The sequence below is a fragment of the Pararge aegeria genome, chromosome 5, assembly GCF_905163445.1.
Source record: "Pararge aegeria chromosome 5, ilParAegt1.1, whole genome shotgun sequence".
NCBI lineage: Eukaryota > Metazoa > Arthropoda > Insecta > Lepidoptera > Nymphalidae > Pararge > Pararge aegeria.
Genome location: NC_053184.1, coordinates 18,260,290 through 18,332,378, shown reverse-complemented (window position 1 = coordinate 18,332,378; position 72,089 = coordinate 18,260,290). Strand labels below are relative to the sequence as shown.

At 36.2% G+C, this 72,089-nt stretch overlaps 1 protein-coding gene across 1 annotated transcript; it reads left to right on the top strand.

Annotated features, from left to right (window-relative positions):
- The first annotated feature begins 33,564 nt into the window (after positions 1 to 33,564).
- LOC120624026 (proton-coupled amino acid transporter-like protein pathetic) lies at positions 33,565 to 71,832 on the top strand. Its single transcript, XM_039890334.1, has 10 exons — positions 33,565 to 33,644; positions 39,814 to 39,867; positions 45,721 to 45,840; positions 52,887 to 53,037; positions 55,068 to 55,189; positions 56,876 to 56,960; positions 58,571 to 58,815; positions 62,070 to 62,282; positions 67,538 to 67,707; positions 70,589 to 71,832. The coding sequence occupies exons 2-10, from the start codon at positions 39,827 to 39,829 to the stop codon at positions 70,864 to 70,866; spliced, it is 1,425 nt and encodes a 474-aa protein (XP_039746268.1). The 5' UTR covers positions 33,565 to 33,644; positions 39,814 to 39,826; the 3' UTR covers positions 70,867 to 71,832.
- Positions 71,833 to 72,089: the final 257 nt, after the last annotated feature.

The following is a 72,089-nucleotide window of genomic DNA, read 5'->3' as shown; positions in this document are numbered from 1 at the left end:
ATACTTTAAATAAAAAATAAAATTTGATTGATTGATTGTTTGTTTGACGGCCGATTGGCGCAGTTGGCAGCGACCCTGCTTTCTGAGTCTAAGGCTGTGGGTTCCATTCCCACAACTGGACAATATTTGTGTGATGAACATGAATGTTTCAGTGGCTGGGTGTTTATCTATATGTTATAAGTATTTATTTATATTATTCATGTCAATTATTCATGTCAATTATTCATTAGTTATCATCAGTTATTATATGGGTACTAAACCCATAACAAAAGCTACGCTTACTTTGAGACTAGATGGCGATGTGTGTATTGTCGTAGTATATTTATTAATTTATTATTTATTTAATCTTTTTGATTTAATTATTTTTTTAATTATTTTTTAATTATTATTTAATTATTTTTCAACAACATTTGATTTAATATTTAGATAAGGATAGAGGTACTATATTAAAAATGTAATTATACCTTCTCAGAATGTCCCGCTCGCTCTTCAAATAAAATACAACGAAGTCCAAGTATATTTGCGGAACGCAACTTTTGACGTTGTTACTTGTAACTTTAAACTGGTATTATACCATCTTATTGTTTGTGTGTTACTTAACTTAATGCCGTGTGAATAATCGCCGCCTTCCGCGAGTCATCGAAGTAAGATTTTAATTTGCGAGAGAGAGTCTTAATACTATGTGCTGCCACAGAAAAGCTTTTGCATACCTTCACGATTCCATTAGCAGATCCCTTACTCCAATTTAACCAATTAGAGGACTGGCGGTATAGCCATGTGAACGCGTGCCTGGTTTCACCAACTGTAACGAAACTACCCTACTCGCTGAGTAAACAATATTTTTAAAGAACGTAATATCGAGAGAAAATCGGACCTCATAATTTTATTTCGTAACCAAATCCGATGAAACCTGGCTCAATAATTAAGTGTAGAGACGTACTAAAACATGGCATTATAAAATAAATACATTATAACCGTTTAATTTTTCATATATGCATTTTGCCCGCCTCGCCCTGCGACTACTATAAGGGGCGATGCGTGAGTTGGGGCTCGGAACTACCATTATTTCAATAAGAGATAATGGTACCATAAAGACTTCTTCCTGTACTAAGAGGAAGGAGTAAACATAGTGAATCCATTATGCCGTTTAACGGATATATATGCTATGAAGTATTGAACATTGAAAAGATGGAGACATGATGTTGATAATGGGAATAGTGGTTATCTAGATCCTATTTTTCTGTCATTCAAGGAAATCTAGTTTTGTGAACTCGTTGCTTCTGACGTTCTAAAAGTCTTGAGTTATTACGGCCCAAAAAGGTTGGGGTCTGGTTTAGTTACATAACCCACACTTGGCCAACGTGGTGGACTACGGCTAAAACCCTTCTCATCGCAGAGGAATACTCCAGCCATGTAGTGGACTTGTAGTGGCTTGATATGATGATGATTATAATGCCAGCTTGATGACCATTTTGGTTATTTAGAAACTACCATAAGTATAATTCTATTTCCAACACCCACATCATGATCATCACTTCAACCGATTGAAGTCCACTGCTGGAAATAGGTCTTTTGTAGGGTTCCAAAATCCACGGTCCTGGGCCGCTTGTTTCCAGTGGCTCCCAGCGACTCGTTTGATGTCGTCTGCCCACCTCGTTGGGGGCCGACACTGCGTTTACCTGTGCGGGGTCGCCATTCCAACACCTAGAAACCCCAACGTCTATCGGTTCTTCGAGCTATGTGCCCCGCCCATTTCCACTTCAGCTTTGCAACTCGCTGAGCTATGTCGGTAACTCTGGTTCTTCTACGGGTCTCCTCATTTCTGAACACACTGAATTCGATCACATAGATACACCAACACCCACAAGACCTCCAAAAGAACCAGGACTTGACTTTGTACTAATAAACCACTATCCATTTCGCCTTAATCTTTTGACGGTCCCCCAATGAGTTTGACAAATTTCCCTTGAGATTTTAGGACTTTCTCCAATTTAATGAAAGATTGTAGAACTGATTTGCTTCAAACTATGACCTCTGGTTAAATATTCGTAAATTATGTTTAATAAGTCGTTACTTATGTTCAGACTAAGAACCATTGTTTGTACATAATTCAGATTGTAATGTATAGGTTGAAAATATACGATGTGTTGTGAGTTTTTAGCCGAACTCATAAAAAAAAGGGGAGGTTGTCAAATCAGATGTTTTTATGTTTGTTACCTTGAGGTAGCTTTAATATTTATTGTATTGATCCTATAAAGTAATGTCAATGTTTATTCGGGGTATCTTAGAACTCTTCAAATATTGTAGGCAAACTTCAAATATTGTAGCAAACAAGCCTATTTGGCTTTAATATTTGTGTCATTGGTTTAATATGCAACTGGGTATTTAACAGTCGTTTTTGAGTTTACTATTTCTAACATTCGAGGGACCGAGTTCGAGCCTCGGCATGCACATATTACTTTCTGAAGTTATATGTTTTTTTTTAATTTAATCAATTAAATAGCACTTGCTATCTCTGTTCTCAAAAGCGCGTGAGTTCTACCAATCCGCACGTGTCCAGCGTGGTAAACTACTTCCTGAACCCTTCTCATTCCGAGAGGAGGCCCGTATCCTGTAATGGGCTGGTTGCTGATAACTACCAGGTATCTAATAACAACCTCTCTGGCGACTTTCCTGATGCAACAATGAGCGCTTTGAACTTAAGTAAGAGGTCCCAGGTTCGATTCCCTGCAGAGGGATTTTGGGACTTCATATCATTCATATCATTTCTGAATTTTCTCTGGTCTGGTCTGTTAAGCTTTGACCGTGGCTAATTACCGACCTACCGAAAAAGACGTGCCACTAATTGATTTAGTGTTACGGTGCGATGTTGTGTAGAAGCCGATTGTCATGACTACCATACTATCAAACAGATAAGCCCGCCAACATCCTAGACTGCATCATCACTTAGTTGAGATTGCAGTCAAGTGCTAACCTGTAGTGGAATAAAAAAAAACCAATGTTGGAGCCCTCTGACCCGCATTTGAGCATCGTGGAGCACAATGCTCTAATTTCCTCTCCAATATAATAGAGGAGGTCAGTACCCAGCGGTGGAGGGGGTGAGGTGATCAAGATAATCATATTTGTAAGTATGCTAACGTATTTATTTGCCGGCGAGAATGTGGTACAAAAATCTTACACGGACTTTGTGGCAGGGTAAATTTCACCCAAATATAAACGTAAGTTATTTTTTTCATTAAATTTATTCAAATTGATGTTGATATGTTCATAAGTTTGTTATATTATTTAATTGATTAAATAAAAACCAATTTGTTTAGTAAAGTATCTGAGAGACAAGTGTGACATTTTCTACATAGGTTTATTTATTCGCGTAAAAGTTAACTACGATTTATATGAAATCGAAGTAGCGCCATCAAATTGCAATAACCGGGAAACTGTACTGTCACTAGATGGCGCTTCACCCTTGACGGAGCAATCAGATAACTTAACTGATGGTAAGTCGTAAAATATCGCCTATAAGCAGAGCAACACTTTACAGGGCATGCATGGAGCACGTCCTGCAATATGCGGCCCTGAGTCCATCAATTTGAGGTTCAGGTTTTAAGCCTCATATGCCTGTAATTAAACCGGCAACTATACCCTTCAGACCGTAACACAGCATTGTAACAATTCTGCTTAGCGACAGAAATAAGCATGGCGACAGTCAGTGGCGTGCATAAAAGGTATGCACTAAGCGGGCAGATTATATAAGATGAAAAAGACTCAGTAGAATCGAAAAATACAAAAAAAAAAGTTGTAAAACATAAACTCTTCTACCGTTACACCCTGCGCCGTCGACAATTTAGTATACAAGAAATTTTCATGAAATTTAGTATACAGGGGGTTTCGGAGGCGATAAATCGATCTAGCTAGGATTCATTTAAAGAAAATGACATTTTATTTGTGTTTTCCGGTAATAACCGATATGGTGCAACGAAGTTGCACGGGTCAGCTAGTTACAATTATGCGAAACTAACTACTTGATCATGAAACTCAAATATTAAGAGTTATAAAAAGCCTACCCTTTATATTTTGTAACTCGTACTGGAGATTTCCTTCATTTTATATCATCTGCATACCCTCTATGCACGCCAGTGGCGATAGTACTTCCCCGGACGAGCTATTTAAAAAGATTTACTACTAAAGTTGACTCTCAAATACGTAAACGTAGTTAGAATCTCTCACACATGGCAATCTGACAGTATGTTCAAGTACTTAACTTGCCTCGTGCCACGCAGTAAAATAATAATTCACAATTAAAAGAAACAACTCAAACCTTGTCTGCTTTACCTTGTCTTTATATTAAAGGGTAAAACCGCTCCCGATGTAAAAACAATCCCGATCTTTATAAAAACATTTCCCGTTAAATAATCTCCTTAAAATTCGCTACATTGTTCGTTAGGACTATGATTTATTTAAGGAAGAGAATTTTAATTCCTGAAATAACATTTTGGCAAGAATGTGAACGTCAATAAAATCGCGGCACTTAATTACTGAGAATACTGCTTCGTTGGTCAAAAAAATAGTCAAAATTAAAAAATGGTGGGAAAATCCAAAAGCGCACGCCACATGATCTCATTTATTACATTAAAATTGAGATTAACTGTAAATAATAATTAAACTACATCTAATTATACTGTGAAAAGTAATAGGCTTCTATTCCTCAAAATACTGAAGCCTATAAAAAAACCAACTCGATAAGTGAAGTATTTCGCTCGTTATCTTGACCACAAGATACGGGATCCGCACACACGGACGTGCAAGACAGAACTTTTTCAACATTAATTAGTTTTATTAATAAAAAGAGATTTAAAAATATTATGAGTGTTAAAAATAGTGTCTATTAACGTCAAAACATTTGTCTATTTATATTTACTTATAAAAGCAAAAAAGTGACATTTTATGTTGGAGAATCATTCGGTGTGTGTAAACAGACAGTCAACTCACGCTTATGAGGCGTGCTAAAATTAACTTATCAAATTAGTGTATTGTCATCGGTCCTCGATATATGAAAATGTGAACGAAATCAGACCGTTTTAAGAGGGTTAAAATGAAGTCCAAAGGAGTCGGTTATAAACCTACAAACAAACATACAGGTGAAGCTAATAAATAGCGTGTAAAATAGGATGCAAGCTGCACAAGACTGTTATGCAAAGTAATATGCCCAGCTGTGGGCGTCCAGTCTTTGATATGAAGATCATGATTCTTACGTCATACTATTGACCGTTACAAAAGCGTCAAAATGGAAGTTATATAATAATTTTGCCTTCAGATTGGTTAGCGGTAAGCGATTAAGCCATTGACTTTCACTTCAAATAACGTTTAGTTTCACTTCGCACTTAAAACGACATGTTAAGGCACAGAATTAAGAACATACAGAAACCGCGTACAAGAATAATATTGAAGCATCAAAAACCATTCCATTTTAGAGTTGTTTCTCAAACAAACGGTTAATCACTACCAGTGGCGTGCACTTCATATATGTGCGAAAGCATCGGCGACCCAATTTTTTTTTTATAACTCTTATTGTAGGAGTATTTTTAAAATTGTATGCCATCTTACTGCTTTATGCATACCCTGGTATAAAGCTACATGCACGCCACTGATCGCTTTATACAGTTTGAAGAAGTTGAACGTAATTCTTTGACCTTTAATGTTCTAAACACTTACCATTATATTGGAAAATGAGAAAGAGTTTGTGGACTAGCAACATTTCGCTGGTATAAAGTGAGACGTGCGCGGGGCGTTTTCACTGTTTTTGGACACAATGAACTGCAAACAATTATTGGTGAATGAGAATTCTGTATGCTCTTAATTCTTTGTGTAAAGGTATAAATACAACGGAAGGTTACTCGAAGTTTCGAACCCGAAACGAGTCAATTTGACCTAATTACTAAAACTCTGCTATTCGTATCCGCCCGTCTGTTTGCATGATGGTTTTTATTTATTATTCCATTACAAGTTAAATACTGCAACTTGAACATCCCTTGACTGCAATCTCATTGGAAAAAAAAATGCAGTTTTTGATGATAATGGCCTAATTTGTTAGTATAGACATAGTATGGCAGTTTTATTAAACCCATATTCTGTTTCTACGCGAAATCGTCAAGCGGTACGACTTTTTCGGTTGGGTGGTAACTAGCCACGGCAGAAGCCTCCCACCAGATAAAACCCAGATATTAAATGTTAACAACATTTAAACATTTTCACAGAAATTTCCTATGTCAAAAACATAGTGTTAGTTAAAAGTCCTTTAAACTAACTTTAAAAAACTGTTTCTATGATAAAAAAAACCCATGTAGAGTAACATGGGTTTTTTTTATCATAGAAACATTTTCCAGTTGTGGGAATCGAACCCACGGCCTTGGTCTCAGAAAGCAGGGTCGCTGCCCACTGCGCCAATGGCCGCCATATAATATAGGTAACTAAATGTAGAGTCATCCCTTTATTGTGTTTTTTTTTAGAAAAGAATAGCACTATTTTCAAACTCGTTTATTAGTTTAGTTTATTGTTTACCACTGAATTGGCTTCATCATTGATTGTGGGTATGAGAATGTACCTACTTAAAGATGCACTGAACAGCTAAAACTTAAAATATTCCTAAAATGACCCCTCCGAAAATAACTCACTCACGAGCACAAGTAGGCAGTTCTAATTATAGAACAATAAATATTTATTTAGGTTTCTTTTATTTACTGGCTTTCCTAAGCTTTCCTAACAAAGGAGTTGTTTAATAAAGCGTTAGAGAAGCTTTGTTGTAAAATTGAAACTCCGTAACGTTACCACAGCGGTAAACATAAAATACGAAAGGAAATAGCATTTTAATTGAAATCGATGTATTCCGAATGGAGCGGTGGTAGTTCAGTGGGCAGGACTTCGACTTCACTCTCGCGGGGCCGAGTTCGAATCCCAACACGCAGGCTTAATTTCTAAGTTATGTGCATTTTAAGCAATTAAAATATAACTTGCTTCAACGGTGAAGGAAAAAATTGACAGGAAACCTGCATGCCTGAAAGTTCTCCATAATGCTCCCAAAGATGTGTGGAGTCCACCAGTATGCACTGGGACAGCGTGGTGGACTAAGGCCTTTACCCCTTTACATTGTTGGAGGAGACTCGTGCCCTGTAGTCAGCTGGTAATGGCTGATGATGACGATGATGATATTTTGAATCATTCCGTTTCATGGATGGATATTGGATAAATACCTATAATACATAAAGTGTGTCTCATTGTTTTTTTCATTTCATACTTACATAGAATGTGCCAAGAAGTTGATGGGACTGATAACGAGGCATAGCCCTTTAAACATACACCCTACCATAGAAAGAGAATATTAGGTGTCACCGACAGTTCTCTTTGCAGAGGTTTGAGGCGGACGAATCACCAACGCAGGTGATGCTGAAGTACGCGGGTAGAACAGCCGGAGATCTACCTGATATCCCCAACTAAATTCATTCAGGAATCCAGGAATTTAGTAACATCGGTTCAAGAAGTCTTGCATGTGAGGCCTTTGGGACGAGCTTGGATGGCTGATTAGCGAACGTTAGAAGGAAGAAGAAGTCCTGGCTGCGCAACATCTGTGGATGGACAAACATCGTTGGAGTGGAAAAAGTGTTTCGCCTGGCGCAAGACCGCGAGCAGTTCGCTGAGATGACGTATAGAGAGAGGGGATATAATTAAGATGTCCACCTGCTACAGCACTGAGCTAGGAGAAGTTTACCCCCGTTAATAATTACACATGTATTATTTGGATATGATTTTAACTTGGGTGCCAGTGCTCTGAGAGTTGATAAAGCTGTGGGACAGGATAAATTGTTATTCTTTCGTCGGGAAGATAATTGTCTTCTGTCTATGCTAGCCTGTGTAGTAGTGGAGTGCTGAAAAGTAGAAGACTGTCCCCTGTCGGGAATATAATTAAAATGTCCACCTGCTAAAGCACAGAACAGAACTAGGAGAAGTTTACCCCGGTTTATTATTACACATATATTATTTGGATATCCTATACTATATAGAAAGGTACCCAACAACTTTTGGTCCGAGCCGGGATCCGAACCTGCCACCTCTTGACCATGCTAACCACTAGACCAACGAGGCAGTTTTTCAGAGTTCATGAGAATTATAATAGCCTACAGTTATTATGAATTCAGACAAGTGAAGGTAAAAATATAAAGAGAGATTATATTGGTAAGTTTATTAAAAGCAATGAAGCCTTTCAAGAAACAAATAGCAATTACTGCGCTACCAACTATTTCTGATCACGTCGCCACAGGAGCCTATTTATTTTTTGTCTGGTTCCTGACGTATGAATGTAGGACGTAAATTGGTAATTTATACGTAAATAAACTATTTTGTGTACGTAAATTAGTATTTTTTTATGGAGTACCCAATTTTGTAATTAGTAATTTCACGACGTGCCTACTTTGTTAATATACATTCACTGTTTATTTATTCTCAATAATTCATATTTTGTCTTTGGTTACCTAATTATGTGAACCTTTTTTGTGAGACAAAATATTACCACAAAAAAAGCTGAAATTAATAATCCACTTACCAGAAACGGACATAAATTAGTGATATCTGCATATCGTCTGCGAAAGGTGCAGAACTCCTTTGTGGGGTTGAGTATACGCTTTTACAAAATGATTCCTAAGGAAATTCTTGTCATTTAAAAAATGTGTAAAAACGCATCTAGGACAGCGAGGTTACAGCTAGGTATACATTTGATGAATTCCTCAATGACAAGGTAGATTGGAGGTAGATTGGTGGCCAGCCTCTCTCTCATCTCCCGCAAGATAGAAAATTGATTGTAAAGTTGGAAAAGAGCAACTACTGAGTTTCTTGCCGGCTCTTCTCGGTAGAATCTGCTTTCCGAACCGGTGGTAGAGTCACTACAAACATACACACTTGACGTTTCAAAAGTGCTTATAAAGTAGGCCTACATGAAATAAATGAATTTGAATTTGAAATTGGAATTTTATGTCTTTATCAGGGAAAGTACTACCACCAAGCTTAGCAGTAGAGCTCTTTTTTCTGCAGCCAAGCAGCACTGTTGCAACGCTATGTTCCGGTCTGAAGAGCGCGGATGCTGGTGTTATTACCGGGACTTGTGGCTTAACGCCTACGCCTCTTGTTGATGGACACACGTTGGTACATTGCAGGACGTGTTCCTTGCATGCTCTTCAAAGTCTCTCTCTTTATATAGGCGACAGTTTCCACGTACAATCAGGTGAGGTATTTGGTCCGTCAATTATAACTTTTTTTTTTTTAAGTAAATAATAAATATACTACGACAATACACACATCGCCATCTAGCCCCAAAGTAAGCGTAGCTTGTGTTATGGGTACTGAGATTGCTGATGAATATAATACAAATAAATACTTATAATATACAGATAAACACCCAGACACTGAAAAACATTCATGTTCATCACACAAACACTCTCCAGTTGTGGAAATCGAACCCACGGCCTTGGACTCAGAAAGCAGGGTCGCTGCCCACTGCGCCACTCGGCCGTCAAACTATATAAAACCCCATTATTTTTTCTTTTAAATAAAGATCAACGCTCAACTGCAATCAGCCGGTTGAAATTTATAACACAGCTTAACGATGACTCATTTTTGACGGCCTCTGTGCTGACCCCTGTCACAGTAAATGTATTGTCTATATAATTACCGTGGCGCTGTGTTTTATAAGTGCGAGGTTAATTACAATTTTTGGATTCCCTCTGAACTGGTTTGGTGGGAGGCTAGAGACCACTCTAATAGCAAACACGTGCCGCAAACGACAATGAATGGGGGCGGTGTTCGAATTGCGAAGTCCCCTTGCTTGCAGTAGACCGGTCCTTGCGTGCCGGAACTCTCCGTGAGTATACAAATACTATACTCAGTCCAAAACAAATGGTAAAGGAAACAGTGTTACTCTGTAATAACAAAGATTTTTTTTGTAATAAAGTCATGGTATTTATCTACAGAGCAACCAAGAAAATAATAAGCTTCATTAGGTTGGTATATTATATATGGTATTAAAAATTGGTACCCTAACAATTGGTTCAAAGGCTTACCACGGTCGGCAATACCAATAGAGCTTTGAGAATTATGTGGCATTATTTATGAAATTTCAATTTGCGGGCAATTGTGTTTTATACTGTAGAAACTTTGATAAATTTTCTGAGAAATTTCAATGTGAATTAAGTTATTTCGTAGGCAATTGTGGGTTAAATGGGTAAAAGTGTAATATAGTGCGGAGTTTCGGTGTAATATATATTCAAACGTACTAAAGTTTAGACGAAAACTTGGTCGGCACTGTCGTGAACATTTATGAATGTTGTCTTTTTTGACTTAAACTTTGGCATTGAAGAAGAAGAAGAAAAAGAAATACTTTATTGCACACAAACATCAAATATACATAAAATAAAGAATAAACAAAAGAACAAAAATTGTAGGCATGCAAAGGCGGCTTTATTGCTGCAAGCAATCTGTTACAGGCAACCTGTGGCAGAAGGAAAAGCTGCAAGAGAGCGGGATAGTGCAATTATATATACATATATATTCGAAAATAAATAGACATACATACATAATTGATCGCAGTTACTAGAGTATACAAATACACACTGTATCTTTGTATTTAATTTAACGTTTTTCTCAGTTTAAATTTATTATACAAACTAACGTCACACCCTGGCGCTAGTGGAGATTCTAGCTTCAATATAGTTGGGTGTTTTCTCATGGTTCTACAATTTTAACGGACACACAGATAACCTAATTTTATTGTGTATGATGCGCTGCTCAGAATTGTTATAACTTTTCAATATTGAGTAGGTACTTGTGATACATTTTAAATGAATCAGTAGTCGTTTTGCGGCCAATGTTTTCTATACCAAAATAGCTACAGGGCATTTCAGATGTTTACCTTCGGATCATATTAAATCTATTAAAATTGCATACAGATGAGAATTAACACCTACGCCTCAGGTTAATGGACACAGAGGGGCCCGTCGCATGCCGTTTTATAAATGTTTTCCACTTTCCGTCAGGTCAGCCAGCTGCTTTGTCAATAAAAAAGTCTGCGATTAACTACAACACTATTAGTTTTATTGTCGTTTAAATAAAGTTTTATCTAATCTATTTAAAATAAAAATACAAAGAGTTATTTATGATATAAATCTAGGTTAATTACTTAAATCTATAAGAAGTGTTAAATATAACAGAGATTTAGTTCAAGTGTGAACTAAATCTCTTTACTGCATTATCTGTTTACCTGTGTCCTACAAAGCCGTAAATGAGTTTTGACACAATGCATCATCCTAGCATATTAATATCCCACTTGTCGCAGCACGGCCTAGCTTGGGCAGGAGAGAATTATCTCCCCGGGAAAGGATAAAAAACTATCTTATCCCACAGCTTTATCAACTCTCAGAGCACTGGCGCACAAGTGGAAATAATATCCAAATAACATATGTGTAATTATAAACAGGGGTAAACTTCTCCTATTCCATGTTCCAGTGCTTAAGCAGGTGAACATGTTAAAAATATTCCTTGTCAGGGGATATAATCAGGGGATATAATGTTAGTCTCCTGGCTGCTGGCCTCTTCTTTCATCGAAGAGAGGGGTTAAGAGTTTAACAATACATGCTGTTATGCATTATTAAATTATTTTGGGGCTTTGAAAATACTTTTGGGTACTAAATTATAAAAAAATTTAATTAAAAATGTTGTCTAAACAATTTTTGGGTGCACTACCTGCATCATTAGGGATAAAAATTGTTTGTCTGAATGTATACACAAAATTGCATGTCAAGCAGTTTTGTTACAACCACTGTGACGCGAAATTTATAGTATAAAAGCCAGATCCTCATCATCACATCAGCCTATTACCAGTCCACTTCTGTGCACGGGTCTCCTCCCACATTGAGAAGGAGATAAGTTAGTTCACTACGCTGGCCTAGCGCGGATTGGTGGAATCCACACACCTTTGAGAACATGTAGAACTCTCAGGCATGCAGGTTTCCTTACGATGTTTTCCTGCACCGTTGAAGTCACCGTGATATTTTAATTACTTAAAAGGCTCATAACTTACAAGTTAAAGGTGCGTGCTGGGATCCGAACTCGGCCCTCCGAAAGGGCTAGATCCTGCCCAATGCGCTTCAATAACTAGATATTAGATTATAATAACCAACTCTGCGATTATAAAGTTTTTTTTTTATTCCACTACACGTTAGCCCTTGACTGCAATCTCACCTGCTGTTAAGTGATGAAGCAGACTCCAACGTGCAACCTCCAAAGCAAACTGAAGGTGGTGGTTATTCCACCAAAAAGTGGCGTGGATGTGGGTGGACAGACATGCGATTGGACGTAGAAGAGATGCTTCATCCAAAACAAGAAGTTGGACTTAAATTTGAAGCAGATAAGTAGCTCTGACCCTACTTGGCATAAGGGCAAGACAAAGAATAGTTAGGTAGTGATAATAACTAAGATGTATGTCGTATACGTATACGACATACGTCTCATACGTATACGTAATACGTAACCAACCCACGTTGGAGCGAAGTAGCGGGTATATGCTCTAAAAACGTCTCTCGTTTGAGAGACGAGGTTTTTCCCAGCAACGGACATTAACAGGCTGAGAATAATTATACAACAGCTTAGCGTGCTCTCTGAGGCACGAGGCAAGTCGACTTCCTAATTGAAAACTTCTGAGCAGAAGATTAAAACCTTACAATGTTTAAGCTGACCCAGGAACCGAACTCAGGACCTCGTGATCCGTAGTTAAATATTCTAATCACTGTTGGTCAAGTGATTCACTGTACTGAGTGATAATCACTTGACCAACAAAGCCGATATTCTTACAATAATATTCTCGTCGCAAAATATAACCATAAGAAAATATATGTACGTGGCTTTGATAACTGATATCTTATTGTTTCAGCGACCTTCAACTCTACAGATATGCTACCTAATACCTACGTTCCAAAATTATATCTAATACGTACATCTGAAGCCTTAGTAAAAGATTTGCTCTTTCGCAAACGAGAATACGTTTTCGCATATTTGATATCTCTGTCTTTAAAGTAAAATGGACATTCAGTCCATTTGACTTTGAAGCCACTAGTTTTAAAGTCGCAAATCCTGTTCTTCTGTTTTTTGTTTTGTAAATTTGAGCGTTGAGCAATCCAAATAAGATCCATTTCTCTCCAGCGTTCAAGTTTTTCATATTGGAATACGACTCGTCGACTGCAAGCGAGCAAATCTTGTACTAAGGCTAACTGTCAAGTGTTTACGCAACACATATCTCGTGAGCGTATCTCATCAAGATTACGTCGGAGATATTAGAGTTACAGGGCAAACCTATTGAGATCAAATAGTCTCTTACATGACAATAATCAGATGAATAATCAGAATCAAAATGTATTAGCAAGATTAGGAGTTACATCTGCTGTTGCTATAGCAATGCCGGCTTCCTTACTATACACACACACACACACACACACACACACGCACGCACACACGTACATTTTTTCAACGTCCGAGTACATAAGCTACTTTTAAGGACTTCGGCTTCATTTTCGGGTGGCCCGAGTTCAGCAGCAACACATCTGACTCTACAAATTCTACGTCTAACTTATGTCCTGTAAGCAATTGAATATTGACTCGTTTTTAACGGTGAAGGGAAACATCGTGTGGAAACCCGCATGCCTGAGACTTCTTCATAATGTTCTGTGTTGCTGCTGATGTGCTTCATAATGGTGCAGAGGGCAGAGACCCTGCTTTCTGAGTCCAAGGACGTGGGTTCGTTTGCCACAGCTGGAAAATGTTTGTGTGATGAATATGATTTTTTTCCAGTGTCTGGGTGTTTATCTTTATATTAAAAGTATTTATGTATACTATTCATAAAAATATTCATTGGGCCTAGATGGCGATGTGTGTATTGTCGTAGTATATTTATTTATTTATTTACTTAAAGACGCGCGAAGTCTACTAATCCGCACTTGGCAAGCGTGGTGGTCTATGACCTAAACACTTCTCATTCTGCGAGGAGACCCGTGCAATGGGTAGATGGAATCCTAACCAACATTATAAATGCGAATGTGTGTTTATTTATTTTATTGTTTCTTACACTTTTACTGATTATCTACTGAACGGATTATATTGAAATTGGAGTTAATTAAGTTATCACTAGAATACTTAGCACTAACAGTAACCCACAAAGGTTCCTAACAATAAACTAACTACAAACTCAATCGATTCTTTTTATTAGATCTAGCAATTCTGAAACTAATATAGAACTTGAATTTAAAAGTAATTAGAGCAATTCTCTCCTAAGTTTCTTTATCGCTTAAGTAATCCGTTGTATTTTTAAGCGATTTTTAAATAAGCTTACGTTTACTTATACATTTACTAGCTGTTGCCTGCGACTTCGTCTGCGTTTGATTTGTTTTTTGATGTGGCATTCAATTGGCATTCAAGTATTCAGTATCGCTAAGCCCTAAATGAGGGGTTTGCTGCTGTCTGCTGAGAAGTTCTGTCCTCTATCTCCAATTACATTCATCAGATCTGCACAAAGTTTTGGCAAAATTAAACACATATTATAATCTCTATAGTACAAAAATAATTATTTAAATCGGTTATAATTTGTCGTAGTCGTGGTGTAAAATCGTCAAACACTTTCACCCCTCTCCCAAAGGAACCGAGCTTAATGTCGGGAGAAAAAGCATCCTATATTACTTCTAACACTTCCAAGAATTTGTGTACAAAGTGTCATGAGGATCGGTTAAGTAGTTTTTGCGTGAAAGCGTAACAAACAAACATTCACATTTATAATATTAGTAGGTGTCTTATTCTTGTTACAAAGATACTTTTGTCATGTAAGAATAGCGGGTATGGGCAGAGCTTTACTCGGAATAACTCTACGTGATCAAATCTAAAATAGAATTATAGAAAATCCTTAGAATTATATTATATTAAATCATTTGACTTATATATCATAAGCCTTGAAATTTATAGAACTTGAATCCGGACACAACCTTCAGTAATGAAGTAAACTAAATTTCAATACATTCTTGATCCGTCCCCGATAAGGGCTATTTGGGAACTTGTAAATTCTAAATTTTGTCTGGTCTGATCTGACCTGTCTGGCTTCGGTCGTGTTCAGATCCACCCTACTGACGTGATGGTAGCGTTCCAGTACGATGTAGCGTAGAAACTGATTAGGTAACAGAGAGCCAATAGAAAATTGCTGTGTTTCGGTCTGAACACGCCTCAGATTGATAAATACAGCGCGGTACTTTGCAAGACGTGTCTCTCGCGAGCTCCGTTTATATGCGAAATGTTTCAGCTTATTAATAGGGCCATCTACTTGACCGTCAATTAATACTATAATAAATGAATAGATTAGCCCGCTAGCATCTTAGACTTTATCATCACTTACTATCGTGTGAGATTGTACTCAAAGGCTAAATCGTAGTCCAATAAAAAGACCGCAATTATCAAATAATTTAATAAATAACTAAATGAACTATTTTAATAATGGAACTAAAGTTCTAGCACTCCGCACTGGGCCAGCGTTACTCACATAATATATTCATATGTTTTCCAAAATAGTTTATTTTAGGTAGACCTATTTTATAGGCAAACTTAAATAGGAGAAAGAAAAAAGAAGAAACCATAATACAATAAAATATATGGCGAGGCAGTTATAAAATATACGAATTTTTTTGTTGGATTGCGATACAGCCACGTCCCGAGAACTACAAGTTTTTGTAGAAGGTACGTTTGATTTTTTTACACTCAAATTATAAAAGTTTTACAGAAAGTTGAAGTAACTTGTTCGGATCGTTAAAGGCACTTGGGTAAGAAAAGGACTTCGGAACCTTTCTTGATGATAAACCCATTAAATTAGATGTAGAAGATTTACTAAATTTCGAGTCTCATTTACGTACCTACCCTTTACCATGTCCGTATGAAGCCTATCTGCTCTAAAGAGTTTCCACCTTCACGGTCACCCTTAGCCTGTTAAAGTTCCATTACTAAGCCAGCCTTTTTCATAGGTAAGAGAGTTTTAGAGACCTACCACGCTGCTTCAATGCGGCATGGTGGGCTTTAACGACTTTAACGACTATTAACACATGTTAGTAAAAGTAATCGGAACCACAGTAGACACCAGTTATTTCCTAACTCCGGGCTGGCACTTAAATTTCTATGACAGTAAGAACCCTAAAAAGTTTTGCTCTGACCAAAGATTTAGGATTAGATCTAGGAAATCCAGGACTTGAAATAAATTAATTTTGAATTTTTGAATTTTAACGATTTGCCCATTAGTAACAAGGAAGATATTATACATGATATACCTAGCCTAAGCCTCCCTAATAATATATATTTTTTCTTCATAAATCTTCGCAGTCTTCAGTGACAGATTAAACTTTTAAAAGAAATAAGTGTTCGTTTAAAATCAGACTCAATCTATAAATAAATATAAGTGTAATATAATTTTTAATTTAACATTAATTTTAGTAAGATTTTTATTGCATTGAGTCTTTTCTAGAGTATTATTAAGCAAGACTCTTCCACAACGGTGGGTTCCTACATTTAGGCTGGTAATTTGCGTGGGATAATCTCTCATTCTAACAAGATTTTAGTATCAATTTGAAAGGCATAAAACTTGGCATAAAAAGTCCTAACTTAAAGCAATTTTCATCATGAAATGTGTTATAATTGTTTAATTACAAAAGTTATATTGTAAAAGGGTTTTTAATAATTCATTTGCAAGACGAACAACTCTTCTTTGCCTGTAAGAGCGTTGAATGGATTATGTATTGCTAATTTGATTACTTAATACCACATTATTTGATTAAAATTATAAGCGTTTTTTTCAATTTGAAAACGAGGTTAAATTTAAGGCAAAAATTAAGGATGCATTAGCTTTAAGACGTCGTGACAGCAGAATTTTAAAAAGCTTATATTTAAATAAATAAGGAGCAAACATCATCATCATCATCATCTCAACCAATTGACGTCCACTGCTGGACATAGGTCTTTTGTAGGGAGTTCCACAATGCACGGTCCTGGGCCGCTTGCCTCCAACGGCTCCCAGCTACTCGCCTGATGTCATCTGTCCACCTCGTTTGGGGCCGACCTACGCTGCGTTTACCGGTGCGGGGTCGCCATTCCAGCACCTTAAGACCCCAACGTCCATCGGTTCTCCGAGCTATGTGCCCCGCCCATTGCCACTTCAGCTTCGCAACTCGCTGAGCTATGTCGGTAACTCTAGTTCTTCTACGAATCTCCTCATTTCTGATTTGATCACGTAGAGACACTCCTAACATAGCTCTCTCCATCGCCCGCTGAGTGACTCTGAGCCTTCTTATGAGGCCCATAGTTAGCGACCATGTCTCTGATCCGTAAGTCATCACTGGCAACACGCACTGTTCGAAGACTTTAGTCTTCAGGCACTGAGGGATTTTGGACGAGAAGATGTCACGAAGTTTCCCGAACGCTGCCCATCCGAGTTGGATTCGGCGGTTTACCTCTTTCTCGAAATTGGACCTACCTAACTGGATCGTGTGTCCTAGGTATATATACTCGTCTACAATTTCGAGTGCAGAGCTCCCAACAATTATTGGGTGGAGCGGAACATGAGCGTTAGACATAATTTTCGTCTTGCTCATGTTCATACGAAGGCCCACCTGTTGAGAAACTCTGCTGAGGTCATTGAGCATCGCATTAAGGTCTTCCAGAGTCTCTGCCATTATGACTACATCGTCGGCAAACCGAAGTTGAGTGATGTACTCGCCGTTAATGTTGATGCCAAGCCCGTTCCAATCCAGAAGCTTAAAAAAAACGTCCTCCAACGCAGCGGTAAACAGCTTCGGGGAGATAACATCTCCCTGTCGCACTCCTCGCTGCAGTTGGATCGGTTTCGTAGTCTGGTCCTGTATACGGACTGACATAGTGGCGTTTTTGTACAAACACTTCAAAACTTCGATGTACCGGTAGTCAATTCGGCATCTCTGCAGTGACCTTAACACAGCCCAGGTTTCCACCGAATCAAAGGCTCTCTCATAGTCCACAAACGCTAAGCAAAGTGGCCGGTTATACTCTTGAGTCTTCTGTATAACCTGCCGCAGCGTATGTATGTGGTCTATGGTACTGAAGCCCTTTCGGAAACCGCCTTGTTCAGGAGGCTGGAAGTCGTCGAACCTATTCGCGAGACGATTCGTAATGACTCTTGAGAACAACTTGTAGACATGGCTCAACAGCGAGATAGGTCTGTAGTTCTTCAGCAAGGTATTATCACCTTTTTTGAAGAACAGAACAACCACGCTCCTGTGCCATGCCTCTGGCGTTGTGCCTTGATGAATGACGGAATTGAACAACCGCTGAAGGACTTTAAGTATCGGTTTTCCACCCGCTTTCAGGAGTTCTGCTGTGATTCCGTCATCACCCGGTGCCTTGTTGTTCTTAAGTTGTTTGAGAGCCATACTAATCTCGTAAAGGCTGACGTCCGGGATATCTTCAGTGAAGTGTCGGGTCAATTTGGCTCTAGGGTCTTTAGCCAAACTTTCAACAGGCTTTTGTGTTGAGGTGTATAACTGTCCATAGAATAAATCTTTGTATGAATGGAGAAAAGGTGCAAACATAACTTCTTCTAAAATTAAATTTAAATAAAGATTTTTTTTAACTAAGACGCAAAAACTAAGTTTGATCTGTCTGTGTGTGTATGTGTGTGTTTGTCTGTCTGTGGAATAGTATTTTCCGAAGGTTCACCGGTTGTGAAAGGTGAATTAAGTAATAGTATTCCTAGCTATGTTTTACAAAAATGGATCCAAGATGGCCGCCGCCACAAAATGTTTTTTTTTACTGCTCCCTCAATATGGGTATCAAATACAAGTGCTTGAATATCGAGGGTTTTTTAAATTTCTTATTTATATTTTTAACTTTGCTTCAGTTGTAGAGATATTTTCGATCCTATCGTAGATTGTTGTAGATTCTGTACTAAGTTATTGTCGTGACATGTAATTTTTTTCTATAGCTGAAATCCGAACTGAGTGGTAAGTAGTACCTTAAGAACCTAAGGATGGTAACACAGTTAGACCTGTGTACTGTACATGAAAAAAACAAATAAGTGTTTGCTAAGAAAACTATGTAAATATTTTCATTTTATATATATACATATTAGGTATGAAACAATATCAATATGAATGATATATGGCATAGCCCATTTTTATTTTTCTATTACGAAAAGTTTTACAAGTACTCGTATATCTTACTTTTCGGAGTTACGTGCGTTTTAAGAAATTAAATATCACTTGAAAAACAAAAAGGAAAATTATTATAATATTAAGGATTACTTAAACGATAAAAAGCTTGGGTGTGAATTGCTCTAGCTTCATAGCTGAATATAAATTTACTGTGAGATTGTGATAACAAAAAAAAATTACCCGGCTAAGTTTGTTGTGGGCTCTTCTTAGACCAGGGCGCGTTTGGAACCCTCGCAGCTTTAGGTTTAAGTTGGCGAACGAAGTTATCACCATCCCCTTACAATTATGTAAACATGTATGTATGAATGCTTCATAAGTGCCTGTGATAGGCCTACGTGAATAAAGTAATTTTGAATTTTGAATTTTGAATTTTCTTGCTTTAACGGTGAAGGAAAATATCGTGAGGAAATTCACATGCCTTAGAGTTCTTCATAACGTTCTCAAAGGCGTGAGAAGTCTACCAATCTACACTCGGCCAGCATGATGAACTAAGGACTCTTCTGAGTCGTGACCTTGCCCTGTAGCGGACCGGTAATGAGTTATTTATCATCATAATAACTCTTACTTTGTTAAATAGTGTTAAAGAATTATAGAGATATACCTAGCCTTTGTAACATAGTCGTGTTTCTCACATGCTATACCTGCCCATTAAATTCTCAATACTCTTCTATGCACCTACTTTTCAAAAGCTTCTATCTTCTTAAATAGACTTTCCAATCATTATATACATGATGTCAAGTGAGTGTGTTAAAGTCATCTGGCTTCTACATAGTCTATTAGTAACTTTCATTCTGTATTCATTTCATTATAGTATGTATCTATACATTAAAGTTTATATATTTGTACTACATCTGTGCATGTCAACTCTATATCTGTATTCTATTCATATCAGTTATTTCTACAGGATTTTTTTTTATTTCAGTGCGGATATTTTAATATGTCATACATGAACCAAGTTTATGAATATATAATTTTTTACTTTTATGTTTTACTCAACGATACAGAAATTAACGGTTACAAAAGATTAGTCCCCGGAAAAGATAATTATGGGTACCCTACAATAGCTCTCAGCTGTTAACTTGCGATCAACGTTCTCGCAACGCTCGAACTTAAACAATTAAAATTGAAAACCCATTACTTACCTTTGCATGCCCACATTACGATATTACGATGTATTATTTTTGAATCCACTACAAGTTAGCCCATGACTGCAATCTCACCTGGTGGTAAGTTATGATGCAGGCTTAGATGGTAGTGGGCTATTATTTATTTAGGTAGATACCTATTACGAGTAGCCATGATTTGCTTATTTATATTCGGACGTGGTAAAAAAAAAATGAAACATTTAGTGCAAATATGTACTGTACCAACATCTCTATACTCCAAGAAATCGGCATTAAACAACGTCTTTCAGCGTTAGTACAGAATCGCATCTTAAAATTCTTCTGGCACGTCTCCCGGCGTGAAAGAGACTCCATAGAGCGTCATGTCGTGCAGGGCAAGGTGGAGGGCACTAGAGGTCAAGGAAGGTGAGATTAAGTCTGCTGTGGGTGGCCCTTTGCACGAGTGCACCAGGCTTTCGGCCAGCCGAAAGAAGTGGTGGATGCTTGTGGGGCGTGTGTCATCTGCCCTCAAAGACGCTTCATGATGACCACGACCACTCTGCCAAGAGTGTAACGACAAAGATGAAGATGTACTGTTACCGACACCACCAAAAATGTCGCAGTGGTTTCAAAATTATCCTGTATAAGTGTACTCTTCAACTTTTCTCATATTCGAGAGCTTCTGAAATCTTTTTAGAGATTATAGGAGGAGACGAGAATTATAGGTGACAAATCGTTAACACAGGCGGATACACTTCAGCGAATGTGCTCAGGAACTTCAAAATCTTGTTCCTCCTTCCCCGTTCTACTACAGAACAGCGAGACACCGTGAGCGGTGGCATCCTTATGTGGTTGATATTCCATCAACACGCACGAAACGTTTTTTATCCACGTTTCTGATACTTGCCGCAAAGATGTGGAACGCCCTCCCGGCAACTGTGTTTCCTGCCCCGTATAATTTGAGTACCTTCAAGGTTAGAGTGAATAGGCTTTTTCTAGGCAAGCGTGCTCCAACCTAGACCTCATCATTGCTTCCTAACGGGCATAAATGTCGTCAAGCGCTGGCCTATCGTTAATATAAAAAAAAGATAAGTAGCCCTTGCGCATTTTATGTTAGTTTTTAAATAAATAAATAATCAAGGCTCAGCTAGGCAAAGCGAGTCTATCGCGGTGAAATACACGTTCTTGTAGGTGGACCTAAGCGACCGAGTAAGTATAAGGTATTTTCTCGAAGCGCAAAACGTTTTATATGATTAATAACGTAAACTTTTGAGTTTATCCAAGTTGGTGCGGGCAAATATTAATCAAAACAAAATAAGTAAAAGTCAAGGAGGAAATTTGAAGAGGGCGAAAGTTATAATGTGAAGCGTGCCCAAAACGATTTAGAAAGATTAAAGAACTTAAGGGCAATAAAACAAAAAATATAAACTTCCGAGATCGTGCATACAAAAATAATTCAGATGCTAAAGTTAGCAAATAAGGAAGTCTCAGCCTTGATAGTCAACTGGTTAACGATTTCGACTTCGGAGAACGTAGACCCAGGTTCGAGTAGCATATCGGGCCAATGTTTAAGTAGGTATATAGTTTTAAAATAAAACTCAATCATAACGTTCTTTATTCAAAAAGCACTTCTGTCCTACATTTCATGGTAATGACATGATGGTAGTAACTATAATCGTAAACATAAAACTAAAGCTGTTGTAAATTCCGACTTGCAGCTAAGCCGATATTTACGTAATGCATGAAGAGACTCACATAAACACCCGTACACACTCACACACATACACATACAAACACACACACACACACACACACACACACACACACACACACACACACACGTATAAGTCAGCATGCTATTCTTACCTTACTATCAGAGAACTCAAACTACCATTACACATAGTTTCGAAACGTCATTTTACAGTGCACTAGAAATTCAAGAAAGACTTGAAGTGGAGAGTTTGGAGCTAGGTCTGTGCATCAATAAGAGCAAGACCAAGTTAATGATAGTTGACCGCTCCGGAAATCTACTCGACACCACCAATATACCATCCGTAGACATCGTGGAGGATTACATCTATCTAGGCTCCCAAATATGCAACGATGGTAGTTGTGTGCCGGAGATAAAGAGACGCATAGCAATGGCGAAAAGTGCTATGATACGGCTTGGCAGTATATGGAAAAATCGAGGCATAACATCCAACACTAAGAGCCGCTTGGTCCGTGCCTTGATTTTCCCTATATTCATGTACGGAGTTGAAACGTGGACCATCAAAGCAAGAGAAAGGCAAAGGATAGACGCGTTCGAGATGTGGTGTTGGAGGCGCATGTTGAGAATACCCTGGACAGCCAAGCGCACAAATGTGTCTATCCTGGCGCAGCTAGGAGTTCGTGTTCGACTTTCGTCTATATGTTACCAACGTTTGCTTTCCTATTTCGGGCACATAATGCAGCGGGGGAATGATAGCCTGGAAAAAATTATAGTTACGGGCAACACCGAAGGCAAAAGACCTAGAGGCCGGTCCCCAACAAGATGGGCAGACCAGCTGAAAAAATCAAATTTAAACCGCTTCTATCAAATCGCAAAAATTGCCTCCAACAGAAGTCGATGGAGACAGTTTACCAACGCGAAGTTGAGATCTCACCAGGACCACGATCTTCAGTGATGAAGGAACGACCATAGAGAGAAAGAAATTCAATAATTTAAATAATCAATGTTTAGGAAGGCACAGTCCCCTAAGATACGGGGCTTCCTAGTTTAGCAGTCAGGATTCCAAAGAATTACTGTACTGAGTTTTACTGTAAAGATTTTCTATTTCTCTTTTACACACTGCAACTTGGTGACAGCATTTTCAACCTTTTTATAAATAAATGGTGGCCGCGAGATTTTAGAAAATAACATAAATAGAATCAGAACTCTCATAATCATAACAAAATAACATTATATTAATACTAAACGATTTCCAAAGAATACTGTTACAGTAATTTTATAAAGTTTGTAAAAATTTAAACCTCAGATATCTATAATTTGATTTATGCCAGATATTTTATTAAATTCATTAGCATTTTAACAATGTGCTGCTAATTCTTATTCAAGTTATAAATATAATTTAAATTATTTCTTCAAAACTATTGAATAAATCATTTAAATTATATTTGATTCACAGCCAATGTTTAGGAATAAAATTATATTTACAATTGATATAAATACGGGTGCACTTTCGATACACTCCAGTCCTGTATGGACTCGAACGATGCAAAGATACCTCCCGCTGTCTAAGTCGTTATCAATAAATTCAAATTCAAATTCAAAAATGTTTTATTCAAGTAGACCTTATTACAGGCACTTATGAAGCGTTCATACATATAGCATGTTACACTAATGTTAGTGATGGTGATAACTGCATTGGTGACCACACGGATCTTGTCGTTGAGATCCGGTGATGACACTGGGTTTAGAACGCGATCGTTAGGCTGATGTTCCACCGATATAACGGATATATAACGGACGGACGGATTCTAATTTTGATTATAAACTGGTCTAGACAAAAGGCAGTTACTTTAACCGGTTGTACCGAGCGATCCAGTCCCGGTTTCCGTTGGCTAGTTCGCCGCTGATTTGAAAGGAGACGTAATGCCGTCTGGATACAACGTTTCCCTTAGCTGATGTTGGGTTTCACTCGTCTCACACACTGCACCAAACTCCACCGTGTCGAATAAACTTGGTTGTTGGATATTGGTTATATTAGAACATTAATGCTGAACATATTTTTACTCGGATTAACGGCGTTCGCGCCGGTAGTTCGTTGCCAACTCACTATCGGCCGGGGCCAATGGGCATACGTGTATAACCAGTTAAGCGAGCTCTGCCATTGGCTAGACCAGATTAAGAGTAATGGTAGGAAAGAATGGAATGAAGTAAGTTTGAGTAAGCGGTAAGAACGGATTGTATACGCGTAGCGTACAGCATTCGTTAGCTTAAAACTAAAGCTAGGAGGGTTCCAAACCGCGCCCACTACAACCTTAGCCAAGTTTTTTTTTTGTTACCATCTCACAGCCTTGTTAATGTTGAGCTATAAAGTTAGAGCTATTCATACCCAAGCTTTTTATCATACATTTAATCATTAGTATTATTATAGGAAAGTTAGGTTATATAAGTTGCCTAATGTCTAGTGAAAATCGATTGGTGAAATGTAAACGCATGCCTTAGGATCTTATTTCATTAAGCGTTACTTAGTTAGGTATTGCCCCGTCCGTCGTTAGTAAAGACGGGCATTGAATTCCATCCCAACGTTCGCTAACAATACAGCTATTTTAATCTGTTCCAAAAAGCCAGCTAGGCTCTTATTATAAGCTTAATAAAGAACTATTTAATAAAAACTTACAAGAAATTCCAGTGAAACGATCTCGACAGCTTTTCTCTATCGATGAAAAGAAAAAAACTTACACGGGTTGTCTGTTTCAATTTAGACATTTTCCCGATCCCTCGGAGGCCAAGTTAAACTATCGTTTCCGGTTATTATCACTAGCTTGTTTCAGTTTAGCATAGGTGTATATGCGGTACACTGTCATACATTATTTACTGGGAATGGAGATGACCTTGTAGGCTCATATTTTTTTTTAATCACTGAAGTGTTAAGCTGATGTTTAGAGTAGATAAGATATCCACAACTTAAAATGATTATGAAAAAAATGTTTTATGAAAAATGAAAATAAACATACATACGTAAAGTATCAACATAGGAGGCCTTATCGTTTAAATGCAGACTCTACCAGCCAACCTACCAAAGGATATTGTCGTCATGTCAGCACAATATCAGGTTGCTGCGTGATTCGACGCTTTGCTATACTCGCGGCCTTCGTTCACCTTACTTCGGTGGGAACGAAATCCATTTGTAACTACCTCATTATTCCTATTTTATATTGCCAGAATTTCAATCCAAAGACTATAAAAGGAGTTCATTATTTAATACCACGCTTCGGGACAGCAACCAAATATAACTAAGTTAATAGTATTATTTTGTTTATGCTATAATCATTTTAACAAATGCAATAAAATAAATAATAATTTATTTCCCAGAATGTTCGTACCAAATAGTGATTATTATTAAAACTTTTCATTAATAAGCATTCAACTAAATGAATAGTGAACATTTAAAGGAATAGGAATATAATCAAAATAATTGGAAAATAGAAAAAAAGTCTAAAAAGTTTTAGTTTGCAAAAGATATTACAAAAGTTTAACTTTTAATTTAAAAACAAAATGAAAATAGATATGCGGTTACATTAAATATTCGTTTAAATCGTAGTAATACTCCGAGTAAACCACAGTAAGGCTGATTGAAACGTTTTAAGCCTGTATGCCCTACCGTGCGGTAGGGCATACAGGCTTAAAACGTAATATTAAAACCAATAATTATTTTTAAATGCTTCCAAACAAATTTTATTTAAGTTAAATCACAACCAGTTGCATAATGTTCCTGTTCCTGTTTTAAACTGAGTTATGTATAGATATACATTAGAGCTATGAGATAAAAAAAATATTAGTCTTTAAAAACGAAAAGTGTATATAAACAACAGATTCACTTGAAATCGACCTAAGTTAGTGATATCTGCATATTATCATCTACAAAAGCTACAGAAGTCATATGTTTTATAATATGATTCAGGAAATTTGGGACCCACCTACCCACCATAACATAGGTTTAAGTCATTGTTCAGAACTATGATAAAATCTGTGTTAAAACACATTTATTACATAGTTGCTATACAATTGATGAATTTCCTAATGACAAGGTTGCTTTGAGCACCTGGCTCCACTTCAATCTATGACAAGATAGAAAAATGTTAATAGAAAATTGTTGTTGGAAAATAATTATTGAGTTTCATGGCGGCTTCTTCTCGGAAGGTTATGCCTTTTAAACCGGTTGTAGATTGCACTAGAAACACACATTTAAATAAGTGCATTGAAAATAAGTAAGTACTAGAAATGAATGAACTTTGATGTTTTGTTCAAACTGGCAGGGAGACAATAGCTCTAGACTTTACAAAAAATACATGAAAAAAAAAACATATATCCACAAGAGTGGTTGCTCACACAAACATATGCCGATACTGAAAAGTTGCTGGAAGTTTTAGTATAGTTCACACACACACGCACACACACACACACATTGGCTCACACACACATTGATTCACACACACACCCACAAACACACACACACACCCACCCACACGTATACACACACACATGGTAATCGTCAATAGATGTAAAAAAAAACGTACAAAATGTTAATCCTAGTATAAATATGAAAATTGTAACTACAATTACGATTGCCTTGCCTGCGAATTACATTTTTTTTGTTTAAACGAGCCATATTTATAAGGAGAGCATTGTCGCCTAAAACACAGGTTTATACCCAGCTTAGGGGCAGTTGATTTCTTCTTATGTAAATAATATAAGTTATACCTATGTTAAATGTGCAGAAGTAATTTAACTTGTATTCATGTTTTATTAAACAATAAACCATATTATTTTATTATAATTATATTAACTTCGCTCTAACTTTCGGGGCATATATTTTTTTTAATAACGATTAGCTTTACTCAGTCCGTAACTTAATGTTATTTATCTATTTTTCTTTAATTGGAAAAACAAATTGGTTGAATTAAAACTAATAACAGGTTTCCGCAGATAATTTTTATATTAACAAGGGTATTTGGTAGAACCCAGCAAAAGTGCAGCAAACTATAACTAAAAATTAAGTTTATCTAGCATGCAACAGTTTATCTACTAAGTCGCGACGTACACTATTCATATTACTATAAAATAAATCAATCTCGGGGTCATTGTAAACAGAACTAATAAGGCGAGAGAAGATTACAAAATAATTACATCTGTTCTTTAGGTACGTGCAGAATCTTTTTATGCCTAGGTAATCGTGAGGGTACAATAAAATCTATCTAAGTGAGTAATTCCGGGACAAGGTGTAAGTCGGAACATGATATTTCGTAGGAAGTTTTAGGAAGGTGAAATATGTGCTTAAGACATCTGATAAATTTTTTTTCAATAATACTTTTTATTATGTAGCATATTATGAGCCTCATGATTACACCTTATCCGTCGACGTAAACTTATTTTCCGTACGTATTTCATTTTTTTTTATCTGATAAAGCGCCTTCTAAATAACATGCTACAAGCTTTATCTAAATAAGATTGTCTTGATAATAAAAAGCATTTTTTTGTAAGGATTAATATTCTATGCCTCATAATGACTATTGAGTATCATTCTTTCTTGTGGATAGTTAACGATACATTGTACAAACACGTTACACAACACAGCAAAATTCCTCTGTTTTTGGACGATAAAACATCCAATGCAACAGCTATTACAACACGATCCTTTCATTTACATAGGACTTACGAATGTAGTACTAAAGCTTACCCTGCCAGTCTACTAAATGTTGTAGTAACTCAGACGAATGTCCGGAAGACAAAATTGTGTACAAAATGATAAAGATACTGCATTAACTTGTTTTGGCGAGCGATATGTATATATTTGTTTTAGACAAAAAATAATCAAAATAAAAAGATGTAAACAAACCAAAAGACTTGACTAGATTAAAGAGTATTCGAAGACGTAATCAACGAGACTTTGGGTACTAAGGAAAATAGGACTGTACGTATATGGAAACAAATGAGATGTCTTAAGCAATCATATTTGGGTGTCAGAAGTCATCGCTGAAATGGTAATTATACAAATCTTTAGAAGATATGTGCATGTGTTGTGTGTGTGTGTGTGTGTGCGTGCGTGTGTGAGTATGTGTGTGTGCTTGCGTGTAAACACGACGCTGGGCCGACGGGTTGGTGATCTCAATAATAGGTAGTAGTAGCACATAGTACGTGGTGGGTGGTGACGGCTATATTCTCATCAGCTTGTGGCAGATTAGATATAGCCACACGTACACGCGTGTGTGTGTGTTTGCGTGTGTGTGTGTGCGCGCGCGTTAGTGTGAGTATGTGTGTGTACTTGTGTGTAAACACGACGCTGGGCAAACGGGTTGGTGATCTCAATAATTAGTAGTAGTAGCACAGAGTACGTGGTGGGTGGTGACGGCTGTATTCTAATCAGCTTGTGGCAGATTATATATAGCCACACGTACACGGCATAATGGTGTTGGACGAGTTTAATTCGGGTATTATTCGGGTACGTATTTCATCTCAAATCCATTCATATACATTTCAGCCGCCATAGGTGGCATACTAAAAACCGACGTTGGTCACAAGCAATCAGAAATACTGCGCACTTCGAAAGAACCAGCTTTTAATTCAATACAACCGAGGAATGACGCGATGCATTGTATTTTACTGCACATGGCTTAATAACGGTTATGCTAACATAAGTACACTATTGAAATAGTTAGCTGATAGAGTACTCAGCAATTATGGCCATTCAAGATAAAGGCTGAGGTTGGACAAAAACGTTAGCCGGAACAACATGGTATCGACATAGAATAACGTAGTATTTTTTAAACTAATGGACTTGTTGTGACAGGAGTTATTTGTTCGCCTTTTGACCAATCTGTTACCTAAACTGATTCTTATAAACCACGATTTCTTGGACTTGTTATCCATACTAGTGTTTTAAATGCGATAGTGTGCATGCTTATTTCACTTCTATGTGCGTTATCATCTACCTGACGCAATTTAACCAAAATTCAACCAAATGATTTCCTTTTTTTTACCATTTACCAACAGCTTTAAATTTCAAAAAAAAAATTTAACTAGCTTATACAGTAGGTAAACAACGCTTCCAATATATAGTGTTAAACTAGCTTACAACAAGATAAAAGTACATCCAGTGGAGGCAATGTATAAAATTTCATTCAGGCTATCAAAACAATTTGAAAGATGTAGTACTGCTATTTTACGTTACCACAAAAAACTAACAGTAATTAACTATATAAAATTAAGAAAAAGTAAATTAAACGCACAAAGTAATATGATTAAATAGAAGCATAAAATAATTAAATAGTAAAAATTTAAAAAGCGCACTGATAAAAAACATTTCATGCATATAAAGTTGATAATAAAAAAATAAATAACATTATTGTAGACATACATTGTGGGCTAGAGAACCAAAATGTATGTCTACAATATTGAACTAGTTATAAAGTTGGCATAACCTATGGACTAGTGAATGGGCACCCATAACTGTTGAACAACGAGGGAAAATTAAGAGGGTTTTAATAGGGTTCCTTGGATATCTTATGGGAACTCTGTAACTAAAGCTCTGTAATGGAGAGAATATTTCATCAATCAATAGCTTATTGCAGTCCACTGTTGGGCTAAAGGCATCTCCAGTGGCAGGGTTTGCCCACAATCGCCACGCTGGGCATACGGGTTGATGATCTCAGTCGATGGTAGTAGAGGACGCAGCTGCCCGAGCTCCGTTATATTCCCTAAGTTGCCTCGTAAGACACCCGAAGGCAGATGAAGGGTGGTGGCTGTATTCTGAGCTGCCATCAACCTTCGGAGAGAAAAAAATATTTATAATAATAAAATAATAATAATAAAGCTTTATTTACATTCCTTACAATTAAGTACCCTACTGGCTAAATATAATAGTGTTAAATACAATTTTTCTTAATCCTAATTTATTATTTTCTATTCTTTATTTTGTACTAATATTTTAATTCTGAGAATGGACACAAGAAAGCTATCCCGCGGGATTCAAAAAAATTAATCTAACGCGGTTTTAGTCACGAGTAACAGTAAGTATCTAAAATATATAATGGCGTTACGATATATTATACCAATGGACATACAAGATTACATGAAAATAGTTCGTCAGTATTTCGGTGTCTTGGCATGCCTACCGAACTAAAACTTTGCCATTGTTCATAACTCTTAGAGTTTAGTAACGGCTGTCGTTAATAGATTTAGTACAAGTGACCTTCCGCTATAAATTTCCCAGTTAATTGTTGGTAAAGTGAAATAGAAAAACAATAATTAAGAAAGAATTATTGAATTCCATTGTTCTAATCGGATCATTATAAATTCTTGAGTACGTTTTCAGTTGGATGTACGGTATTTCTTTTTATAGAAGCAGCATTAGCTCCACCTTCACTCCACTTCACTTCCGTGAAATTTTGCTAAAGTCTAAAATCGCATATTGTTAAGAGAGCTACACGAGAATTGAAAACTGCACAAGCCGCAAAAAGTTAAGGAGCCGCATGCAATGCAATGAGACGAACTTCTCAAACTAAAAATGCGATTTACATGTAGAAATGCTTATTTGCTTTTGGGGCTTTTGAGGCTCTCTTGCGAGTATTGAGGAAGTGCTGAATGAATGTAAGGCTGAAGAATATTCGACGGCCGATTGGCGGAGTCGGCAGCGACCCTGCTTTTTGAGTCCAAGGCCGTGGGTTCGATTCCCACAACTAGAAAATATTTGTGTGAAGAAAATGAATGTTTTTCAGTGTCTGGGTGTTTATATGTATATTATAAGTATTTATGTATATTATTCATAAAAATATTTATCAGTTTTCTTAGAACCCATAACACAAGCTACGCTTACTTTGGGACTAGATGGCGGTGTGTGTATTCTCGTAGTATATTTATTTATTTTATTTATTAATAGGTGTAAGACATCTAGAAACAGGAATGAGATATTCGAATAGGGATTTTATTACATCTCCAGAATGCGCACGATATTTATTATCAAGTTTCGTAATGATTTAAGGTTGACCTGCGAAAACGCAGGGCAACCTTTTTAAAACAGATATTGATAAAATATTCAATATTTCTATAATGACATATAATATTTCTGAAACATTTTATTTCATTTATTAGTGGCTTAATTTTTCAGGCAATTTTTTGTGGTTATTATTGTAATAAATTTATTTTATTCATGAACAATAATAACCTAATATAACCTATGTACCAAAATAAAACTAAATAAAATCTAAAACATCTTTAAAACCAACGCAGCGAGGCACAGTACCTTAAATGCCGGCAGCATTGTTCACCGGTAGACTAATTTACCCTTTTATAATGATATATTATAATAGCACAATTGAAAATTGTATCGATTTGGTAATAAACTTTATATTGTGAATACCGATCTCAGCAACATTAATTGAGGTTTATATCCCAAAAAATATTCTTACTCTTTCTGAAGCCAGAATAAAGTTGCAGATCTACCTTGTGAAAAGCATTTCCGTTGAATTTGAAAAAAATCAACTTTGATTCCTAACAAACATGTGGAAAACTCCATCAATTAAATGTTGAATAGGGAGCAGATTCAATACTATTCTAGATTCTATTTGACAGAGCAATTAAAGGAAACGAGATGTCAGCTCAAGATTATTGTGATAAGTTTAACTTACCTACTATCTACTAAGTTTCATTAAAATACCAGGACATTTATCGCCTGAGAAAACAATACAATTAATAATCTTACTCTCTTTGAAAAACGACTTATAATTCACCATCATTTATAATCTCATTAAATAGATATACCAACAAATATAGTACTACAATACACACATCGACAACTTGCCCCAAAGTAAGCGTAGGTTGTGTTAACTGTACTAAGACATCTGATAAAAAATATTTTTATGAATTATATACAAAAATACTTATAATAAACAGATAAACACCCAGACACTGAAAAACATCACACAAGGATTCTCGAGTTGTGGGAATCGAACCCACAGAATCGGACTCAGAGCCGTGTGTCTCTCTGCCTACTGCGCCAATCGTCGATTATTATCAATCTATAAATATTTATTTGAAAAAAAAAGAAAATCACTAGAAAGATTAAATTTTTCTCAGAATTCTTATAAAAAACAAATATTCCTGATTATTATAATATGAAGTCAAACTTACAGGACATTATTGGATATTGGATACAAGCAGGCGTTACTTTGCGGAAATCCATGATATATCATGAAATTTAAGCCTAATTTGCTATACTCCGCGAAAGGCACGAGAATCTGTATGCTGTAATTTGTAATTTCTTTATTGAATAATTGTTAAGACTTTACAATCATTCATTTTAAAGTCAACATCTCCTGAGGATGCTCCGGTTTCGTAGCGAAATGTGCGTAGAGGGTACATTGCCGTAGATCTGTTTGGTGTGGAATATAAGGATTGAAAAAATTATAAATTACATCATACAGATTCTCCTGCTTTTCGCGGAGTATAGCAAATTAGGCTAAATTTTAATGCTACATGACATTAAAAGTATATGAAATAATTTTAAAACAATAATTTATTCGCGTTTCTCGTTTTTTTGATTCGTCTAAAAACACGTTTTGGGACACAATTATAGTTAAAGGCTTTAAAATATATGAATTTTATTTATGTACTCGTTCCAGAAATACATTCAATAATTTTTGAGGGATCCATCGCCGTTCGAGTGCTTTGGTGACTAATTCATAAACTAAAATTTCTCCAGCCAGTACAGGTTTTTTATGATGTCCTTTATAGTTTAGTGCACAAGCTATTGTTATTCTCACCATAATAATGGTCTAGTTAATATGCATAAACATCATTGGCCTATCGCAATACTTCCTCGCCTTTACTAGCAGATCAATGCCACTAGTGTGCCATACTGAAACCTTCAGATATGCAAATGTGCCAAATTATCATAAAATAATTCAAAACGAAAACACAATATATCTTTGTTACCTCTTGTCAAGAAGTCTTTCTTCGGAAGAACCTCTCATTCAGTAGAGATACGATATGAAGCAAGCCCTAGACTGGACTCAAGGTCAAAAACCGTGGATTGCAGAAATCATTTCAGAAACAGTCCATATTCAAAACGTAGACGTATTTTCGTTAAAACGATGAATCACATAATCTTACTAAAAGGGCCACAGTGCATCCCGGGCCATGAGAGATTTCGTAAAAAAGATGAAAACCAGATGCAATCTACTTCAAAAATCCTTGATAAGATTTCAATACCTTTATCTATACTATCATATTGTGCACCTACCTGTTTTGTTCTTATTAAGAAATGATTTTTTTATAAGTATTCACAATACTTGAATTTGTAATCTTAAATGTTAAGCGTTAAGGTTGTTTATTATTATTTTGTTTTTTAAGGTTGCGGACTCAAGCGCATGGCGCTAGTATTTTGTCTTGCAGGTCAGTACGCTATCAAATGTCGTACCGTTGACATTTTTATTCGATCCGCGTAAAATTACGCGTACTTATTATTTTATTATAGTGTGTGAAAAGGTTTGTGTTTTATAACTTTCTATACACTATTCAATCTATACTTATTAATAAATATTAATGGTTCCGTCCGTTGGTAAGCGCATCACAGTAAATTTTACAATTTTAATATTAATATTTGTAATAGTAGTAATAATGTTTTGAGTTTAATGAAAAATAGAATGAACTTCTCGTATTTAAAAAAAACATTAAAACTTGTATTTCATTTTATTTATGTGTTCGAGGCCGTAATTCCGATTCCAATTAGGGGATATGCGTGTTTTTTTTGTTCGTTTTTGTTCCAAGAAAGTTTTTTCGATGAAAAAGCTGAAGCTTTTTACCGACTTTTTTTAGCGACAAAGGTCCAGATGTTTAGATGAACTGCGAATAAAAGTATATTTCACTCTAGATGTTTATTAATTGATAATTTGAACCTTTTTTTTTTAAATTTTCTCTTTTTCGACGGCTGACTGGCGCAGTGGGCACGACCCTGCTTTCTGAGTCCAAGGCCGAGGGTTCGATTCCCACAACTGGAAAATGTTTGTGTGATGTTTTTCAGTGTCTGGGTGTTTATCTGTATATTATAATTATTTATGTGTATTATATTCATAAAGATATTCATCAACTATCTTAGTACCCATAACACAAGCTAAGCGTAAATTTTGGGGCAAGATGGCGATGTGTGTATTGTCGTGGTAAATTTTTGTATTTATTTATTTCTTCCGAAATAAAAATATTTACAATGAATATGTACTACCAAGATTCACGATAACAACAACCCGAGTTAGAAACATGATATTATAGAGGTTTTAAAAACTCGTGTATAATTAAGTACCTATTCCGGACAATTTGTGTTAACATAACTGAATTTTTTGCAAGATTAAAACTGGTCAAACTAATTAGCACGAGCAATCTGATAATCACAAACAATATTTTAAATTATAAAAGAGGCGAATGTTTTTTGGTCACGTTACTCCATATTTACGACTAATTTGGACATACATATATCGTCAATTAGTTTTACAAAAAAAGGTATTCTGTCTATTAAAGTAGTGAATACGTACGTAAAGTACTTTTTAAAGGCATGCGTGCTCACACCTAGACCTCATCATTGCTTCCTAACCGGCATGATTGTCGTCAAGCGCTGGCATATCGTTAATAATATATATATATATTTAAACAAATTCAAATAAATGAATAGGTATCTGATGAGTCTCAAAGTGATTTTCGGATATCAACATAATTATCCCAACTGAAGGACGTCGACTGTTGTTCATATTGTATACGCAATATTATTTATTGTGTTGCTTGTATTCACTGCTTCCTTGCAATTGGTTTGACGTCGTCTGTCCATAGGGTTGAGGGTCTTGATAAGTTTTACTAAAACCACTCTTAAAACCGTAAAATGACGATTTAAAACTTGTATTTTTAGAGAAATTCAAATTTAGATTTCAATTAATCACCTATACCTTTCATTAATTGAGCGGGGATAGCTCAGTGGGAAGGACTTTGACTTTACTTTCGGAGGCCGAGTTCGTATCACATTAAAATATTACTTGTTTCAACGGTGAAGGAAAACATCGTGAGGAAGCCTGCATGCATGAGAGTTCTTCATAATGTTCTCAAAGGAGTGTGGAGTTCACCAATCCACACTGCGCCAGAATGGTGGGCTAGGGCCTTAACCCCTTCTCATTCCAAATTGGAGTGGTTTTTGTAACCGGCTTCTTTTTGTTCTTAATTCTGTGAGTTTTTCTGTGGTTCGGTCGGAAGTCCGTGAGGCACATAAGGCAACGCCTTTTATTAGTATAAAAATATGTCTAAATCGAGTATTTATATTGTTACTTTTTATAAGTGTAAACTTTCTCCCATTTTTCTACAATCTAATTTTTAATAGGCCTGGTAAATGTGCCACTGATTATTTTCTTTCCGATAGTTTATATGAGTTTAGTTAATATAAACTTAGTAAGCTAATAATAAATAATAAATTATAAATAAATAAATATACTATGACAATACACATATCGCCATCTAGCCCCAAAGCCAGTTCAGTTCAGTTCGTTTTGGAAACTAAGATGACCGATTAATATTTTTATTTATAATATACATAAATAATATACAGATAAAAACCCTGACTCTGAAAACACAAACATTTTCCACTTATGGGAATCGAAATATTTCCCGTCCGAGACCGTCCAAGACCGTCAAATAATACACATTATTCACAAGTTATAGCTGAACAAGGAATATTGAAGTTTCACTGTACGTAATATGCTCCGGATGAAACCGCCAATTTGCAATTAACGACAAGCAGTGTCTGTAACTTCATCCACGCTCTATCTATATTACCCTAGAGCGCAATTTGCAATATGCTCTTCCTACCTTGAAAGAAACCCGTTTTAATCGGTTCGGCAAAAAGAGGACAAAAAATATAAGGAAAACTTTAAAAAGCATGAGTTTGAACACTTAATATTTATTATAAAGTTTTAGCTTTACCTAGCTCATTTATTTATTTAAATAACTTTATTGCTTAAAAAAACGTATGAGAAGTACTTGACAAAACACACACAATAGACACAAAAGACGACCTTGTTCCTCCTTCCCCGTTCTACCATAGAACAGCACACGCGCGAAACGTTTTCTATCCACGTTTCTGATACGTACCGCTAAGATGTGGAACGCCCTCCCGGCAACTGTGTTTCCTGCCTCGTATAATTTGAGCACTTTCAAGGCTAGGGTGAATAGGCTTTTTCTAGGCAAGTGTTCTAACGGGCATGATTGTCGTCAAGCGCTGGCCTATCGTTAATAAAAAAAGACCTTATCACTAATAGTAATCTCTTTCAGGAGAGCTAGCATACGCACCACGAAACCACATACGAAATACGAGTAGAGATAGTTATCTCTACTCGTATTTTTTCTATAGAGATTGACAGATAACGTAGAGACAACGTAGAGATAACTCGCTCGTTCCGCGCATACTAGCCCAACAGGCTATGTTTGCGCACGAAGCCATTGAGACACTGAAAAAGCGGGAGATAGCAATATATACACACTTATAACTACATACTACGTACGTATCTAAGTATACATCCATAATAAGTAACACCAAGAAAAAAGTCTAGTATGGGCAGGAGACAATTATATCCCCGGGGAAAGGATATAAATTTATCTCCTTTAACAGCTTTTTCAACTCTCAGAGTAATATCCAAATAACAGAGGGGGGGGGGGGAGGGGGAATTCTCCGATTCCACGTTAATTATATCCCCTATAATATATTTTTTGTCTCCTGCCTCTGCTAGCCCGGCTGAGGGATGAAATTGAAAAAAAACCTTTATCAGTTAGTGCTTACGTCACCAAACAAACCTACTGTCGAAATTTTAAGTTTCTAACTCTACTTGTTTAGGCTATCATAGATCAGTCAGACAACTCTTTTTATAGAGATGTAGAACTATTTATTTTGCAACTGTATATATAAGGATGTTTCATTTAATTTTTTTTACAATTACACAAAAATATGAATTCAAGGATATTTTTTTTTTTGAAAGGTTTTTCTAATACTTTTCTGACATTTTGTATAAAATGGAAAAATAATTTTATAATTAAGGTGTTATTTTAATTTGCGTGCCATAGAATGGCAGATTGTAGCACGGAACATGTTATGTTTTATTGTAAGATCAAATTTGTTAACCTGCAATCACTCAATTAAAGATTTGAATTCGAATTACCACCAAAAATTTAATAGACATTTATGGTAGATGGCCACAACATACTGGCTCCATAGAGCTTTATGGGAGTCGCGTTTGCCATTCTAATTTTTGACGTGACAACGTCTTATAATTCGATGGAGCCGGCTGCACATACGAAAAAGCATGACGTATGCGGCGTTACCTCGCTCTGAGGCGTTCCATTCAAGGCTTGAAGTGCAAGCGAGAGCGCGGAACGAGCGACAAAGAGGCACCGTCGGCCTCCGCGTTCGACATCTGTCTCTCTCCTACTTGAGTGAGCGATGCGTCCGCGTGGACAGCTTCTATACAATAATATATTTACATGTTTTCGGCAAGAATGAAGTGCAGTGAAAAGTGAATATAGTGTCAATTGTTTATAGCAACGATAATATCTATCAAACAAATAAAATTAAAATTTTCTTTTGAAAAATGCAACTATTCCATCAGTATTTTCTTACGACGTTGTCACGTTCAGTAAGCCGACTTTACAGACAACCAATTTTTGCGTTACATCGAGTGAGCAACAATTCAATGAAACGTAGGTAGTACTTATATTAAATTTTTAAAAAGTTTCTAAAGTCATTCACTTTTTCATTCGAAATATTAGTTCAATGCCCTTTCCCTGTAGATATGAAAATAGTTTAAGGCATTGCACTGTAGCGTTGAGTAGACGAAGAATATTCTTACAAAAATAAAAAATTCATATTCAAATTCATATATTCTTTATTCATGTAGGCCTACACAGGCACTTTTGAAGCGAACGCTCATACATTTACATAAATATAGTTTACATAATTGTGAGGTTTAGTTGACAGCTACGTTTGTTAACTTCAATCGAAAGCTAGGGTTTTAAAAGCGCACTGGTTAGAAGAGCCAACAAAAAACATAGTCTGTTAACTTTTTTTTTTGTTATCACCATCTAACTCTCAATCTGCAAGCTAATAATAACAGCTTGTTACACGTTCCTGCTAGTCGTTCATTGGCGTATGGCAATTCTTTTACGGTAAAGGTGGTTAATTTATGGAATGAGCTGCCAAGGGATATAAGACAGTCCAAATCATTAAACATCTTTAAATCACGGTTAAAAGACTATTTCCTGTCTAGTATGTAGCAAAATATCTATGTATTTTATGTGTATGTTTAAATAGTAATATGTATTTATCTTAATATATTGATATTTAATTTGATTAATTTGATTGATTTTATTCAATTACTATCCAGTTTTAGATTTAGGGTACCTGTTAATTATCCCCGTAAACCTATAACTCCACTCTGTCCCCCGTTGCGTAGAACTGTTCTTGGTGCCAATTCCCCTGTTCCAAGATTATGTGACCCTAAACCACATTAGCACTGAAGTTGATATTTACTCTGACTCGTTGTATAAGTTCAGAGATAAGATATTTTTATCATGGTCCAATTGACCCTTATTTGCTGTTACCTTGATTTATTTTTTGGTATGTGAGATATGCTGTCATTATATTCTCATTCACGATACCTTTTGTTTTCATGTTATGGTGTTATTGTATATTTTCATATGCTGTGTTTACTTTTAAGAAAACATTACACTTAAATAGAATAGTTAAAATTTTAAAAACGGTTGTATTAGTGTAAGTGTTTGTAAGTAAACCTAATAAATAAAATAAAATAAAATTAAATATTTATATACATATATATAAATATATATGTTTTACTATACATATGTAGTATTAGTATGTAATGTTTATAATTAGCATAATTTAAGTATTGCACTATCCCGTTTTCTCTAATATGTTTCATCAACCAAAGGTTGTCTGGAGGAGATCGCTTCAAGCGATAAGACCGCCTTTGTGCATATGTATATTATCGTTTTTATTTTATTTTTTGTTAACCTGGTTTTATATTTGTATGTGCAATAAAGACTTTTTCTTCTTCTTCTTCTTGTCACAGTCAATTAATATTTAGCTATGCAGAAAGATCAATAATTCCTATCCAAGCTTTTTTATCGTCTCCGCTGCAACCTATGTGTGTATTTAGATAAAGTATGTATAAAGTATAAGAGAAGTATAAATTATGACGGTGTGCGCGCGCATCGTAAAAATTTTTCCCAAACGCGCCAAAAGAAGTATAACTTCAAAACCGTCTTTCCTAAGAGAGACGAGGCCTGTGGCCAACAGGGACGTTAATGAGATGAAAAGTATCACCATCATCCGCAGCGCATAATCGTATAAGCTATTTCACATATTTCTAAGTATTGAGTTGCAGTTTTATGTCTGGATTTATATGGCCTTATACAGACAAAATTTAGAAAAACATGTCAATTACAACTAACTCCCAGGTTCAGTGTCCTTACGAAGATGACTTATTTAGCAAATTATGTTAAACATTAATTTCGGCGACATGTTGCCGTTCGCTCGAATTTACCAATCTGTGGTACTAGTTATATTATTTATAATATCAGTAGGATTTCCTAACGATGTCTTTTCATGTTACAGATAATCTAACGAGATGACGGAGAAAGAAAAGCCAGTTGATAATTTCAATTCAACGTAAGTAGACAAACACGTGTAAGAATACAATTCTGCTATATCTACCTCTATCATATTTCCCTTAATAGAAAGCTTAATATGAAAATACTATTAGAGTTTATTTATTATTTATTTGTACTCTTTATTTGAACACAAAAAAATACAGAAGTAGAATAAAAAAAACGCAGACTGAAGCATTATACAATTATGTTATTATATTTAGTATACGATCTACCTGGCAGGCAACCTGGAAGGGATCGCTACGAGGCGATAAGGCCGCCGTTTGTATGCCTACGTCTGCGTTTTTTTTTTACTTTTTTAATAATAAGTAATCCAAAAATATGATCGTTGTATGTACCCGTGGAACTGTATTTAAGAAATGTATTTATTTATTTATTGTTATTAGGTACACAAAACAGGTAATAACTAAAAGTAGATCTTAATATAAGTTACAACAAGTTTTGTTCTAAGCTACAACCCAAAGTATGTGTACAATTAAATTAAACAAAAAGTAAAGATAAAATTAAAGTTGAAACAAAAAAGAAACACTTAAAAAATAATATATATATATTTTCCCTAAAGTTTATGTGGAATAGTGCTTAATAATTTGATTTTTAAAAATATTTATCCTTTTGTTAAAAATGACAATATTACGATTATTTGATACTAAATCATTATAAAGGCGGCACATGCGAACGATGGGATTGTAAAAGGAAGTATTGTTCTTGTAGACACTTACGACAAAGGGTTGACAAATGACAAATGTTGATTAACCACGATAATCTTAGTTTAAAATCAAATAAAAAAAAAGAAAAGTACACTTAAGATTGCAGCGTTTTCATTTAACATACCCACGCGTTTACAGCCCACGTATGTCGTTCGCATTGCAAAATACACCTTTGAATAAATATCTGTTTTATAGAACACCACAAAGAAAAATACAAAAATATAGACACAATAGAGCACGTTAGATAAAGGACTCAATGTGTTGCTTTATATATATATATATATATATATATATCTTCCAGGCAAACAATGGTATTTTAAACTTCTACGTATTAATTCAAGCAAGCGTGCAAAGGGTCTTTGACCAGGGTATGCATTAAGAAGGAAGATGGCATAAAATACAAAGTAATACAAAATTTTTAGGGTATTTTTAGTTTTTTGGCCAGTGCTTTTGTGCATATATGAAGTGCATGCCACTGAATTCAAGCTAGACGTGACGTCGCAAAGCAAGCCCTGGCCCTGTCTTTTGTACACCATAACATGTTTATTAAAATCTTTTTACCTTTTTGGCGTCCTCTCTGGCTCAGTGGTGAGCGCTGTGGTTTTAAGTTGGGGGTCCCGGATTCCATACCTGGCAGAGGCAGTTTTGCGAATTTATGATTTCTGGATTTCCTCTGGTCTGGCTGGAGGCTTCGGGTGTGGCTAATAACGAACACTATCCGGTATGATGTGGCGTAGAAACTGATTAGGAAAGTGGGTTAAATATAACTGCCAAACTCCCAAACCAGGCTAGCCCGCTACCACTTAGACTGCATTATTACTTACCACCAGGTGAGATTACAGTCACGGGCTAAGCGTAGTGGAGTAAAAAAAATATATAAAAATAAAACAGTGAGCCGCTGACACTTACCGACACTCGGTGCCCGATTTCTAGTCGAAAAATATGTAATATGCAATACTGAAATGCACACGCCCTAGAAAAATTCGGTCAAAACGAAATCTTTATATACCAGTCGATGCATTTGTTAGTAGAGAATGGAACGTTCGGAAGTTTAAGCGTTCTAATGCATACTACATCAGCAGACAGCCGCCTGCATTCGCTAGAAAAGGAAAAAATATTGCTCAAAACCTTTTAAAAATCTTTGATAAATTATTGGATTTACCCAGAACTCTCTTTTCTTTCTACTGTCCCTCAAATATAACCCAACGATAGGTCAATACATGTACGTTTTGTGTGTTGAATCGGTCATAAAACTTTGCGAAATTATCGGGTCGATTTTATTAGACCTAATAAAAGTCTGATGTGGGCGTGGCCTTTAAAAACCTTCCTGTTTGCGCAAATACTTTGCGAAACACTTAAATAAATCAAACGAACATAAAATTCGTAATTTATCGTTACCCGTGTGACCGTTAACGCACCGTGACGCTTTAGTTTACTATTACTAAAGTATAATTTTTAACCCCTGACGTCAAAACGACGGGAGGGAACGGGATAAGTTTGACGTGTCTGTGTGTGCGTGTGCGTGTTTGTGTGTTTTTGTGTGTGTGTGTGTGTTGTATCTGACTATGGCATCGTTTTTCCCGAACGGATGTACCAATATTGACTTTGTTTTTTTGTTTATAGCCGTATTAATCGAGAATTTTCTTAGCTATGTCTGATGAAAATCCAAGACGGCCGCCGCCACAAAATGACAGATTACATTTTTTTTCTCAACTCCCTCAATATGGGTATCAAATGAAGGGGCTAGCTAGACTAGTCGAATATTACACACTATAACAAAATTTCAACTCGAAGATGGCCGCCACCACATAATGGTGTCTTACATTTTTTTCTCCCTTGGTATCAAATGAATAGGCTTGACTAGTAGAATAATGTACACTGTATTGAAAGTCGGTTGTTTTTTTTTTTTTAGTATTAGCAACAACAGACCATCTTCCCTGCATTAAACACCTATAAAAAACATTCGCAACTTACGATAACATTAATTTACAGCTCTAAACGATCAAAATATATTAAAAATACATTTAATTACTGTCATTTTTGAAGTAAACATAAAGTACCTATGCGTATTATTAAAAAAAAACCTACAGTCACGTAGAAACCTACTTTGGAAGGTTTGCTCATCGTTCATTGTACCTAATCATCAATGACGACAGTTCTTCAATTCGACCTTGGATTTAGTATTGTGATTTATTTAATTGTATCTCAGTGGAGTGGAACATATTTCTAGAGATACGTTCATCAACAGAGAAAACGGCACCCCAAAATTATAGCTTTTCTACCTTTTGATACAATGTTCCAAAGCAAGCTATTTACGTTTTATGGTCTACAATTAACGATGGTCGGTTTAACTTAACTTAAAAGGGGATGGTAAAAAATATTTTTTAATAATTATTATCAATTTTTTGAATAATATATTTAAACAATTATCGTATACTAGCTGACATGGCAAAAGTGCTTCGTCCATATAAATTGTTTTTACTGAACAGTTTGGTTATCAAATAAAAATAACGAATGAATATTGTAAGTGTGGGGGGCGGGGGCTTTGACAAAATCGTTATAACCACACTCGCAAACTATGAGAGTTCCCAACGCGCCCTGTCATATCACATTGTCACCAAAAGACCTGTGCACACCACGTTTTTTTTGTTTGTGGCGATCCAGTCGCGATACGTGTGCGAGTCATGCCCAGCCTGTAGACCTTTGCACACCACTATACATTCAAACGTGATTCAAACGCGCACGTGTATTGATACAAACGCGCTGTTAAATTGCACTTTTAAGTAAAGCCTCGACAAAAGTAGCAAGATGGCGTCGGTCCGTTGCTAGTGACGCGCGTTTGAACCGATACAAACGCGGTGTATCGATTCAAACGCACGTGTGTATCGTTAAACTACAACCAACTGCTCTAAATGATAAATACTCGCAGTCATGTAACTTTTATAAAACGCGCGACAACAGCGCGTTAAAAAAACGTTATGTGCAAAGGCCCTAAAACTATTTAAGAGCAACCTATTTAGGTAGGTACCTACTTATACCATCAATTTATACCAGAGTGTTTAATCGTTAAATTCTATCAATGTACCCTTATAAACACTTATGCCCGATTCGAACTTGACAGTTTTTAATGTTCAATTGCATTTACTTATGAGGGAATTAGCTGGTTTTCTATTGTAGTTCCGCTCGACTCGTCAATCCCACTTAGCTATGCCGTTTGGAAATAAATATTTATTTTCTGGTTTCAATAGAACTATTGTAAGGCGAAGTTTGGTTTTTTTTTTCAATTTACTTGTGCCACGGTTTGTCATGGTTTACTCGCGATTAAAACGGCTTAAGAGTCTATGCAAAGGGAGTCGTTTACGCGTTTCTACGAGAAAGAACTCTCGATTCGTTTTCGTTTACAATAAGTAAGGAATAATAGACTATGTGAGCTCAAAGCAAGTAATAAAGCATGGTAATTAGTTATTTAGGTTCGCGCCATGGTTTTTAGCAACAGTCATTTATTTTAAAAACCGCAAAATCATCGATTTGTAACAGAATAAAAAAATTAATGAGGTTTCAATTTTAAACTTACTGGTCGGTGATGCAAGTCCCAGTGGTTTTAAATCGTTGACCGGAGTATTGAGCATTGGCGAAAGATTGTACCAACATTTAAACACTTTATTGTACAGATTACCACAAAACAAACGAAATTTAACCACATCTGATGTGGTTAAATTTTCCTTATAATATTCTTAGTAAAACCTGACCGGGGAACTAATAACCTAGCCAAAGACCGGGGAACTATATACCAAACATATTATATATCATTATATTATATATCATTCAATTGTAATTTTAATTGTCATGTAAATCTGGCGTCCCGAGAACAGGGTTTTCATTTTTCTGGTCTGGCTTGTTGTAAATCGTATAGGTATCTCGATTAAAAAAAAAACATAAACAAAGTTGATAAAAAACCGACTTCAACTATAAATTATTGTAAGTTAGCTAGAAAGCAAAAAACTAAAAAGAAAGAATTAAATATTTACCGATACCAAGTGAACCTTTCCGTCACAATTGGAAGTGGTTAAGGCCGTAGTCCACCACGCTGGCCCAGTGTGGATTGGTGGACAGTTGCAATGATTATATATATATATTTTATTTGTGTATACATATTTTCTTTATGTATTTGTATGTAGTTATTTGAATGTAGGTTTATAATAATATTACACCACCTATTTGTTCTCGCTCTTGTTGTCCTTATCCTAAGGTTGCGTGCCAGAGATCGCTTTTAAACGATAAGGCCGCCTTTTGTATTCTACTCCAGTTTTTGTGATTCTCTCTATTCGTCCTTTATTTTCCTTAATGTATAGTGGTGTACAAATAAAGAGTTAAAATATATGATATAGATGTACTAATAGCGAATAGTATAAGTAGATATTTTTACTATCGTAATAATTACGAGTAGCTACTTATATTTGTTTTTGATTCAGTCGCTTCTCTGCATCGGTTTTTAAAGTAACGTATAAGTAGAGTCGCATAAATCGTATGATTTTACTTGCCGTAAACTGATCTATAAGGCGTACTAAAAAGGAAAATTAAAAATTATCCAGACTAATATTACAAAGGTGAAAGTTTGCCTATGTTTTTATTTGTTTGTATATTTGATTGGTGACTATGTTTGACTCAACCGCTGCACCGATTTTCATGAAATTTGGCGCAGAGATAGTTCGCATCCTGGATACGCTGAAATTGACTATTAAAAACGATTGTATTTATTAATTAACTATATATATAGATATAAAATACACCAAATTGTACTCTCTTGCTCTGTATTTATATCTCTGTAACTACTTTTTTTTTTTGGTGTACAATAAAAGTGTATTCATTCATTCATTCATACTTATAATATATAGATAACACCCAGACACTGAAAAACATTCATGTTCATCACACAAACCTTTTCCAGTTGTGGGAATCGAACCCACGGCTTTGGACTCAGAAAGCAGGGTCACTGCCCACTGCGTTACTAGGCTGTCATTATTTAATGCTACCTACGCGAATGTTTGGTTAAAAAAATCCTACACTGTTTGTTCGCCTACGTCTTACAGGTATTAACGGTATTTGTATGGTTGTTATTTATTTACTGTGCGTGTATCCTGTTTCAGAGCTGAACTAACAACCAACACGGGTTTCGATTCAACTTTAAGCATAGACTCAAAAGATATCGACAAAGATGAAAAGGCCTACAACCCGTTCGAGCATAGACAACTGGAGCATCCGAATTCGTAAGTAGTTACAATATTTTACTAACTACTTAGTATTTCAGTACCTTTACATGGCAACATTAAATAAATAAATAAATATACTACGACAATACACACATCGCCATCTAGCCCCAAAGTAAGCGTAGCTTGTGTTATGGGTACTAAGATGACTGATGAATATTTTTATGAATAAAATACATATATATTTAGAACATACATATAAACACCCAGACACTGAAAAACATTGTCCAGTGGCTCAGAAAGCAGGGTCGCTGCCCACTGCGCCAATCGGCCGTCAAACATTAAAAATTGTTGATATAGGAAATGAGCAACTGCTGAGTTTCTTGTTGGCTTCTTCTCGGTAGAATCTGCCTTCCGAACCGGTGGTAGAGTCACACACAGACAGACTTGACGTTTCAAAAGTTGTTATGTAAGCCTATTGAAATAAATGAATTTTGAATTTTAAAATTTTAAAAAAGTTCTACTCTCTATCGCATATCTTATTGCAAAAAATGAGAAAATTGATGTTTTAGTAGAATGCTATTGTTAATGTATTAGTCGTATTTTTATAATTATATTGGTCTGTGAATTTTTTATCAGCTGAATTATTATTATAGAAGTCACAGACCGACAAACTAAGGTTATTGCTCACGTTTAAATTAAATACGCTTATTAGGAAATATGACTATTTTGAAATCATAGACAGGCAATTAATTTGTGTGTGGATAAACCCCTAATATGGTGTTATAGATGCAACGTCCTTTGTATTTAACTAATCGTACCAAGCCGTAGTTGGTCCATGATACGTGTATCTTAGCCACTTGCAACATATATATAAAGCGATTAAATTAAGTCAAGCAGTCAAATATAAACAAAACACTGTGTGGGTAGGTTTGTCACTGACCGCAATAAAATGTCAGCACAGAACCTGTTGATAAACCAGAACGAAACTGGCACAACGTTGGCACTAACTCAAGGTTGTATATATGCGACTGCAATCGGGCAAAAAATTTACTGTGAGATGGTGATAACAAAAAAATAATTACCCGGCTGAGTTTGTGGGCTTTTCTTAGACCAGGGCGCGTTTGGAACCCTCGCAGCTTTAGGTTTAAGTTGGCGAACGAAGTTATTACCATCCTCTTACAATTATGTAAACATATTATATGTATGATAGCTTCATAAGTGCCTGTGATAGGCGTACATGAATAAAGAAGTTTTGAATTAGAATTTTGAATTTGCTTACACCTGTTGACTTTTGGCAATTGGTTGCAAGGTTCTAATTCTACTAGTTCATACATCTATCATCATCAAGTCGATGCAGGCAATATTTTTTTTAGGTACTAATTTTTTTTTTAATTTGTGCAATTGATGGACCAAGAAGATAGTCCATTGCTATTATTATAACTCTTTATTTGTATACCACATTAAGAACTATGCATGAAAAAAAGAAACATAAAAATAGAAGCAGAATACAAAAGGCGGCCTTATAGGCCTTATAGGCCTTAGAAGCGATCTCTGCCAAGCAGCCTTAGAATTAGGAAAAAAAGAGGAGAAGTAACTGCAGGTGGTACAAAATATAAAATAAATCCATACGAATATCTAAATACTAATACATAAACTAATATACACAAATACATCTAGTATATAATAAATATTAAAAAAAAATACTAATAATAAACTATAAACCATATATTTAATACTTAGATAAAAGTAAATAAATACTATTAAACATATACAGGCAAGTGTTGCACCATTTTGAAATCTTGAGTAAATGGGCCATCTTTTGAAATAAGTTGCCAAGTGTAGTATCATACTTTTTTTTCCAAAATGAAGTGTCAAAGTTAACTGATAAAATTTTTGTAACCATAACTCAATGAAACTTAATTTATTTTACTCAATAAACAATGTTTTTTACTTTTATTTGTAGTTTCGATTTATGGCACGGTTATTCTAGATGACGTCACTAAAAAAATCATTGCCTTATTTTGAAATTTGTAACCACGGTACTTAAAAATGCGATCACGGGTGTCGCTTTTCAATTTGTTTGATAATTGTCTATTACTACTTAACTATGTGATATGGATTTTTTTCCTTATTTTTCTCAGAACTGGTATGAGTTGACCTCTCGGCTGGTACCATTTTATCGTCAAGTTGGGACACCCTGTATATGCCTATAAATAGAGCAAAACTTCCCAGGGCAGGCACGGAACACGTTCTACAACGTGCGGCACTGTGCTCATCAAACTAAGGCCTCGGTTTAAACATTAAGTGCTTGTAACTGCACAGTCAACTATGGCCTTTAGACCGGTACATATTAATGCTGCCACCAGCAATAAGCATAGCGGTAATACCACTCTACCTCTGTAACATCATCATCAAATTCATCATAGGGTCTCCCTCAATGAGGAGGGTTTAAGGCCGTAGTCCACCACGCTGGCCCACCGCGGATTGGTGGACTCCATACACCTTTGAGAACATTATGTAGTACTCTCAGGCATGCAGGTTTGTCAGGGAAGTAAACAACGGGTTCCCCGGACGTCCAATGAAGCCAACGAGAGGGTCATGCCGTGGTGGTTTTTAGTTCGGGTAAACGAGTCCCACATAACCTCTGTCCTGCCCAAAAGGACAGAGGTAGCCATAAGGTAGCTTTTCCACCACGACAAAAAAAAAGGCATGCATGTTTCCTACGATATTATCTTACACCGTTGAAGCAAGTGATATATTCATTACGCACGTAACTTAGAAAAGTTAGAGGTAAGTGCTGGGATTCGAACTCGGCCCCCAGAAAGTGAAGTCGAGCTTCTACCCGAAGATCTACTACTACTAAAAAAGCCACGGCCTTGTGCTGCTTGCATCTATCGGCTCCCTGCGACTAGTTTAATGTCCCCTGTCCACCTAGTCGGAGGTCAACCATCGTTAACTGGTGCGAGGTCGCAATTGTAGCATCTTTTATAGATTCCATCGAACTATTCGTTGGCGCAGATATGAGTACGTAGTCTTAATTATATAAAAAAATTAAAATCAATAAATATAATACGACAATACACACATCGCAATCTAGTTCCAAAGGAAGCGTAGCTTGTGTTATGGGTACTAATTTGACTAATGAATATTGTTAATGAATAATATACATATAAACACCCAGACACTGAAAAACAGTCATGTTCATCACACAAACATTGTCCACTTGTGGGAATCGAACCCACGGCCTTGGGCTCAGAAAGCAGGGTCGCTGCCCACTGCGCCAGTCGGCCGTCAAATTATATAAACACCGTTTACAACAGTATGAAACATCCTTGATGCTTTTGATTTATATTTGAAATCCCTACTAATTTCATTAATACGAAAGTGTGCTGTTCTTACTTTACAATATAATAACGCATACCGCATCCTTATGAAGCTTCCCAGATACTGCAGTGTATCGGGCATGTTTGCCGAGGCAGGGTTCCTCGATTTCATTGCTGTTATCAGGGCGCGTGTTCCCTGGATGCCATATCCTTCTGGGAAAGAATATGTAACTCGGGCAACATAATCCTTCAGGTAGCAGAACGGGACATGCGTGGTCCAAGCGTAGCTCATTGGATCTCAATACATAGAAATCCAAATAAAAAGTAATTGTTAATTTATAATGTTAAATTATTTACTTTTTACTTTTGTACTTTTTGGGTTTTTAACACAAAACAGAAAAAATATTATTATTATTATTATTTACTCTCTAACTAAGCAACCAATCGACTTTATTTTTGCCATAGGGTTAGTTAAAACGATGGAAAGTAACATAAGCTACTTTTTTCCACCCGTGGGAACTCCCCAATTTCAAAATAGTGTACTAGCCTAACTACAAGCCCTTTCATTTGATACCTAAATTGAGAGTTATGGAAAAAAATGTTAGTCGCCATTTTGTAGTGGCGGCCATCTTGTCCAGATTTTAACAAAAATAAAACAAATTCAAAATCGGTTCGTCCCTTCGGGGAATATGATGCACATACAAACACACTACACACACACACGCACACACACACCCTATGCATGCCGACACACACAAACACAAACACACACACACACACACACACAAAAATAATAATAACAGACTACCGTTAACTCGCTCATAAAATTTTGCACTGTTTAACCAACGTATAACCCTATATTGTATATAATTAGTTAATTAAAACCAAAGGCGAATTCTTATACATAAACTAGCGAACCGCCCCGGTTCAGCAAATAACAACATTGATATTCCCTATTATTTGGGGCGGTTTGGAGTTATTCAAAACACAATTCCGTAATTCCGCATTCCATAATATAATATCTGTTTGCTTTTCTCTGCTATTATGATATGCATTTTTGCGAAATTTACTACATTAAAACATTCCATTTTAGTCACGCTATGCATATGCATGTAAATCCATTGCATAGTTTAAAAAAATCTTAGCGTTCAAATAGCGGAAGTGTCTTTGTTTTATACTATGTAAATATTGCATAGGTCTACTAAAATATTGACGTTTGCGGTCTTCATCGTTGTAACTTGTTAAGTTATAGTACTGTACTCGGTTTTGTATTGGCGCTTTGCATTGTAGCATCGATGTATTATTTATTTAATTATTTATTTACAAGACACATCAGCAATTAATTGTTACTAAATTCATAAAAAAAATTAAATTTGTGTTCGAATTACAAATTCTGTCTAGTGCCATTACAATAATTAATTATGAGTGTGTAAATAGGGAAAAACAAATTCACGCCGCCGTCGCCGCCAATTAGAAATTGATAGCTTATTGCGACATGTCACTTGCAACATTTATAGACAATAAGTAGTACCTACATATTTGTATTCTTTACTATTTTTCTTTAATAACACGTGTCAATGATAAGTACCAGCGGACGTGCATGTATCATTATTTTTAATCACGAGAATTCAAGGCTATTAAAAATAAAGTAAAAAAAAAAAGGCGAGATAGCCACAGAGTGGCTAGTGGGTAAGATGTACCTGCCTCTTTTTCGAGAGGACCGAATTCGATCCGGAACACACTTTTCTGAGTTATATGCGATTTTTATAACTATCTAAAATATCACTTGTCGGAAACAAACTTGAGGGAAAAATTCGTTTTTTATTTTTTCAACTGTAATATAGAACTACTCAACTGTAATATATACTAGATACTAGGAAATATATATATATACTAAATTCAACTGTGGAACGGAAACCTGATGGAAAGTGTAGATGTGGCCTAAGATGAGACAATCACTCTTATTTTAAAGATACTCAGGTTGAAAAATTAGGACACATTACTCGTTAGAGTGTTCCAAACCTCAGCCATGCGTATGATAAAAGCAAATATGCAAATCGCTTCGTGCGAGTTTTTGGGATATTAACAACATAGGGATGAAAACCCGCCCGGTGACTTGCAGTGCGATGGTAGAATGGACGAGGGGATGAGCTTTCATCATCATCACCATCATATCCATTAAAGGTCCACTACACGGCATGGGTCTCCACCCAGAACGAGAAGGGACAAAGGGATTGGTGGGCTCCACACACTTTTTGAGAACATTATGTAGAACTCTCAGGCGTTTAAAGTCCCAAATAAATAATGATTAAAAAAAAAAAAAACTCTCAGGCATGCAGGCTTCCTCACGATGTTTTCCTTCACCGTTGAAGCAAGTGATATATCAATTGCTGCAAAAACCCACATAACTTGGAGAATAGGTGCGTGCTGGGATTCCAACTCAACGTCTAAAAGTGAAGTAGTCATACCTGAGCTATCACCGCTTCAGGATCCTTTAAATTACCAAAATCTCATTAAATGATTCGAATAAATAATAGAGAAGAGATAATAAACTATACTATCTGACAAAAAAGAAGACAAATCTATTTTATAAATTTAAAATGCATATTCAAAGTTTCGGAACCGACAGGATTTGCACCTGCGACTCTCTGGCAATCGCGGCCTGAGCACTTTATAAAATTGATAATTCCTCCAAATGTAGGTAAAAAAACTAATAAAAATTATAAAAAAGACAAATCTATGTTTATTTTCAAGAAAAAATGAAATTCAACTTTACAAATGCCTTCTAGTCGTTTTCAGTAAACGATGATCTTTGTTTTACAGTCTTATGTTTTTGCTCGTTATTATTTGTTTAACTGTATTGTTATTTGTGTAACTGCCCGCTTAGAGACCCGTGCTCTGTAAAGCTTGGCGTGGGCCGGTAAAGCTTTGATATGATTATGATAATGATGATTATTTAGGCACTTTATTTATAAGTAATCCAACAGCATTACAAACTATTTTGGTTAAGGGTTTATCTTATTACTAAAATAAGGCCAAATCTAGATTACGTATATTAACTGTGACAATAAAGCAATAGGTGCAAGTATTCATTTCATTTATTCAGAATATTGGTAAGGGTACAGAATTGACACAATAAACATGGTGCCACGATAACTGTTGCAGTAGTATAAACTGTGTCGCAACAATTATAGCCCACCTCCAACAATAAATGTATATCACCAATTAGACAAAAGTAGAACACAGTAAATGCCAATAAAAAAAAAGAGAATAAGAGTCAATTAAAATAATAAAAACATGCAGCGACTTATTTAGTGCGGGTGTGTGTGTGTGTGTGTGTGTGTGTTTGTGTGTGTATATGCATGTGTGTTATGTGAATGTCTATAGTTAAAGTACAACATATACAAAATAATCAGTTACGATATTCACAACAGCCTGTATGAGTGTGAGTGGGTGTGAGTTTGCGTAAGTGTGTGCGTGTGTTCATAAGTGTGCAAATGTATGTGTTTGGGTGCGTATGTCAGTCTTTTTTAAAATCTTATCTAGTTTTTAAATCTTTCTGATTGCACAACCTACCTCTTTTCTATGTTTTTTCCTTTTACGCCTTTGATTGGCTGGACGAAATCGCTATGTAGCGATAAGGCCACCAAATTGTACTCTCTTGTCCTGTATTTATATCTCTGTAACTACTTTTTTTCTTTGGTGTGCAAAAAAAGTGTATTAATTAATTAATTAATTCATTTACTTTGTGGAGTAGATACTAATGTATTTTTTTTACAGAACGCTCGGGTCTATAGTGCATCTCTTGAAAGCATGCCTGGGCTCCGGGATTCTCGCTATGCCATCGGCATTCAAGAACTCTGGCATCGTGATCGGCATGATTGGAACTCTCCTGGCTGGTGTGATTTGTACTCACACCGTTGCTTTAGTGGTGAGGACTGTCACAGTAACTAAAAAAATCATTGGCGTTTTCCCTACTGGTTCTAGAAGCTTCATGGCGTGGTGGGCGAAGTAGTCTTATAAGATTGAAACCTTCGCAACCCGTTAACTGGAAATATGGCAATTTAATTTCTAAATTTTAACTGTGCAGGTCTACTGGGAGACTTAAGTCGAGTTTAGCTACCAGTGGCGTGCATAGAGGGTATGCAGATGGGATAATATTAAGAAAATCTCCAGTCCGAGTTATAAAAAACTTAAGGATAGGCTTTGTTAGAATTATAAAAAGCGAACCCTTAAATATTTACAACTCGTACTGGAGATTTTCTTCATTTTGTATCATCTGCATACCCTTTGCATACACTTTATGCACGACACTGCTAGCTGTCAATTTTTTTTTTAATATATTAGCCATAATTAACCGACCAAGTAGATGGTCCAATTAACGATATTTGAAGAACCATATATTGCTATACAAGCAGAGTAATACTTTGCAAGGTATGCAAGTAACCTGTTTTGCAAAATGCTGCCCTGTGTCCATCAATCAGAGGCGTTGGTGTTCAGCCTCATTTGCCTGTTATTCACCAGCAACCACGCCCTTTAGACCTGAGCAATGCTGATTGGCGACAGAGTTGGCAGAAGTACTACAGCGGACGAGCTCTGTCACAAAAAGCTATTTCTAATTATTCTACCGACAACGACTGAATAGAAATGCAGCGCCCCGGTGCAATTTCGGGGTTAATGGGTAAAGGTTTTATTTTGAAGCGGTTATAGCGCATTGAGTTAATTAGGGGGCCGAGTTCGAACCCTGCTGGGGTAGCCGGAAAGTGAAGTTTAGCTACTCAATGCGCAATAACCTTTACCCACTTCCAACTTCCAAGTTTAGTTATGTGCGTTTTATTGAAATATTACATGCTTCAACGGCGCCCGAGAGATCTACATAATGTTCTCCTAGGTGCGTGGAGTCCACCAATCCGCACGGGGCCAGCGTGGTGGACTACGGCCTTAACCCTTTTTGATTGTAGGGCCGGTAACAGGTTTATGTGATGATGATAGGTTTACTTTAACCGCCATACTCTTAACAGTTTAGGCAACTACCATCTTAGTACATCATTCCGAGAGCACTACATAGTTATTCTACCTCAACTGTCTAGTGGTAAGCAAGTTCGCGAGGTCCTGGGTTCTATCGCCGGGCCCAAACCAATGAAGAGTATTGAGTTTTTTTATCAAGAAATTCTTAGTATCTGATCTGAGTTCAGAAACTGGATGTGATTAAACCCTGTGTTTCGGAGAGCAAGGTCAGTCCTACGACTCAACTGTTTCCGGTCGTGTTGGAGCCGCTGTCCTATTGGACTAAGAGAGTGAGAGACCAGAGAGTGGATCTGTATTTGCGCACACACTGTACACTCATAGCTGCCGTCTAGTTGGAAAATCTCCCTGGAGATTGGATGTTGCCGAAATCTGGAAACTGTATTTGTGTTATTCGAATGCTTCAAAATATCACGAAACTTTCGTAGAATGTCAAATACAGCCCCAAAAAAGAACCCATTTATTATACATCAAGTTCAGAAAAACAAAAAAAAAAGAACAGACACTTCAAGTACGTAGTAGGATACAAAACGCGGCCTTGTCGCTAAGTAGCGATCTCTGCCAGGCAACCTTAGGATTAAGAAAACTAAAAAAAAAAGGAAAAGGTGTAGTACACTGTTAAAAACATATATACTAATAACTACATACTAATACATAAACCAGAATACACAAATACAACAATACTATTCATACTAAAAATACTTAAATATTAGTTAGAGTAAATAAATAATAGTCGTCTTTATTGAACGAGATAATGAGCCTTAACTGCGTTTTTAAATGTGCCCAGGGACTTCTAGTATCTTATGTCCATTACAAGGGTAAAACTCAAAAGACTTTTCCCGACAGCCCGAAATTCGGAGCGTAAGACTAAGTACCTAGCTACGTTTGTATAAAAATGTAAAAATAAGAGTCGTTTAATAAGAAATAACATTTCAGGTAAGAACCTCTCAGGAGCTTTGTGTCATAGCGAAGAAACCTTCAATGGGGTTCGCGGAAACTTGTGGCGCGGCATTTACCTACGGCCCCAAGAGATTGCAGAGTTGGGGAGCGTTTGTGAAGTAAGAAACTTTTTACTCGTCTACGTAACGGTCGTAAATTTGCCTTTTGCCGTACTGTATCACCTGTATACAGACACGCCTACTTTTCTAATTGTCCTTACCAATTTCAATTTTAATTTATTCAGCACAATACCATGTTTCATTTATAAGAAAATTTATAAAATAAATTTAATTATATAATGTAACGTATATACGACCAGTTTGGTCGCAGCCATTTTTTTTTTAATTAAATAATTTTATGAATACAATAAATAATATACTAATAACCTACCTATAAATGCGAAAGTGTGATTGTTTATTTGTTTGTTTATCACCTTTAACGCACTAATCAAGTAGCCATTTGTTATGTTCTTAATGCCCTAACTGAATGAACATGAATGAATAAATGACAATGCACACATTGCCATCTAGCCCCAAAGTATGCGTAGCTTGTGTTATGGGTACTAAGATGACTATTGAATATTGAATAATATACATAAATACGATTATGTAATATACAGATAAACACCCATACACTGAAAATCATGTTCAACACACAAACATTTTCCGGTTGTGGGAATCGAACCCACGGCCTTGGACTCAGAAAGCAGGGTCGCCTACTGCCCGAGTAACCGATTGACTTGTTTTTTGGCATAGAGAATGTTAAAAGTACGGAGAGTAGCATAAGCTTTTTATAACAGGAAAATGAACGATCCTCGCGAGATTTGTACAAAAACGTTTAAACGCGGACAAAGAGTGCGGGCAAATGCTAGAGTTTTATATTTAAACCAACTGACTTTCAATTTATAGGTATGATGGTAGCCGTTGCTCACAATTACGTCTTTGTTCGACGGGACTTTTAAACCCACGGGAACAATACGTTTTCAGGTTTACTGTTCGTACGTTTAGATTTTGGCGAAATTGCTATAAACAGAGCATTTCGAGATCGGAAATGCTGTAACACTACCACTGTATTATTGGTACTTATGTAGTTGATGTTGTGACTAATATACCTAATATTGTATGTCCCGTAATTGTTCTTAGATTAAGGGTTGTGTGGAGGAAATCGTTTAAAGCGATAAGACCGCTTTTGCGCATTCAAAATTATGTTTTGTAGTTCCCATATTTTTTTTGTCTTTTAATTGTGTGCAATAAATAATAATAATAATAATAATAAATGCTTTAATTCAAGCCAAATACCCATATGACAAAAATGTAGAAAATTAAAACAAAAATACAAAAAAATACTGTGAAGATAAGCAAATATAATAAGAATTGCAAATAATACAAAAAATGAAAACAATATTAAAATTTAAATAGAACTACAATTACAAAATTTCAAAAACTCGCATTCCCCTCACCCCCATTCGCACTGCGATAATAAAGAATTTATCACTCTATCTACCTATCATATGTGACAAAAGCTTTTTTTTTTCAACTCCAGAAACGTAATCCTGACGCTTTTGCGTTATAGAGACTATAATACCCATCTCTTTTTTTTGTATCTGTGCTTGCACGCCTCAAGTACTTAATAGAAGGTCATGAAATTTTATACATAGCATACCCATACGTCGTCAGGGGTTCAGAAAACTTTCCAATGAGGGTTTTAAAAAAAGGTTTTGTTACCGTTTAGAAACTAATCACTAGACTAAATAAACATAAACCCGTAGCAATTTATTCAGGAGCAATGTTTATTTTTCATTACAGAACAGTGATTGATTACTCCATGGTGGCAACTTATATAAGCGTTTTATGCGTTTACACTGTGTTCATCGCGTCATCATTTAAAGAGGTAGGTTCGAATTGTTAAATTAATTATTTTGACGAGCTCCATGACGCGGCAGTGTGCGAAATATTTTTTTTATACTTACAATTGACGTACCAGCTAGATCGTCCACCTGCTGGTCAGAGGGCATGCAAGGAGCACGTCCTGCAACATGCCGCCGAAGTGTGTCCGTGCGTGTGTGTGTGTGTGTGGGTGTGTGTGGGTGTGTTTGGGTGTGTGTGGGTGTGTATGAGTGCGCGCGTATGTGATTATTATTATTTAGTCTATAAATTAACTATTTACATGTAGTGGAATGCAAAATATAGAAAATCAATAACGAGCGTGACATGACACGTATTTTTTATTCTGTGAAATAATTTTAATATCCCTCCTAGCAAACTTTAGTGCTTTGCGTAAGAGGTATCTTTGAAATTGTTGAGAAAACTTCACTATATATATTTTAATATTGTTAATTATTTAATTTTTTCATTACAAACTCATTTTTGGAATCGGCATCTTAAGCCCTATTATTTACACGTTGGTTAGTGGTTAGTAAGCTCAAATACCAATCAAAATGTCCTAGGTTTGACTCCCAAGGCGGGTAAAAAATTATAAGATGGAGTTTTTCTCCCTCTGTAAGTATTTACCAGTAGTTAGGAGGTTGAGACATCGGAGTGCACATAAAACCCTCTCTAAGGTGCCGATTATATATACTAACACGTAATAATCGTAAAAGTCCATCAATCCCTCTTTAACCCTCTCTATCAGAGAGAAAGCCTGTGCTCAGAAGTGGGATGTTAATAAGCTGGTGGTGATCTTCTCTCTCTTTTTATATCTTTACATTCTCTGATCTCTTTACAATAACCAATTAGCTTGAGAAGTTACCTCTGTTAAAGCTATTCAACAAGAGCAGGCGTTACTTGGCAACTACGTCACGTCACGCTAATGGCCTTATGTATAAGGACACCGAATAAATATCTCTAAACTCAAAGAGCTTACATCGATCAAAAGATTTAAGTGGCAATCTGAGTCTCGCGTCTGTGGTTCTAGGAATGAGCGTTGAATTCTCCATTTTATGATTCAAATGAGAGCTTATTAAAATAACAATTTAAATGATAATAGTGAAGACTTTCAGTGTAATTCCATTTTCCCTGAAACTCTTAATACTCATTGTATTAAGAATTATGTATTTATTATTTGCATAAAGATGTTACTAAAATAAACAGGTCCGTGAATTAGCCTCTGACTGCAATTTTGTTTAAGATGGTAGCGGGCTTGTTAGACTGGTGGGGTGGTAGCTTAACGGTAATCTCACCTGGTGGTGACAGTGCAGTCAAAGTTTTTTTTTTATACTGCCAGCATACAGCAACATTGTCTCAGTGCAACATCTTTTCAACATTTTTATATCTATTAACTCTATATATTTAATTAGATCAAGCTAATTATTTGTACAATATATTCTATTATTAACCTGCCTATATTCTGTTCTCAAATTGCTTCTGCTGGGAATCGAATCTAGGATCTTTAACGTTTAAGGCCACAAATTTCACAACTGTGCCAGGGATGTCGACAAACTCGCCGAAGGGTTTATAAGAACCCTTTCAGTTTTAAGTGCTTTTAAAATGAGTATTTTTCAGGCAATAGACGGATGGTATCCCGCATTGAACATTTCCATTCAAGTATATTGCGTACTTTGCCTCGTGCCGCTCGTACTTATCTGCCAGATAAGGAATCTGAAATACTTGGTGCCGTTCTCAGCAACTGCTAATATATTGATCGTGGTGGTGTTCGCAGTTACCATGTACTACATATTTATAGATCTACCCTCTCCTAAGGAGAGAGAGATGGTAGCTAGCGTCACCCAATGGCCGCTTTTCGTCAGGTATGTTTTTTTTTAAATTCCACTTTTACCGAACCTAATTAATAGCATGTTTTTTTTGACAGACCAAGTTCATGAACCACCTGAATATAGTAAGTGAAAAAAAATTGGCATATTAAGAACTACATGAATGATAAAAAGCTTGGGTATTAATTGCTTGATCTTCATAGCTAAATTAAAGGGTATATCCTGCAATATGCCACCCTGTGTCCATCAACCTAAGGCGAAGGTGTTAAACCATATGCCTTTAATCACGTAATTATTAACTCGACTGTGTGATGGTGACACTAAAAAAAAAGTTTGTTGTGGGCTCTTATTAGACCAGGGCGCGTTTGGAACCCTCCTAGTTTTACTTTTAAGATAACAAATGCAGTTATAACTATCACTTACATAACTGGTAACGTGTTAAATGTATGAACGCTTCATTAGTGCCTGTGATAAGGTGTACATGAATAAAACATTTTTGAATTTGTATTTGGATTTGCAATGCACAGAACACGTCCTGCAATATGCCAACCTGTGTCTATGAACCTGAGGCGTAGGTGTTAAACCTCATATGCCTTTAGTTACACCAAAAACCACGTCATTCAGACCGAAACAGGATTGAAACAATGCTGCTTGGCGCCAGAAATAAGCATGGCGGTAGTAGGTACTTCCCGGGACGAACTCTGCCACAAAAAAGTCTAATAAACGTATGTTATATTTTGAGCTAACAAACACATGTTATTGCGAAAGTAAAACGAAAAAACGTTTAGGTAAATAACAGTCATGGTGTGTATTTAGATATTGTACCGATAGTCAAACAAACACGTACTTCGAATTAATATTTTGCTAAGTATTATAAAAAAAAAATACGATAATTTGGCAAGTTTGTTGCAAATACGATGACAAGATACGAAATCTATAAATTTGATTCTCTTGTTGAATATTTAATATTGCCATAAATGGGATGGTCAAAGTTTATAAGAAAGGTTACTGGGTCAAGTGACGTTTAATATACAACATATAATAACCGAATTACGAAATAATATTGAAGCATAAATTAGTATATTTGAACAGAAATCAAAAATAAAAAATAAAATAAAAACTTGTGTGTTATAGCTGTTATAGCTGCTTTGGCGTAACGAGATAAAAATCTTTCTAAAATTTTATCTTTCGCCTTATTATTTGTAGAAAAAACAACACTAAAAATAGAAAAAAGAAAGAATGTGTTATTGAAAGTCAACTGTTGACAGTTGACCTTTTTAGAAAAACTAAAATTTATTGACTATAGCTAACTTCATGGTGTCGGTTTTTTGTGACGGTGTGCGCGCATCGTAAAAATTTAGTCTCACCATTTTTCCCTAACGCGCCAAAAGAAGCATAACTTCAAAAATAAAATAAAAAAATAAATAAGACAAATATTTGTATATTTACCTGCAAAAAATGAAAAGAATCATATTTTTTCATGAGATCCCCAGGAAAGGAAGACCGAAGCTATAACCACTAGGCTATCACCGCTTCATTTATAATTATTATTCTATTTTATTTATATTTTATGATAGTCGAGTTTTTTCACTATCATCATCATAGCATCCGTTACCAGCCCACTACAGGGCACAGGTCTCCTCCCATAATGTGGAGGGGTAAAGGCCATATTCCGCCACTCTGGCTCAGTGCAGATTGAGGGACACACCTTTGAGAACATAACATAACTTAAAAAGTTGAAGGTGTGTGCTGGGATTCGAGAGTAAATTTATTTATCTTAAAAAAATTATATCCTAACCGAGTTTATTCCCTATTATATCATTTTAACTTTTTAAACCCCTGAGGGAAAAACCTAGAACAATTAGAGTTTAAAAAAACTTTTCAAATTTAGTGTAATTTCAAATACAGATTTTTTAGAAAGCAGTAATTATTCTTACTGTCAAAACAAAAGGGTTTTACGTTTTATATTTGAGGCGGTCGAAAAATTTTACGTAATAAATGAAGATAAATTAATTAATGCTTCTTGGAAGTAGGGTTTAGTGCACGTGTCTGACTTTCACTTGATCGTTTTTTTTTTTAATTATGACAGCCTGATATTATACTTAATTTTTTTTATAGTCCTTGAGATAATTTTTTTATCCTTTGGGTATTAAAACTCCTGTTTTATTTTTTGGTTTATTCAGTTTATCTATCAAGAAATTAATAAATCGAAAATATATTTATTCAAGTAGGGCCCATAAATGGCAACAAATGATAGTGAGACAGAGTTGGTTGGGAATACTTAGAATTTAAAAAATGGCGTGGGTGACCTCCTTGACTAGTTGAGCAAGCTTGGCCGATTGTTCTGGTTATTTTCACTAACATTTGATAATCATTCAAGCCCGCCAACTCGACTTGGAGCTGCGTGGTGGATTCAGCTCTAAATCCCTATCTGCTAGGAGGCGCATGCCCAACTGTGGGAAAATACTGGAAATGATGAGATGTTATAAAATATTAGTTTAGTCATGGAGTTATTTTAACATCTCAAATGGTCCAAGTATCTAGGGAAAATGATCGTAAAATGCACATTGCCGGATCGAATGGGTCCCTAGAGAGGACACCACTCTGCGTCACACTCTACACCACTGGTTGCAGAATATCATATATAGTTAGTAGAATGCTAGGTTTAAAACGAAATCTTTCTACTTCTAATCTTTATTTTATAGGTGAGTATAGAGTAGAGCTGTCGATGACACAGGTCGTCCGGAGAATTATTACCGCCTCGCTTATTTTTTCCGCCAAGCAGCATTTCCGTGCTCTGGGCTGAAGGTAGCGGTTGCCGGTGTTATTACAGGCACATGAGACTTAAGCAGCGGTGATAGCTCATTGGGTAGGAGCTCGACTTCCCTTTCGGGGGGCTGAGTTCGAACCCCAGCACGCACCTCTAAGTTATGTGCGCTTTAAGTAATTAAAATATCACTTGCTTCAACGGTGACGGAAAACATTGTGAGAAAACCTGAAAACCTTTTCTCAAAGCTGTGTGGAGTCCACCAATCCGCACTGGGCCAGCGTGGTGGACTACGGCCTTATCCCCTTCTCATTGTAGGAAGAGATATGTGCTCTGTAGTGGTCCGGTATTGGGTTTATTTAATGATGATGAGACTTAACTTAGATATGTTGCTTGCGTGCCCTGCCATGTGGTTTGTACGTAAATCATAACTATTAAAAAAGTAGGTATCTCGCATACCGCGTGCGTTGCAGGGCATTTTGTTTGGAGCATTAGTTCTAAACATTTTATTCAATGATTCCAGTACGGTGATCTTCGCCATGGAAGGGATCGGCGTTGTTATGCCAGTAGAGAATGAAATGGCTCACCCTGAGAAGTTCCTGGGATGCCCTGGAGTACTCAACACTGCGATGGTCATCGTCATCTCTTTATACGGAGTCTTTGGGTTCTTCGGTTACGTCCAGTTCGGAGATGCTGTGAAGGGAAGCATCACTCTAAATCTACCCCAGGATCAATGGTAAGATATTTATTTGTTAACTGGCTCTTGCCCGCGTTCCTTGTAAGTGTTTATTACAAATGCCGTGAGAACCGTTTGTTTTCCTGGGATAAACCTTTCAACTAACTATATGCCTAAAGTCAAGTTGATTGCTTAGTTAACGCGTTAAGGAAACAAACACATTTACTACTATCTAGTGCACGAGTCGCACTCTTAACGACATAGCTGAGAGAAGAGATCTGTTTTATTTTAGTTTAAACGAACTCGCAAGAGTTGCTCTGTGGTGTATATAATATATTATCATTATTTGGTATAAGTTGGTATATAAATTACAGAATTATAAATTTAGGGAAACCCTTGTAATCCTAGTCGTTAGTTTAATGAGAAAATATAAAAATATAATTAATTTAATGAATAAAACAATAAATATTTAAAATTGAGGTCCATTTTATGTGATCTGTTAATTATATCGTAGATTTGAAACTTATTTGCTACCAACTAAAACATGTACTTAATTTAAACATAACAAATGGTTGTAGAAGTACCCTTTAATTTTGTAATATTAAAATCAAAGTATGTGTATATGAAAATTGAAAATGTGTTAGATAAGTACGATAAAGCCTCACACAAATTCTGTCTCAGTAAATAAAACTTTATCTACGATGTAGAGTTTTCAGTAAAAAGATTTCTTTCAAATATTATTTCTACAGAGATGTTTTCAGGTAGGTAATAATTTACTTGACAGAAAATACCCGCATTAGAAAGGATTCCTGGAATACTGAGAATTCCATATTTCCTTAGTAAATTAGTATTCCGCATTTCCTTTTTATTTTCTAACTGTTCATATTGTACCCACAACTTTGTCCACGTGGTTCGCTATAGTCGTAATGTAATGCTGATTGTACATTGCAAAGGAGCTGGATTTTATTAATAGTTGTCACTGTTGACGGCCGATTGGCGCAGTTTGCAGCGACCCTGCTTTCTGAGTCCAAGGTCGTGGGTTCGATTCCAACTACTGGAAAATGTTTGTGTGATGAGCATGAATGTTTTTCAGTGTCTGGGTGTTTATATGTATATTCTAAGTATTTATGTATATTATTCATAAAAATATTCATCAGTCATCTTAGTACCCATTACACAAGCTACGCCTACAACAACACCTACGGCACAAGCTTCGCGGGGCATAAAAGGAACAAGTCCTACAAAATGTCGTCCGGTGTCCATCAACCTTAGGTATAGGTATTAAGGATCATTGTCTCGTAATTACACCGGCAACCACGCCTTCAGACTAGAACACAGCAATGCACCTTGGCGTTAGAAATAAGCGATGCGGTAGTTCTTTCCCGGATGAGCTTTTTCACATTCGGCTAATAATTTAATTGAAAACGCATGTGACACGTAACGTAAATTTGAAAATATATATCCCTATCCCTACTTTTAACATTATAAATGTCAATGTAAGTTTGTCTGTTACGCTTTCAAGCAAAAACTACTTAACCTCATGAAACTTTGTTCACATATTTTTGGAAGTGTTAGAAGTAATATAGGATAATTTTTATCCCGACATATAATTTTTATCCCCAGCTCGGTTCCTTCGGGAGAGGGGATGAGTGTTTGACGATTTTACACCATAACTCCGACAAATTATAACAGATTTTAATAATTATTTTTGTACTATAGAGGTTATAATATGTGTTTAATTTTTCCCAAACAGTGGTTGGAGATAGAGGACAGAACTCTTTAGCGTATAGCAGCAAACCCCTCATTTAAGGCTTAGCGATACTGAATACTTTAATTTTTTTTAGATCTACAACTAAATTTAATGCCACATAAAAAAAAATCTAACGCAAACGAAGTCACGGACAACTGCTAGCACTAAAAAAAGTATAATAAATATACATAAACTTCAATATTGACGATATTTAATTCAACATTGAAACACCCAAGATGACAACCATACAACACAATTTCGTGCCACATATCGCTGGCTGTTAATCAATGTTGAGAACTCTATCAATACTTAAACATCACATATATTGTAAAAGCGACAATGAATTTAGATAGCCCATATACACTCTTTACCGTATTATTTCAGTGTACATATTTTACGTTTCCTTTTTTTAGTATTAATAATAGGTACTTATGCAGTTTGAGTCGAACAGACAAGTAGATGTAGTTTAAATATCACCACGCATAGTGTTGAATATCCCCAAACGATAACAAAAATAAAAAAAATTTATCACAAATAGAAAGAGAGATTGAAAATATCTTTATCAATTACTTACAACACCTTAGCACCTCCTAATTAAATTTCGAAGAAAACGAATATTGCATGCAAATTCGTCTATCCTTTTTGACGTGACAACGTCTTATAATTCAATGGAGTCGGCTGCACACAAAAAACATGACGTATGCGGCGTTACCTCGCTCGGAGGCGTTCCATTCAAGGCTTGAAGTAGCAAGCGAGAGCGCGGAACGAGCGACAAAGACGCACAGTCGGCCTCCGCGTTCGACATCTGTCTCTCTCCTACTTGAGTGAGCGATGCGTCCGCGAGGACAGCTTCTATACAATAATACATTTACATTTTTTCGGCAAGGATGAAGTGCAGTGAAAAGTGAATGTGGTGTCAATTGTTTATAGCAACGATAATACCTATCAAACAAATAATTAATATTTTCTTTTGAAAAATGCAACCATTCCATCAGTATTTTCTTACGACGTTGTCACGTTCAACTATCGTCAGTAAGCCGACTTTACAGACAACCCATTTTTAGTTTTAATTAAAGATACAGTCCCATTTAGACCGATAGTTTTAAAGGATAAGTTTGAAGTTGCAGTACAAAAGTACTAAAAAAAGGGATTTTTAACTCTACATTCTTAACCTCCTCCTTTTATTAGGGTTTTAGAAAGTAGAGGTATATGAAATAAATTGATTTATTCATTCAGATAGTTTTAATTTACATATATGCATTTGGTACTTTGCGCTATGCAACAATTCCCCTCTTATAATAAAGTGGGTATAAGCCATAGTCCACCACTCTGAACAAGTGCAGATTGTGTGCAGAAGTGTATCACTTCACACACCTAGAGAACGTTATGGAGAAGAGAATCCTCAGGCATGCCAGTTTCCATACGATGCTCCCAATACGTTAAAGCTAGTTATATTTTAAATGCTTAAATTAAAAATGCACATAACTCCGAAATACTAGATGTGCCGGGAATCGAACTCAGTCCGTCCAAAAGGAATACCGCAACCCTAAGCACTAGGTTATCACTGCTACAATTACCTTAGATTGTATCACATAATATATCCCTTACAAAGTTGCCTTGGGTAAAATTATGAGGCAGTATACTGTAGATATTAAAGTAGAAATGTAATGCTAATTCCAAACCCATTAAACTCTCTTTTAATCTGCCACATTGCACCATCCTTATTGCTTAACCGAATAAATCTAAGCGAAAAGTTTAATTAAATTTTCATTGTGAAAATGATAAAGGAAATAATAGCATCCGGGTAATTATTTCATTATGATAATGTAAAAGGAAAGATTCTCTCTAATCCTTATTTTGTAATAATAGGATTAAAAAAAGAAAACAATTTTCTACATTTTTAATCTAGCTAAAAAGTAAAACTTGCGTCTGTGACCTTTGCAAGTCATAACATGTCTATAAAATACGAGTGGTTCGGCTCGCATTTGGAGAATATCAGTCACCTAACACGTTTAAGATCGTGAAGGGCGCATAAATTTTGTCATTTATTCTAGATCAGTCATTAGGTGGTCGATATACCGCGGACGCGTACGAAGCGCTTCGCATCTTCGTTTCTGATCCGCACCGCTAGGATCTGGAATGCTCTTCCAGCTTCCATTTTCCCCAGTTCCTTCCTGAGTACCTTCAAATCAAGACTGAATAGACATCTTCTAGGCAAGCGCGCTCCACCTTAGGCTGCATCATCGCTTACCATCAGGTGTGATTGCAGTCAAGCGCTCGTCTATAAACATAAACAAAAAAAAAGTCATGGTGACTTCAGGATTTGATACTTATTTAACGACTGCTCGCTGCTACACGAACTGTTCGAACACCAAAGTCTTCAAACATTGCTTGTTGTCAGTAATGACACATGGATCTCAAACGTGGATACTAACTATGGGTCTCATGAAAATGCTCAGGGTCACTTATCGGGCGATGGAGATAGCTATGCTTGGAGTAACAGAACTAACAACATACAGAATCCTCCATTATTGCATGCAGTGCATTGTGTCCAAAAACAGAGAAGACTTCCCGAGAAAATCTCACTTCACACCTGCGGAATTTTCTTCATTTTATGGCAAACGTTTAGAACGTTGGAGGTAAAATAATTTCTTCCAACTGCTAAATGAATGAAGTGACTGACCGATTATTCGAGAAGCACTACTAGAGTGTAGTGGCTTTTGATGCTTCTATATTAATACACGTATTTTCTATGTTCTTAATTCTGTGCTTGGAGTATGGGAATGAGGAAACTCGTAGAAGAACCAAAGTTGCCGGCATAGCTAAAAGTGTCGCCAAGCTAAAATGGCAATGCAAGGCGCATAGCTCGGAGAACCGATGGAAGTTGGGTCGCAGCGTTGTTAGACGAGGTAGATAGATGACATCAAGCGAGCCGCTGAAAACAAGCGGCTCAGGAACGTGGATTATGATTCCCTCCAAAAGACTTAATTCCAGCAATGGACATAAATCGGTTGAAGTTCGGTTATTCAAATCGGATTTCCGACCCCTCTGGCGCCGCGGTGAGCGCTGTGGTTTAAGGTGGAGGTCTCCACCAGCAGGGTCTGGTCTAGTGCCATGGCTAGTTACCACTTTACTGGCAAAGATGTGCCTCTAAACGATTTAGTTCGGAACGTTCCGGTTTGATATAATTACGACTTCAGTTAAACTTTCGGGAGGCCGAGTTCGAATCCCAGCGCGCACCTCTAACTTTTCTAAGTCATGCGCGTTCTAAGCAATTAAAATACCATTTGCATGCCCACCAATCTGCACTGGGCCAGCGTGGACTACAGTGGCGTGCGCTTCATAGATGCACAAAAGCACTGCCTACCCTGAAATTGATATATAACCCGTACAGGAGGTTTTTTTTGCCGTTTCATGCAATTTTCCTACCCTGGTAAGAAACCCAGTGCACGTCACTGGTGGACTACGACATAAACCCTTCTCATTGTGGTAGGAGCCCCGCGCCCTGCAGTGGGCCGGTAATAGGTTGATATAAAGATGATGATGAATAATTATTGCATTCCAGGGTTGCACAAGGAGCCAAGCTGTTAATGGCACTGGTCATTTATCTGTCGTTCGCCCTGCAGTTCTACGTGCCCATGGAAAAAGTCAACCGTCTGTTAGCCAAAAGGAAGTCGGACAGATTCGAGAACGTCATACAAGTCGGCATTCGTACTTCTCTTATCATTATTGTCGGTAAGTTAAAGAATACCTTAGGCCACTTTCTATTTAGGTACCTACTACATTTTGTGTATATAATATCCAAGCGGTACCCCGCGGATTAATTTCATTAACTTAAGAGTTCGTAACGTTATATTGGTCACGTGGATACCTTACTCAAACACTCCCGCACCCGTCGAGTAATATAAATGTTTAATTTCTAAGCTATGTAACTAAATAACACGCTGTAAATTCAAAGTTTATTTTCTTTTTTTAAGGATTATTCTTCTGTAAATAATAAAGATTCTATAAATAACGAAGCGGTGATAGGATCTCGACTTCACTTTCGGGGGGCCGAGTTCGAATCCCAGAACGCACCTCAAACTTTTCTAAATTATGTGCGTTTAAAGTCTTCACGGAACTGTTTTTAAATTTCGTAATCCAATAAAAATATAAATAAGGAAAATTAATGTTGTAAAGGGAAATATTTTCTTTTCTCTAACATGATTAATCCTTTCCGAATCCGAAGATTTACATTGTCTCTCTTATGAACGCAATGACGAGATAAGTAGAGTACAATCTTACTGTAGTAGTTGACGGCCGATTGGCGGAGGTGGCGGCGACCGTTTCTAATCCAAGTTTGTAGGTTCGATTCGAGGTTGAATGTTATTTATCGTCTGGATTTTCATATGCCTATTGTGTTTTATGTATATCTATATATATAAAACTGTTATATTGGTTTGTGTACGCTTCAAAAACTCAAAAAGTTCTGCACCGATCGAGCTGAAATTTTAACATGATATATAATCCGCATCAAGGATTGTTTTTATCTATTTTTTGCATTAGTCACATATCCGCGACCGCGAAACTACAGTTTTTTTAACGATTGATGTATTAGTGACCGTGCCACCTGCCGAAAGCGAGAAAAACACTCGCTAACATATGTAATGTATTCTTTGTTTTGTTTCTCATGTGTCAACCATTCCATAAAAATGTACCACAGCGAAGCGTGGCAGGATACAACTAGTTATTCATAAAAATAATCATCAATCATCTTAGTACCTATTACACTAGCTACGCTTACTTTCGAGCTAGGTGGCGATATAGTGATAATGTATAATTGTCGTAGTATATTTATTTATTTATATTGGTTGAATCACATAAATGTTAAGATATTGAAATATTAATATATGTTATTTTTGATCACTACAAAACGGGTACAGTATGATATGCGTTTCTCTCCTAACATTTTCCTGGAAGTCTACTGGACCGTTTTTAATGCGGTTTTTTACGTTCTTAGATATATTTACTTTGCCAACTTGATTGAAAGTTCTATATTCGTTTATTTCAAGTCGGCCTAATATAAGCCTATATAACTTTTGAAACGTGTTTGTAGTGACTCTACCACCAGTTCGGAAGGCAGGCAGAGACGAAGCCGGCGCAATTGCTCTTTTCCAACATAGTTTTACAATTTAACAATTATTGTTCTATCTTGTGTGAGATGAAAGCGGAGCGGCTGGCTTCCAGGCAACCTTGTCATTAAGAAATTAATCAATAGTATAGTAACCTCGATGTATTAAATTTGTTTGTATACATTCTTTTAACTTATGTTATGGTAAATCTAATATTACCTTCGGTATCATGTTGTAAAAGCATATACTCGGTCCCACAAAGGTTTTCTGTACTTTCCTAAGACGATATTATGCTGATATCACTAATTTATGACCGTTTCTAGTAATGCGATTGTGTATACCCACTTAAAAATTAATCATTGTTCAATAAATAATTGTTAAGTCTTAAAAAATATGCATTGTTCAATGAATAATTGTTAAGTCTCAACAATTATTCATTGTAAAGTCAACATCTCCTGAGGTTGCTCCGGTTTCGGAGCGAAACGTGCGTAGAGGGTACATTGCCGAAGATCTGTTTTGTGTGGAGTATAAGGATTGAAGAAATTATAAATTACACCATACAGATTCTCCCGCTTTTCGCGGAGTTTATCAAATTAAGCTTAATTTTCATGATATATTTTTTGCTTTCTCCTTTAATTTGTGCAATAATAACTTTATCTATCTATCTATAAAGTATAAAAGACTGAGTTTAAGTTGACACAGGTCACTGAGTGCAGAAATATGTAACTAATTAAAATTATTATTTAACTAGCCGATGTCCTCGTTTTTCGACCGCGTTTATTACAGTTTTTTTATAAATACTGTAGAAACCGTTTCTTTTCCTCGGTTAAAAAGTAAACTATGTTACTTCCAATCCTTTCAACTAACTAGAAGTCCTAAATCAAACACAAGCACAAACACAAACACACTCTCTCATTTATAATATAGCTTTTTTCCGCGTCTGCGTGGACTTCAGAATTTTTTAATCTCAACTGGGTAACTATTTGAGAGATCGGTATAGAAAATACATGTCCTTTTCCATAGCATAGGTGACATTCATACCGAATTTCAAAGCTCTCTGCCCGAGGCTTAGCTCGTGAACAGTTTTCAATTTCCCCTCGGGAACTACTTAAGGAATCGGGATTAAAAGGTAGCCTATGTTGTTTTCCATGTCAAAGCCAGCATGCATGCTAAATTTCATCCAAATCCGTTCAGCTGTTTTTTCCGTGATTGAGTAACAGACATCCATACTTTCACATTTATAATTAGTAGGATTAAGAATTTTATTTTCTTAAGTTTCCCACGTAAATGCATTTCCATGGACTGCAAAAGTCCTCCTGTTAGTTTTATAAGCCCTATGCTGTTTTTTTTTTTGATTATTCTGTGCGTTAGTAGGATTAAGAATTTTATTTTCTTAAGTTTCCCACGTAAATGCAGTGCCATGGACTGCAAAAGTCCCCTTGTTAGTTTTATAAGCCTTAATCCGATGCTTTTTGTTTGTCATTATTTTGTGCGTTTTCTTGCAGTTGCGGTTGCTGTCGCATTCCCCAATTTGGAGCTAGTGATCAGTCTGGTAGGCGCCATCTTTTTCTCCACCCTAGGCCTCCTCATTCCAGCGTTAATTGACACAGTGTACCGCTGGGACCGGGGTCTCGGCAGATGTAACTATGTACTTATCAAAAACGCCATCATCATGATTATCTCTATCGTCGCTTTGGTATCTGGTTCGTACGTTTCAATAATGGAGATGATCCATGACAATAGCGGTGATGTTATCACTCATCAGAATGAAACGCTAACGTAATCAGATGTATAAATATTCATTCCCGCGATTTAATTTTTTATTTTTATTCTCGCCCATAGGGAAAAGGCAAAGGTCGAAAGGTTTGCACTCGAATTAAATTCCGCGTTCTGAATTCAAACTACCACGCACTGCAAATATATTTCCGCGCGAATTCACAGATTTATGGAGTTCACGGAACATATTCACTTCTAAAATGGACTACAAAATATTTACACGAATTTAACTTACAGATATTTTTTTCGTGCTAATTGTAAATCCCAAGTGATGTTTCTCTATAAGATTGCAAATGATACAGAACTGCCAGCAAAAAATTATTGTACGGACTTTTTTCGCAGTGCGGGATAGTTTTGAACGCTCGTAATTAATACTCGATTTGTATTTTAAAATAAACTGCCCGAGTAATGTTTATTTAACTCAGGTATATTGGAAAGAGTGTCAAGAATTAATACATGGATTTAGAATTGAAATAAAAAGTTATTAATATGCCGCAATCTTAAGATTGGCTCCTGGACTGTGGAAATGTAACATTTTCAGAAGTTAGTTTTATAAAGTTTACTGCTGAATTATACCGATTAAACTTTAAGGGAAAGGTTCAAAACCTTTTGGTCCTTAGTTACGAGATCTAAGTCTCAGTTAAGGAATTCACCCTTACCCCGAATACCTATCAGTCAATTTTTTCAACCGAATTAGTTTCGCGTTATGTTATTTAGTTGTAATTAATTAAGATATATGTACATGTAAGTTATGTATAAGTTATTGTGATGTAGATTTATTCATTATGCATATGACGCCGTTCTCACGCTCGTCAGATCCAAATAAAACGCGCTACATACGCGATACCATTGCAGCCTTGCTAATACAGTTTGAAGCGCTATTGACGCTTGTGTGACGCCGAGTTAAATTTATCATTAATGAAGTTTGACGACCTCCCTGTTTTAGCGGTGAGCGCTGTGGTTTTAAGTTGAAAGTTCCAGGTTTGATTCCCGGCAGGGGCCATTTTGAAAATATAATTTTAGAATTTTCTGTGGACCGGTCTGGTGGGAGGCTTCGGTCGTGGCTAGTAGCTACGTTACTGAAAAAGACGTACTGCCAAGCGATGTAGCGTCCGGTACGTTGTCGCGCCAAAAGCGATTAGGGGTATGGGCTTATTAGAACTGCCATACACCCTGACAGCTTAGCCCTACCATCTTGCATCTTCACTTACAAGCAGGGCTTACTTGCAC

What these genes read in the sequence shown, in the direction of transcription:
- LOC120624026 (XM_039890334.1), top strand. Translation starts at nt 39,827, where the DNA reads ATGACGGAGAAAGAAAAGCCAGTTGATAATTTCAATTCAAC. An exon ending in TCGCGTCATCATTTAAAGAG is followed by an intron (nt 56,961 to 58,570) that starts GTAGGTTCGAAT and finishes AGTATTTTTCAG; the next exon opens with GCAATAGACGGATGGTATCC. An exon ending in TTCTCTTATCATTATTGTCG is followed by an intron (nt 67,708 to 70,588) that starts GTAAGTTAAAGA and finishes GTTTTCTTGCAG; the next exon opens with TTGCGGTTGCTGTCGCATTC.